The sequence below is a fragment of the Nymphaea colorata genome, chromosome 5 (genome assembly GCF_008831285.2).
Source record: "Nymphaea colorata isolate Beijing-Zhang1983 chromosome 5, ASM883128v2, whole genome shotgun sequence".
Lineage (NCBI taxonomy): Eukaryota > Viridiplantae > Streptophyta > Magnoliopsida > Nymphaeales > Nymphaeaceae > Nymphaea > Nymphaea colorata.
Window position 1 is genome coordinate 14,208,915 of NC_045142.1, and position 60,948 is coordinate 14,269,862.

At 37.6% G+C, this 60,948-nt stretch overlaps 1 protein-coding gene across 2 annotated transcripts; it reads right to left on the reverse strand.

The window, feature by feature from the left end:
• Window positions 1–28,601: 28,601 nt before the first annotated feature.
• Window positions 28,602–50,741, reverse strand: LOC116254328 (calcium-dependent protein kinase 13). 2 transcript variants are annotated; one of them, XM_031629666.2, is made up of 8 exons: window positions 49,726–50,683; window positions 49,507–49,630; window positions 49,257–49,400; window positions 48,964–49,116; window positions 44,626–44,741; window positions 44,389–44,556; window positions 29,189–29,416; window positions 28,602–29,109 (listed from the first exon to the last, which is right to left on the reverse strand). In XM_031629666.2, the coding sequence occupies exons 1-8, from the start codon at window positions 50,233–50,235 to the stop codon at window positions 28,954–28,956; spliced, it is 1,599 nt and encodes a 532-aa protein (XP_031485526.1). In that variant the 5' UTR covers window positions 50,236–50,683; the 3' UTR covers window positions 28,602–28,953. The 2 variants fall into 2 exon arrangements, with proteins under 2 accessions (XP_031485526.1, XP_049933891.1); XM_050077934.1 differs by lacking the exons at window positions 28,602–29,109; window positions 29,189–29,416 and adding an exon at window positions 43,084–43,564 and having other exon boundaries at window positions 49,726–50,741.
• Window positions 50,742–60,948: the final 10,207 nt, after the last annotated feature.

Genomic DNA, 60,948 nt, shown 5'->3' on the forward strand with positions numbered 1-60,948 from the left:
GCACAATGGAATGGCATAATAACGAAATCACTCTTGGGTTGTGGCCTAAGTTTTCTTTCATGCATAGATAAAAAAAGCATAGGAGCCTAAGTTTTCCCTGCCCACCCCTATTTACACATTCCCTAGCAAGCCATGACAATAGTATGCTGAGGCATGTGGGTGAAGATGGCCCTGTTCCCTGCTCATTAAAATTAATATCCAATTAAAAAATCGGATTGAATTCGGATTTAATAAATGACATCTGATCGGATTCAGATATACATAAATATCCGATCGGATCCAAATATGGATTCAGATCGGATTTATTTTTAGACAAATATCAATAGGCATAATTTGGTTCAAAATTCAGATTCAGATATCAACATAAACATTTTACTTGGATCGGATTCAGACCGTAAAATTGGATTTCAGATTCGCTTTATAATATGACTTTTCCTTATTCGAATTTGAATCTGAATTCGAATTCAAATATGTAAATATCTGAGAAAGCAGATATGATCAAGGCTACATCATATCCGAATATGATCCATTGACATCCCTACTTATGTCTTAACATATAAACTGCCTCACCTGCATACTGCCATATGTCAATAAAACTAATATGCAACATAGATGCAAAAAATATAGACAAATATCTTTAAAATTGAAAAATCACGTTATTCATTACAGTGTGCCAGGAAAAAGGCTTTTATATTAGCTTCATAACACCGAAATGGAGCACTTGCCTAATATGTTATTATAGAAACTAAAAAGCATAGGACTAGGGGCGAAGGCAGGTGTGGGGCTTTTGGCAACTGCCCATACAAGCTTTAAAAAAAAGTGTTTATTTTCAATTTGAAATTTTGTGGCAGCTTTTCTCATATGTATAGATACCCCTTTAAAAAATTTAAAAATTATATTATTAATGCTCTTTAGTCAAATTTTTTTGGCTCTGCTCCTGATTGGTGCTTCCCTAATGGTAATTTTCCAATTATGGAAAGGATGCTGATGATACATTTGTATCAGTAGTTCCATCCTTGGCTACACCTTCCTGTCAGAGGCAGAGCCAAGGTAGGACTCGCTTGGGCCCTGGCCTCACCCTTTGGACGCCAATGTGGGCTGGGGCTGGGGGTATGGCACCTGTCCAGTGCTCAATGCGATCAGCTTTGCATTGTTTGTCATAGGCAAATGGTGCTACCGGGACGAGAGAGCAAGGGGTAGCCCTTTGGCTAGCTTGGCTCACGTGATGGTCAGTACGGCTCTATCACAAGGCAAAGGTAGAGCTGTTCAAGAGTGAGGAGGACTATTACCGTGGAGTTGAGCACAAAAAAAGCCTTTAGTGTGAGTTTCAGTTATAATTTGATTAGTGATTTGCCAATTCAATTTGAATTATAGGCTTTCTCTGAGTCTAGGGTCCAACACATTGTCCACGTGTTTGACTTCCTTTACCAGACGCCGTGGCATGCACTTCAGTTTTCCCTCACTAGATGTGTCATTGTCCTTAGGAGCAGAGTCAAGGGGGGGCTTTCATGGGCCCTGCCCCCACCTCAATTTTCTTTTTTTAAATTAGCATGTAAATTCTTTAAAAATTTTACTTGTCCTATATAAAAATTTTAAAAAATGATATTTCGACCCATATTAAAATTTAGAAACTTAAATTTGTCCCCCTCATGAAAAACTTTTGGCTCCGTCGCTGATTGTCCCAAACGCAAATATGATGTGGCATTAGGAATGATACGAAAAGTTTTAAACATGTTTTCCTACACAGCTTTTCCTCATCATTTTTAGTGTGAAATAGATAAGACTTTAAGGCTCCGTTTGTTACACACGCTTGCCTGCTAAAGTACCTACCTAGCTAAACATGCCATCTTCTTCTTTTTTTAATTCTTTCAACTTAAAACTAATGTTAAAATTAGTTAAAATGAAAATTAAATAAATACAATAATGGCAAATTGTTTCCCATTATTTCGAACTGAAACAAACATGCCTAACGATTAAATGTTACGAAACATGCCTAACTATTAAATGTTACTGTTCTAATTTTAGTAGCTGTGATTTTTAAGGGTGGGTGTTGGGCCGAGCCGGCTCGGCCCGGCCTGGCCCATTTAAATTAAAAAATATTTTTTAATTATAAAATAACATTTTTAATATAAAATCTATTTATTAAGAATAAAAAATATTATTAAAACAAAAAAATTAAAAAATATATATATATTTTTAACTTACCGGGCCTAAACGGGCCGGCCCGGCGGCGGCCCAGCCTTAGTGATTTTTAGTGGGGCACATAGGATAATGGTTTCCCGTTGCTTCTTTTACCTTTTATATTTTAGTTGTTTTCCATTGTTTATATGGCCTCAACCCAACCGGCCACATACATTTTAAGGGTTTCCTTAGGGAGAGTGAGTTGCATGCATCAGTTGGTGCACGTAACGTATATAGACAAAAAAAAAAAGGGAATTGGGATGATTTGGAAATTATTTAAAAAGAGATGTTCTTTTTAATCTCTTAATTTTTTAAAGTTTTCTTTTTGTTCTTAAAAAAACTCTTTTTTATCAATCAGTGGCATTTTTGTCATTAACCATACTGGCACATAAAAAATTTCACGCACCAGTAGAATTTACATAACCCGCTTTGCAATCGTGCAAAACCATCAAAGGTAGCAAGTGGAGAGAATAGCCTTACCTAATGGCTTTGTCTACGGATGTTTTTATTTGTGGTGGTTATAGATATAGATATTTGTTAACTGGTTTTAAACGCCAAACTTTTTCTCAAGTATTTTTTAGGAAAGCTGAAAATTAGAGAAAATGATGAAAAAACCTAAAAATTAGGAAGAGGTATTATAAATAAAAACTAACAAGAAAACATAAAAAATAATTTCATAAAATGATAAAAATGATGTTTTGGTAATGACAAAAATGAAAATAGATAATTTAACTTAAATTTTAGATTGAAAATAAATATAGTATAAAAATATTTGAAAAATTGAAGAAAATTTGTTTGGGATTTTTTTAAGAAAAAAAACAGTTTTTTTTTTCTTTTTCATTGTTTTTAACGTTTTTATTGGGTCGGTTTAGAGAAAGACCAGCATTTCTAATTATGATTGCCAACAATTTTGTGCTGTATGGATAGATGGCAGCCATGCCACCTTCCATGACTTATAATCAAGGGATACCATTCGATCTGATCCCAACAATAAACTAATGAACCTTTAGATCAGGATTTGGTTAAGTTCAGAATGAACTTCGACATCAAGATTAAGTAAAACTTGGCCAAAATCCTTCTCTAGGTGATCGGAATCATGATTTCTTGTTTCCCCAAATTTGCAATTCACGAACTTGGGCTTTCCCATTTGCAGGCCCCCGTAACTAGACTGAAAAGTTTATTGTTTGGCTCAACATATTTCTCATATGTTTCATACTGATTCATCAATAAAGCAGCTCTGGTAACAAAGGGCGACACTTATACGGACGGCTCAATTGCCAAGCCGTGGAGACTGTTGAAGAGGTTGAGGATCTCAATACTCTACTCAAGCTGCTTCCTCTATGGTCTACCCAGGGGTGGAGGGAAGGGGGTGTTGGCAGGGGCTTTAGTTCCCCTTTAGATTCTAAAAACTTTAAAAACTTATATGTAAATATAAAAAAATTAGTGTAGTATACATAAAAAATTTGAAAATTTCTATTTTGTCCCGACAAAAAAATTCTGACTCTGCCTGGGTCTACCGGAATCTTTCTTGCAACAGCCTCCGGAATTCAAACTAATCTGAACATTTTACAGTCCCTCACCATGGACTGCAGCCTTGGTCATTACTTCAAGATCCTGACCGCTTCTTTCCAAGCCTTTGTTTTCATCAGCATGTATGGCTTGCTTTCTACCAATCATCAACCGATTATTTTACCCGGTTTGCGGGACCTTGACTCGCTGGTTGCTGACAATTCTTCCCCGGTTAGGAGCAGTCAGGGGCGGGGCGAAGGTAGGGCCTGCATGGGCGCTAGACCCACCTCAATTTTTTTTTAAACTACATGTAAATTTTAGAAAATTTTATTTGTTTTATATAAAAATTTTGAAAATGATATTTTGGCCTAAATCGAAATTTAAAAACTTTAAGTTGTCCATCTCATGAAAAAAATTTGGCTCCGCCCCTAAGAGCAGGCCATATAGTAATATTGTTGGCTTGGTTGCTATGTTGAGTCAAGAAGGCTCAAAATGGTGCGCTTTCATGGGCTCGAAAACCGACCTGACCTTGCGGTGCTAATGTCAACCCTATGGCTAGTCCTGCCACTTGCACTTATAGTAGAAGGCTCGGCTCGGCTTTGTACATTCCCGGCCAAATTAGTTTGTACTGCCAAGAATTTCCAGCGTCCCTTAAGAACACGATGATGATGTCGCTGAGCATGGGGATTGTGTTTTACTTGAAAACTTGATTGTGGATGTGTTGCAGAAGTGTCACAGGATGGCTGAACAATGATATCAACGAAGGGCGCCTAGACCTTGTGGTTTGGATGTTGGTGGTGCTAGGAGACCCCAGTTTTCTATACTAGCTAAGTTGTACAAACTGCAAAGAACGAGCTAATTGACTTTCTTGTTAATAAAGAAGATGGTAACTCAAATTTGGCACAATCTTGTTCATAAGAAGCTATCAAAAACTTTTTCCCTATAAATATTTTTGGTGGAAACCACATTTGAAAGCCTCAAATCTTAAATCTACATTTTGTATTGTTTTGATATTTTTTGTATAAAAAGAAAAAAAATAAAAAGAATCTAAAAATTTGGTAGCAATAAATTAAATGCCCAAGTTTTTTGTGGTCAATTAGGAGTTTGGCATTAAGAACACGTGTTAGTGTTTCATGAATATGCTTCAAAATTGAAGTAAATTCATATAACACATGTTCTTGTGTTTTATGAAGCTATTCTAATTTTAGGGCAGATTCATGGAACACTCACATGGTATTCCTAATGCCAAACGGCCTCCTAGGTGTAGTCTAACAACAATAACATATTACTACTGTCTCTTGAATCTGCTGCGAAAGATAGTATAAACTCACGTAGTACACTATTTTATGAATCTACCCCCATTTTCTAGAATAAATTCATTTAAAGGTATTGATCCGTTGCCTATGCGAATTAAACTAACGACCCTCTTAAAGATCAGTTCCTCACCATATTCATAATTGTCAATTGTTTTTTTCCATGAAAGTGGGCTGGGGTAGTCCCCATCCATTCATAATTGTCATTTGTTATATTAGTGAAGAATACCAAATCACTGAGAGTTTGAAAACACTTTCTTTAGATTTTCTTTATTATGAAAACGAATGAACTAATTACCTTTAATAGCTTCTGACTTGTTTATCTTCAGTGGCTTTTATTCATTTTAACTAGTTTATGGTTAACTGATCAGCTTGGATTAGTGACAGCTAATTGATCAAATTTAAAAAGAGATTACTAAAAATTAAGTAATCTTCTGTCAAAACTTTTTCAATGGCAATACATTTTCCATTTTTTATTTATAAAGTTCAAAAATATGCATGGGCTATTTCATACTTTACAAACAAAGTTCTAAAGACACTACAACAGGCCGAAGGCTCATTGGTACTGCTAATTAACAAACCTTGTGTCAGAAGTTCATCGTTATATCTACCGTCAGTAAAGCTTTCTCCAATGAAGAAACGACATTGCTTAGGAGAGCCTGACAGTTGGTGCCAAGTTGCCAATAATGAGTCGGCATGTTTTGATGACATGAGAGAGTGAATTTGTACCGTTGTGCACCCAACCTACTTGTATCCAATAAGAGCATATGAGACATTTTGATAATTTAAAAAAAAAATATGTTTTTTCTAATATTTTTTATTTTCGGTTTTGCTTATATAAAAATTACTGGAGAACGAAATTTCATGATACTCAGAGAACAGCATGTGTGTATTGTTGAAGCTAGATGCTGCTCAAAGAACATCAGGTGAGGGTGAGGACGGACTGCCCTTTAACAACTTGGGAATTGACAGACAAAGAAAGCAAGTAATAAGACGACAGAATCTTTACTAGAAAAGAAAAGAATTTTTTTTATTCTTCATCCACAGTGTGCTCCAAACAGGCATACTACATGGATTTTTTTTTTTATAATAAAGCATAAATAATTCAACATTTGAATGGGAGGAAGAAAATTTAAAATTGCAAGTAACAACTGAAATTAAGAAAATTCTTAAAATTTTGCTCAGTGGCCAAACAACTAGGAAAGTGACATGCATTATTTTGTCCTGTAGTCTTGATATGCACCTCTGTTATGTGCAAGAATTTACCCTCTTTTTTGTTAATAGGTGAGGTTCATTCCACCACTCCTAAGAGAGGTCACTATCCCCCTTGTCTGCTCTCCTATGTTCACAGAATATGCTTTAAGATAGAGCGCACTGAGACGTTAAGTGACTCCTCCAAGATTCAAACACGAGTCTTTAGAACAGGTGAACCTCTTTGCCGGCTAGTATGCTTCTTTTTAAATTGGAATAGTTTCCTTAGCTCCACAACTATTTAACCTTGATGACTGAAATCATTTGTTGTGAATCTCATGGGCCATGAACAGGGTAAGGGGCATGTAGAGTGATATGGGTAGTATGGTTAAATGCGATGTAGAGAAGCAAAGTGTTAGCCCTGTGAAGTGAGGCGGAGCCGCAGTATGGATCTCTAAAAGGGGGAATCAAAATTTAGAGCTGGCCTGTTAATTTGAATTTGTGTTTTGGGTTTTGTTTTTGTTCAAATTTTTTTTATCACAATATTATGGTAATTTCTAAAAAAAAACATGAGACAAAAAAAACTCCAATATGCTGTTAGTAAACATAGTTCAGGAATAAATAATTGTTAGAAACTAACTTAAAAGAATGGGACAAATGGCAAACCAACCTAGGAAATGTCTTTGAAATATGTAGCATTGTCTCCTTATGAACATCACGGCGGCATTAGATAGAAGGCACAAATTAATGGGTGAAATTTTTACCAACTTTACCAAATTTCAAAGCAATTGGTCCTTAACATATTATAATTGGGTTGAGATTTAGTTTTGTATTTAAAATTTGGATGAACATTCAGATGTGAAACGAAAAAGTTGGATTGGATTGAATTGAAATAAAATTTGAAAATCAAATTTAGGTATGGTATAGACTTTTCCTTATTCATGTTCAAATCCAAATTCAAATTTGAATCCAAATATGTATAACCAATAAGTCACATATGTCGATGTGGTACATTTGATTTGAATTCAATTTGTTGACATAGCTGATTAAAACCAGCTTAGCTGACCACCACTATTTATTATTATACTCATATTGACAAATAGGTATAACTTAATTATGATCTGCTATCACTCAAATAAACAATGAAATTCTCCAAAAATTTAAGTGAGAAAGAGAAAGTGTATGTGCATCGGTGCGTGTGTGAAGCTCAGAGGTGTTTACGCTCTAAGCATATATGGTGTTTTCTAAGCATTAAAGGTGAATTTTGGTGTTTGTGTATCCTTTAAGAACTTACGTCGAGGATATTAATGATGAAAGAACTATATACTCAAAATAATCTATAAGAAATGAAACTTATACTTAAAAATTTACCTGTACATAATAAATGGGAGTAACCAATAAGGGATATATATCCTTCTGTTCTAAATCACATTGGAATCCTAAAAAACTAAGCACCGACTGATATGCATCAAACTCTAGCATATTCAGTCATAAAATAAGATAGAGATAAATATCTTTGTTATTTTTTTAATATATTGGTCGTCATTTTATAGGGATTGTGTGGACAAATATGGATAGAAATTGCATGCATGGACAAAGTTCTTAGGCTATTCCATTCAAATTTCAGATTCAGAAATCGGATTCGTTGTGATATCAGTTTTGATAAATTAAATAATGTTTCAAAGCAAAAATCTCCTTAAAATGTCAATATTTCAGGAAATGGCTTGATTTAGTGTATGGCACGATTTTCCATACAAAATTTAGTTTTGTACCTATTATGATGAAAAAGTTCTCTCCCCACAACAATTATAAATGGAGATGACATGGAGGAGACCAGGCACCAAATTGCAAGACTAAAATGCATGTGCTAGATCTAACTATGTTGGGAAAACCTTGACTATGTTGCGCTCACGTGAGCGGAAAAGAGCATGTTAGCTAAAATTTTGTTCACATTAGGTTTGTTTTAGGTTAAGCTTTAAAGGTCTAGATCTGGTTTTTCGTTTCCAAAAACTATTGATGAGCTGTTTTCTTATAGGTAATTTTTTTCTGAAACTATGTAATTCAAAGACTTTAAGAGATACCGTATTAGTTATTTCCCTCTCTCTTTTTCCTTTCTTCTTTTTCTTTTCTTTCCTTGCACCATAGAAAGTATTTTGCCCACTGAGAAGAATGTAAAGAATCACGCAGGTGATCTATACATCTGCTGCTTCATTATAGTCCCCAGCAAGGACTTCTGGAGCAATATAATATGGACTGCCAACTATACCATATAGAGCTTGTTCTGTTGGAGAGAAGCACGTAGCACTTAGTATCAAGATATACCAGACAGTAGACAAACACAGAGAACATGACTGCAAAAAAGTAATACCTGGTCTGATGTAGGACACAAGGCCAAAGTCTGCTAATTTTATGGGTGATGACTTAGAATTAGTTGCCAGTAGAATGTTCTCTGGCTTCAGGTCCCTGTGCATCACACCCTTATCATGGCAGTACTTTAAAACTTCCATCAATTGCTTAAACATAACTACAGCCTCTGCTTCTGACAGCAGCTTGTGGTCCTCTAAAAGCTGGTAAAGCTCACCACCTTCACAAAGCTCCATGACCAGATGCACATAATCCTCCTCCTCAAAGACTGCTTTTAGGTCCACAACATTCGGTTGGTCTGATAATTGAGCCATGATCTCGATCTCCAGTTTGACACGACGCACATCCTCAGGTTATGTTTCCTACTAGAGAGACCTTGGCCTGTAAGTCCATTTCAAAGGACCTTTGGTCACACCATAGGATGTGCATAGTGTCAAACAGGAGATCAAGATCATGGCTCAATTATCAGGCCACCCGAATTTGGTGGACCAGATATTTGCCTTTGAGGGGAGGATTATGTGCATCTAGTCATGGAGCTTTTTTGAAGGCGGTGAGCACAACCAGCTTTTGGAGGACCACAAGCTTCTGTCAGAAGCAGAGGCTGTAGTTATGTTTAAGCAATTGATGGAAGTTTTAAAGGACTGCCATGATAAGGGTGTGATGCACAGGGACCTAAAGCCAAAGAACATTCTACTGGCAACTAATTCTAAGTCATCACCCATAAAATTAGCAGACTTTGTCCTTGCGTCCTACATCATACCAGGTATTACTTTTTTGCATGTTCTCATTGTTTGTCTACTGTCTGGTATATTTTGATACTACGTGTTATGTGCTTCTCTCCAACAGAACAACCTTTGTATGGTATAGTTGGCACTCCATATTATATTACTCCAGAATGTAAGGATCATTTGGTAGGCCGGCATATGTCAAAGAGGAATTTCAGACATTATGACTATCTTAATGTAAATATCTAGTTAAGTGATTGTATTTTGGGATATCACGTCATTTTATATGGTATGAGGTATTTTTATAATGTATAGATATATGTACGCAATTACAGATACTTTGATGGGTTGAATCTGAAATTGCTCATAATATAAAGGTAGTGGGAGAAGTGAGACTTGAAACGTCGCTTTTTAGGGTTGTCTCTTCTCCATCTGAGAGAAACTGTCTGGTTGTTTAGATGGATTCAGGTACGCTTCCCCTACAGTTAAAGTATTGATTCAATAATTTAGCATGAACGAGATCCTGTTTTAGGGCATATTCGTTTTTGTGTATGCATGAGTAAATCTCCATCAATTAGTATCAGAGCTTATGTTCATTGTTGAATTATTGAATTGAATTTTTGGGTTAATTGTTGTTGCATCCGCATAATTTTTGGATGAATTTGTGTGTTTGCTTTCTCATTGGGTCACGCCCTTTCCCATTCTCTGTTGCACACCCTCTACCTCTCGTGTTGTTCCTTGGGTTGCTGAGGAAATGGCGGAAGCCACTGTCAGTAAGACCATGAGGCAGGAAGGAAAGTTGTTTGGGCGACTGTCGGCCATTGTGAGGTGATCCGCCGGCACCCACCATGAAGCGTGCAGAGGAAGGGGCGATCCAATGGAAGTCGTCGGGCTTCCGTTGCAGCCCCAAAAGAAGAAGAGGAAGGAGGGCGGCAGCCGATGGCCGGCCGTTCTTCCTCGCCTTTGTTGCAGCCGCAGAAAGAGGAAAAGAAAAGGGGCGACGACAGCTTCGTTTTTTTTTTGGTGAGCGACTGCCGGCTTCCACCGGTTTGGCGGGGGACGGCCGACCGTTTGGGCGATGGCAGGCCGATGTGAGGTGACCCGCCAGCACCCACCCACGTTGTTGGGTGGGCTGCCAGTGGAGTTCCATCGTTCGCCTCAGTTCAATAGGCGAGCAGTTGAACTGCTACTGTGAACTGCCCGCGCGGCAGGCGGTCGGACCCGGGTCGGGTCATGATAGACCCGATCCGGATCCATAAGAGTAAAAAAAAATTACATATGAGACTGCCGGTTGCGTAATGAATTTCGGACCCGGGTCGGGTCCTGTCGAACCTAACCCATATTTATCTGGTCTAGTTTTTTTAAAAAAAAAACTGATTCAGGGCTTTTCGGACCGATTCATTCAGTTTTGGAACCGATTTTTGCCATTTTCATATCGGGTCAGTGGGTTTTGAAACTGATTCAGTCTATTTTTAAACCGGTTCAGCCCTATTTGGGGCCATGTGAGTGTTTTAGTTGCGGTTTAAGAATGATACAGGCCATTTTAAGGTTGATTCAGTGGTTCTTAACCCACTTAAGCACAATTATGATACCAGTTTATAAAATTTCGGACTCTTTTAGGCCTATTTTATTGAATCATTTGGTTTTGGATTCAATGTAAGATAATTTTGCATCTAAATTTTAATATATGTATCATGTTTTGCATGTTATTAAAATTATGGATGTACCTTAGATGAATATTTGGACTATGAATTTGATCTTTGGTCATGTCTGTTGTTCAAAATGAGTAAATTTATATTTTATGTCGCCAAAGTGACCTCTGTTGTAGTAATTTGTCTGTTTAGTATACTTAATTCATGCAGGTAATGATCAACCCAAATGAGGAATATTACTTTGTCAGGATTAAGCATAGAGGGCAATGAATATGTGATAATTTTCAGGTTTTCATGTGAATAGTGAGTCAATCCAAAGATGGGCTCGTTATTTGACATAGCTAATTATCTATATTCATTGTTGATCAAGAATACCACTTGCACTTAATATTTTAATCCAAAGATTGGATATTAATGTTACACCGGTACCTTGTGATGGGATTTAGGCCATTGTATTTAAATTCATTTATATTTGTTATTTCATTTATGTACATGTATTGATTGTGAGTATGTTTGGTATTTTTGTTATTTGTACAGTGAGTTGTTCTTCTATGATATCTGCAAATTTGAGTACTATTCCTGAGTTAAATGATTCGAATTTTAACGATTGGAAAGAAACTGTTATGATTGTTCTGGGTTGCATAGATTTAGACCTTGCATTTAAGGAGTCATCCCCACCTGGGTTAACAAATGAAAGTTCTCATGAGGATAAGCGGAACTTTGAATGGTGGGAGCGCTCAAACCGCATGTGTCTAATGATCATGAAGAAATCAATCCCAGAAAACTTTAGGGGCTCAATTACTGAAAAGGCTAGTGCCAAGGCGTTCCTCAAAGAAATTAAAAAGAGTTTTGCTAAAAACGAAAAGGCTAAAACAAGTACTCTTTTGAGTAAACTTGTGACGCTGAAATATAAAGGCAAGGGGAACATATGAGAGCACACTATGAAAATGTCTCATCTTGCTTCAAAACTAGAGGCATTAGGTCTGAAATTACTTGAAGACTTCATAGTGCATATAGTTCTTCTTGCTTTTTCAGCACAGTATGGACAGTTTAAAATTAGTTATAGCTGTCAGAAGGAGAAATGGACTCTTAATGAGCTCATTTCGCACTGTGTTGACAAAAATGAGAGATTGAGGTATGATAAAATAGAAAGTGCTCACTTGACTACTACGCTTAAAAGTAAGAAAAGAAAGACTATTAAGGAAGTTACAGTTGACCATTGATCCATTAAGAAACAAAAGAAGCATAAAGAAGGCAAATCATGGTGCTTCTTTTGCAAAGGTGAAGGTCATATGAAGAAGGATTGTACTAGGTATCACACATGACGTGAAATGAAAGATACACTTCTCACTTTGGTTTGTTCTGAGGTTAATTTAATTTCAATACTCAGATACACTTGGTGGGTAGATTCGGGTGCTACTACTCACAGTGTTTCTATGCAGGCTGCCTAAATTGTCGAACGCCAAATGATATGATGCTGAGAGATTCATCTATCTGGGCGATGGCAAGAAGGCGAAGGTTGAAGCCATAGTAGATTTTCAGTTATTGTTAAAGACTTGTTGTTATTTAAGGTTGACATAAACTTATTTAGTATCCATCTTTTAGACGAAATTTGATTTCTATTTCCTTACTGGACAAATTTGGTTATTATTGTTTATTTGGAGGTAGTAAATTTAAGTTGTTTTTGCACTCAAATTTGATTGTCACTAGTTCTTTGTCTGGTAACAATAACCTCTATTTGCTTGATACAGCTGCTTCATATCATGAAACTTTGCATGTTACGTCTAGTGGTACTAAAAGAAAATTAGCCAATGCGAATTCTGCTATATTGTGGCATAGGCGCTTAAGACATATATATGAAAAGATGATCAAAAAGCTTATGTCGAATGAAATTCTTGAATCCCTTGGTTTTGTAGACTTTAATCTTTGAATTGAATCTATAAAGGAAAAACAAACAAACATTAAGAAAACAGGTGCAAATAGAGCTTCAGACGACTTAGAACTGATTCTTATAGATGTTTGTGGTCCATTCCCTACGGCTTGTTGGAATGGACAACAATATTTTATCACATTCATAGATGATTATTCTCATTATGGTTACCTGTATTTGATTCATGAGAAATCTCAATCCTTAGATGTTTTCAAATCATTTAAAGCTGAAGTTAAGAATCAATTAGGTAAAATGATTAAAGCCATTAAATCTGACCGTGGTGGTGAATACTATGGTAGATTTGATAGATCAAGTGAACAATGTCCAGGCCCTTTTGCTAAGTACATAAAGGAATGCGGTGTAGTCCCTCAACACACCATAACAGGTTCTCCCAGAATTAATGGTGTAGCTGAGAGATGAAATCGGACTCTTATGGATATGGTAATGAGTATGATAAATCATTCTACCTTACCGGAGTTCCTTTGGGGAGAGACATTAAAAACTGCAGCTTATATGATCAACAGAGTGTCATCAAAAGCAGTACTGAAAGCCCCATATGAATTATGGACAGGTAAAACGCCTAGTATGAAGCACTTTCATGTTTGGAGATGTCCAGTTGAAGCGAGGCCATATAGGCTAAATGAAAGAAAACTGGACTCTAAGACGGTTAGCTGTTATTTTGTTGGATACTCTGAAAGATCAAAGGGTTATAAGTTTTATAATCCAACCAACAAGTCTTTCTTTGAAACGGAAAATACTAATTTCTTTGAGCATATTGACTTTGGGGGGGTGATCAAGTTAGAAGCATTGCCTTTGAAGAGGGATCTGAGTCTACTCATATAGATGTGGTAAGCAATAGTCAGGTCTTCATTGTTACGACCCAATTTTTGACACCAAAATTTTTTTCTTTGTATAAATAATAGCGGAAGTAACATTGAGTCATGACCAAAACTAAATCAAATACACTGTATTAAAAGTAAAACACTTGGACTCAAACAACTAAAGTAACCACTAAGCCCAAAACCGATGTAGTGTCCATAATGCCAATGCTCATCCATCACAAGACTGAGGTCGTCACTCCATGAGCCATAATCTATCAAGAACTACATGTAGAGATAGAAAGTCAGAATTCCTCTCCGTATAGAAAAATCCAGCTATGAATGGAACATGGTCCAACAAAATAATATTTGATTTTGTAAAAGAAATTCATATAAGGGCCTTATGAACCATAACTATAAGTCTCCAAATCTTAACACATATTACAGTTACGTTACATTATAAAAAATGAGGTATGCACAACCTCCAAAATTTCGTAGACTTCCGGCCGTGGCCTATCATTACAATGGGTATGGTCATGGTGTCGAGCAACAACAGAAATCCCCGTGGGCACTCACGGGCAGAACAGAACATATCTTCACCAGGCGATCCAACAGATCAAAAGTAACCTGTAGTGAAACCTCTTGAGATATCCCAGATCGTCACTGCAGCAGCAGGATCCCTCTAGGAACCCGGGGTGAGGGACCATGAGACACCTTGCTCTCCAACAGAAACAACAAAATCTCAGACCCTTGTGCTGCCCAATACCCTGTGGGCGAACTAGTGCAGACAGAGGAGTGTTCGTTAACAGTGAGCTCAAGCGCACCACTACCTCCCGGGATGAAACCAAACACTGGGCAAAACACAAGCTCACACTCACATATACCAATGCATACACAGTCCACGTTTCGCCTACAAAATTTGAATGTGAGGGTTTATCATCACTAGACATCGTCTAGTACCTCTCACGAAAACCACCATTAGGCTCGGTTTCCCAGATAGAATCAATAAGCCATTTTCTAACTTAATTTAATGCCAACAAAGCAAATTAGAACAACCCGAAAACCACACAAGGGATATCACATCTAGAAATCTCAATTAATAATATAATAATTATCATCTGGAAATAAGGAATTTATATTTAAATTCTCATAACGTGGCTTACCTCCTCTAATTATTCTTAATTTAATTTTACAACAAACTCAGGGTACCAAGGAGCAATAATGCATAACATTTTGGTTTTCTACTGAAATTACAAACAAATCTATGGCAATTTTTAAGAACTCGGAGGGTACTACTTTGCAATTTTGCATGAAATCTCTGGTTTTTACTGAAAATAACTATTGCGAGCTTCTTTTTGAAAAAGTTTTCAGCAAAAACATTGCGGAATGCATTTCTAGAAATTATAACAGCCTTTCTGAGAATTTCGCTAATAAGGAGGACTAATTTTGAAAATTCCAATATTGATATAAAGTTGATCGAACCCAAGCCTTGTCTCATTTTATCGTTGAGTTTTCTCTCTCCTCACGGGAGCGCCTCCCTCTTGGCGCGAGAGCTCTTTCTTCTTCTTCTTGAGCGACCGACGGTGGAACTTTCACCGAACTCCAGCAATCCACACCAAAGGAAAACGAGGCCAGAGGGAGAGATCACCTTCCTCTCTATTCCTTCTGTTCGATCGATGGTGGAGTTCCCACCGATTTTCAACCATCTAAACCCAAAACCAGAGAGGGGAAATCTCTCCTTCGCCTGCGAGATCAGGCGGTTGGGTTCTTCCGCTGCCGCGGCCTCTTCTACTCTCGTTTTCCAGCACCACTACCTGTGAGAACGACGACCTCCCAGCTTCAATGGCGTCCTCTCAGTCTCCCTCTTGCTGCGACAGTGGCGAACCGACAGGGAAGGAGGAATGACAGGAGGATGTTGTTGTTCCTCTTCTCTCGTTCTTTTCTTTCTACCATTGCTGCAATGGGGATGAGCCACAACCAAAGGGGAACGGCGAGAGGACGACGTTGTGTTCCTCTTTTCCCCATATCGCCTCTTTGCCACCACCGTGAGAAAGATGGTTGGGTTTCCAGTCGATCGGGTGACTGCTCTACTCATCAGTAGAGCATGAGATGTTTCCTTCCAACTTTTTTTTTATATAACAAATGTGTGTGCTCTGTTCTTAGGATTGAATGTAGTTTGGTTTCTCATGGATGAACACACACAACATACTACCTAAACCCGATGGTTTCAAAACTCAACTAAAATCATCATGCCTTACACTACATATTTGTATCTAGCATGCTTCATCAGAGATATCTAGAACTAAGAGCACGATATTTCCATTCCAACAATAAATAACTCATGCATAGATTCTTATTTAGGCATGTGCATACATAGATGTACGTGTATATATCTATACAAAGTCAAAATACATGGCTTTATGCTACAATCATCACTGAATATCTCCATACCTATAAAAAAGATCAGAATCTGTCTTCTTGTTTCTCTTTTACAGCCCCCTTCCTTGAACTTCTCCAGGAAGAGAGCAGAATCGAAAACCCTTCTCTCTCTTTCTCTCTTTCTCCCTCAATCTCTCTATTGCTGGACGTGTTCCTCTAAGCCTACGATAAAAGAATGGTTCCCCTTTGTAGTTACAACCTCATCCCTATCTTTTCCATAAACATCTCACTTATGATAAACTTGATAGTTTGAAATATCATTAGAAATCATTTGATCTTCCATTTGTGATTCCTCCCCAATTTACGTTCCAAATGTTTAAGGAAACTTAAGAAAAAAAATCATGGGTCTTACATTCATTTCTGCCATTGTTCCATCAACATATTCAGAAGAAGGCAGTGATGACGGTCTTCTTATTCAAACCACTGTAGAACAAACTCAACAACCTCAAGAAAATCAAGTAGAGGATGTGCCACTGAGGTGATCCACTAGAGAGAGGAGAAACACAATTTCAAATGATTTTGTCTATCTCCAAGAACATGATATTGATATGGGCTTAATGGAGGATGATCCTATTAACCTTCAGCAAGAAATAAAGAGTTCTAAATCTCATAAGTGGATAGATGCTATGAATGAGGAAATAAAGTCAATGATGGATAATAACGTATGGGATGTTGTTCCCTTGCCTGAAGGTGTGAAACTCATTGGTTGTAAATGGATATTTAAAACCAAGAGGGATTCATTAAGAAACATTGAAAAGTATAAGGTACGTCTTGTCGCAAAGGGCTTTACTCAAAAGAAAGACATTGATTAAACAGAGACTTTCTCTCCAGTTTCGTCAAAAGACTCTTTCAGGACTATAATGACACTTGTGGCTCATTTTGACTTAGAGTTGTATCAGATGGATGTAAATACAGCATTTCTAAATGAACACATTGATGAAATGATATATATAATGCAATCAGAAAACTTTGTTCCAAGGGATGCAAAGAAAATGGTCTGTAAACTCAAGAAATCCATCTATGGGCTAAAGCAAGCTTCCCGTCAGTGGTATTACAAATTTCATCAAGTCATGGTTTCATTTGGTTTCGAGACTAATATGGTTGATGAATGTGTATACCAAAATTTCAGTGAAGGTAAATTTATCTTTCTGGTTTTATATGTCGATGATATATTGCTGGCAAGTAATGATGTGGGTATATTGCATGAAACTAAGAAATTTTTGTCAACAAAGTTTGACATGAAGGATCTTGGTGATACATCTTTTGTATTGGGGATCCAGATATTTCGAGATCATTTTTCAGATATTCTTGGATTATCACAAAAGGCCTACATTGATAAGATGCTTCAGCAATATGGCATGAAAGATTGCAAACCAGGAGATACTCCAGTTGCTAAATGGGACAAGTTTAGTCTCAAACAATGCCCTAAAAGTGAACTCGAATCTAAAGAAATGAAAATAATTCCCTATTCATTTATTATGGGAAGCCTAATGTATGCTCAGGTTTGTACTCGTCTGGATATTGTATTGATCGTTGGATGTTAGGTAGATACTTAAGTAATCCTAGTATGGATAATTGGAAAGCAACGAAAAGAGTATTGAGGTACTTGCAAAGAACAAAAGATTTTATGCTCACATACAAGAAGTCAGACCAGTTGGAGATCATTAGGTATTCAGATTCTGACTTTGTTGGGTGCCAAAAAAGTAGAAAGTCTACTTCATACTGTGTATTTCTATTGGCTGGAGGAGCTATATCTTGGAAAAGTGTCAAACAGACACTAATAGCTACTTCAACCATGACAGAAAAATTCCTAACATGTTACGAGACATCCAACCTTGTTTTGTAGTTGTGGAATTTTGTTACGGGGCTGCGCATTATGAATGGTGTAAAAAGATCACTAAGGTTATTGTGTGACAATAATTCAGCAGTCATATACTTTAATAACAGTCACAGTTTGTCAAAGTCGAAACACATCGACATTAAGTTTTTGGTTGTTAAAGAAAGGATATAGAATGGTCAGGTGCCTTTAGAGCATATTGGGACAAACTCTATGATTGCGGATCTGCTTACTAAAGGTTTAACACCGAAGGTCTTTCACGAACATGTTGTTCGTATGGAGGTTTTACCCTTGGATAATGTGTTGGTTTAGTGAGAGTTTGTATTTTGTTTGCTCTTATGTATAGACACATTCAGTTTTCTACGGAATATAGTTTAATATTTTTTTGTTCCATTCTGTGTTTGTGTTTTTTATCTCCATGAGTTTTTAAAGTAGGACCAGTTGAGAATAGACACATCCATACCAGATCTATGTCATTGATTATGTCAACATTTGTGATCATTGAAGGTTTAGCTGATTTCAATATAGCGAAACCCGCATTGGTTTTGTGTTGATATGATCATAGACGAGATTGGCAAAAATGACATTTAATAAGATAGCAGTTATGAGTTCCTAAAGTTTTATGTAATGTCTGAATGTATAAAGACATATTTGGCCCAAGTGGGAGATTGTAAGGATTATTTACTGGGCCGACACATGTCAATAAGGAATTTGAGACATTATGACTATCTTAATGTAAATATCAGGTTAAGTGATTGTGTTTTGGGATAACAAGTCATTTTATACGGTATGGGGTACTTTTATAATGTATAGATACTTGTACACAATTGTAGATTCTTTGATGGGTTGAATCCGAAATTGCTCATAATATAAAGGTAGTGGTCCTTGGGGTTGTGCAGAGAGAAGTGAGACTTGAAACGTCGCTTTCTAGGGTTGTCTCTTCCCCATCTGAGAGAAACCACACGTGCTCCGCACAGACCCTGAAAGATCCTACTGCGATCTCACCGTTCGGTTGTTCAGATGAATTCAGGTACGCTTCCGCTACAGTTAAAGTATTGATTCAATGATTTAGCATGAACGAGATCTTGTTTTAGGGCATATTCGTTTTTGTGTATGCATGAGAAAATCTCCATCACAGAAGTCCTTGCTGGGGGCAATAATGAAGCAGCAGATGTATAGACCACAGGCGTGATTCTTTACATTCTTCTCAGTGGGCAACCTCCTTTCTGTGGGGTACCAACGCACAAATTTTTGATGAAGTAGGGGCAGCAGACATATGATTTCCAGCGGAACTTTGGGACCATGTATATGCTTCTGCTAAGGATTTGATCAGAATAATGCTTTGCAGAGATCCGAAGCATAGATTTACTGCAGCACTAGTCTTAGGTATGATGTGTTTCCTATTTTTTTCTTCTATATGACTTTGAATTGTCTACTTTGACAATTTAGTTCATGTTTATCTCAACCTACTTAAATTGTTTTTGTCGAGTTGATGACGTTGATTATGGTCTATGTCTCTTTTGTGAAAATGGTATAAACTTGAATATCGTTTTGACTATATTGTTCGGCATGATCCTAGATTGCAGCAGCAATTATTTTGCTTCTCTTTCGGGCAATCTTTAAGTCATCTTCATGATTCTGTATTTTCAGACCATTGCTGGTTAAAAAATGAAGAGAAGCTCTTGGGAGATGAAGGCCAGTTTGGGTCACTCGAAGACTCTTTGCCTGAGCAATCGATTCCCATGAACTGTGATTTCATCGTGAACTTTAGCAACGTGGTTTGTAGTAATGTTCAGCGGGATCTCTCCCATACGTTTACTTGCAAAACATCATTTTCTTCCTTTTTGGCTGACGCAACGGGTTGTTCGCGATCTACTGGCCTTTCGTTTAGGAATTCTGCATCTAGTGATGAAGAGTGCTCTACCGCAATAGCTTTAGTGCCGAGCTTTGCATTCTTTGCTCCCTGCACACCAGACGAACAGGAGAACTCAACTGCCACAGAAGGAGGTAAGCGCTAACAATTTTTTACCAATTAATCTTTTTTAAGTTTGTTGTCCTACTACTATATGAAGAAACCATTTTGTAGTTCCTTTTTGGGTGAGCGAGATTATCCCACCATCCAAAGCGATGCCCGAAGGCCCCCCCTCCCCCATTTCCCCTACTTCTTAGGATCTAGAGCTGCTTTGGTGTCACAAGACACAAGAGCATAGCACTCACGGGAATCAAATTAGAGACCTACCGTCCACAGGCTCCTTGCCCAACCAGCTACGCTATGCCCCTTGAAGCTCATTTGTAGTTCCTTTGTTCTGAATACTTTGTCCTACTACTTATACAAAGAAGCTGCCTTGCTTCCGTCTTGATGCTGCGGAAGAGCTGTCGTCCCCCTCTTTCTTCCTCTTGCTACAATAGATTTCCACGCGGCTTCCTCTTTGATGTAGTTCCTAAAGGTTATTTGGATGTTGAAAAATGTATGTGATTTATGTTCATACTTTATTTTTTGTGGGCAAATGGATGAAAGAACTCTCTCGATGACATCTGAGTGGGGTGGGCTAGAGGAACAACATTGTTTGTGTGAAGAATTAATACAAAGAGGAAGACTTGATGTTCACAAAAACAGGTTCACATCTACCTAATATAGGTACTTACGCAGATCACACAACCCCATGTGTCTCAGGTCCTACAAAATTTAAAGTATTCAATAATCTTCTTGGTTTTTTCATTCTTCTGAAAGAAAAAAAAAAGCTCATGACCAAACCTCTAGTACTTCGATGAACAGTTTCTTCTGATCTACACAAAGAAAGTTGCTTATGACCTTACTTCGATGGGATCCCAGGTATAATTCTGGTGTTTAATTTTCCATGTCACATTAATTGCACAAACAAAAGGTTGGAAAGTGTAAGAAACCTATCCGCAAATGTCAGCACATAGGGTGTACATCACGTATTCCTCCATGTATTAATTCTTCATACAAACAGTAATCTACTCATTGGGGGAGATAACGTACATGGAGGAGCCACCAGTAGTGATGGTGTTGTGATAGAGATCCCAACTATTTTTTACGATCAAACTAGGGAGGAAGGGGAGGTGGAAGAAGTGGACGAACTATTCGCCAAAGCAGAGAGCTTCATCAGAAATTTCTTCCAGCAAATGAACGAGCAGGTTGAGGAATAAAGGATGTTGGGGAATGATTAAGGAGTGCGCACTGAAATACCATTTACATATTATCTACAGTGGCTTTTTTTTTAATATTTATTTGGACCTGGTTTTGGATCTTAGTCTAATTATGTGGTATTTCATTTCAGTTATGAGTAAATTAGAGAAACTAATGGTAAAAATTGAGATTAATGATCATTTTAGTGTGACACTTATGCCTGTAACTATCTTTTGTGGACCTTCTATATTCATTTGTACCTGGTCTTGGATCTTACTCTAATATGTGATATTTCATTCCAGTTATGTGCTAACTCTAAAAGCTTATTAATTCTGAAAATAGAGATTAATTACCATTTATGACCTGGATTTGTATCTTTGTTTAATATGTGATATGCCATTTTAGTTATGTGCAAATTATAAATGTTTATCCTGAAATTAATGACCGGATGAAAAGGGGAGGGGCATTGGCCTCCTTGGGATATCCCTCAAGTGTGCTAAACCATTAGTGGGATTACTAAAGATTGTATATGAGGACGGGGTTACTAAGGGTTATTTATATGAAGCACTTGATTGAGTTAAAAGGAGCTATCAAGAATGCAATCAACAATAGAAAAGAACATATACGCCATATTATAATTGATAAGAGAGAACTGTATAGTCTCATATATGTTGTTGCAGCTTGTCTAAATCCTCGTTTGTTTTGAAATAACTTAGTAAACATGATCAAAGAAGTTCAAGAAGGTTGGGCTTAGTAACACAAAAAAGATCCAAAATTATTTTGTGATATGTTAGCCATAAGCATTATTGACACTTCTCATCCACATAAGTGTCACTTTTGTACAATTTGAATGATTGCTTAAATGTTTTAATTACAACTTCAGAATTATATAGTTCTCATTGTTGCCTTGTCATTTCTTTAGTTTACGTTGCTTATTTGGTGAGAGATCTTTGATATTCTATTCATACGCTTCGCCATTTTCTATACCACAATTGCAATTGTATGCTATTTGTGCTGACTATCACAAAAATGTAATGGAAAGAAAGAAAGGAAAAGAGAAATGGCAATTGTATACTATTAGTATTGACTATCACCAAAAATGGTAGGACTAATTACAATTCAATGTCATTATCTATACCACAAATTATATGTCATTTTCCATACCACCTACTACAGATCCCATACTACCCCCATGAACTTAAAATCCATAACACCAATTGCTATAGGAATACCATTGAGTTTGCCTATGTCTGTTTGAGCCTCAGCCAAACTCGTCTCCATTTGATAAGAATTGATACGATCCAATGTGGCAATAAAATGTTAAGCCAGACATGAAATGTCTTAGCTTGTTAAAGGAATTAGAGTACATTTGAAAATGCTAAGATAAGGAAGAGAAAAAAATCTTCTACCCTCCAGATTAACTGATTTGGCATTCATTAGGATAAACATGCATTTGCAAAGCACGACTGCGGAAATAAAGAAGATAAATGCAAATCCAATCTATATTGACCATAAATCAACTTCCTAAACAAGAAAATATAGGTTGGAATGAATAATAACTTATCTTCAAATTTAAAAAAAATAAATTGATGAAAAATGTCGACATAGTATAACAAATGAAGAAGATAATTATACTTCATTAAATGAAGATTAAGAATTGATTTGTTCTTTTTTTGAACTAAAGAATGACTTGATTTGTATTGTCAAACCATGAGGCTATAAATTGTTGCTAGTAGTAAACTTGATGCTTCTCATGCATTTGTTAGACTACTTGTTTTTGTTTTTTAATTTTTTATTTGTTAATTATATATTTATTTTCTTATTAGTTTCACCCTTGTTTTATTTTCCCTAATTTTTAAAATTTAAAAAAAAATCTAAAAATTTACCATACTTGTCCCTTTTTCAAGTCCACCATATTATACCCAAGAAAAAACTCATCATTTAAAACTCCAATACATTACCTGTGATTATGGTCTAAGTAGACTTTCCATTGAAGATGCTAACCTTGTGGAGAATTGCACAACAATTTCAACCAAGCCCTAAAAAGCCTTATCTACTCATCTCCCTTTAATGAACGAACAAAAAGTGCAACATGGAATGAAATTAGTATGAATAATGGTATATATTATCATCTCATTTTGGTGAGGCGCAATAAACTCAAGTCAAGGGCCAAAGCATTGTTACTTTCATAGCCAACAACAATATAAATTAGAATAGTGGAATAGATAACAACAAACAAGAGACCAAGCAAGAAGGCCAATCTTCCCAGAGGTGAGACAAGGCAAAAGCAAAATGTTACCCAAGGTCCTGAATAGACTTATGGCCCTGGATAGACTTAGCAGGTGTTGGAGTATATGCTTCCGAATGGTCTCATAAAGCTTCTAAAAGGTCAAAGAACCCCTATTCTTATGAGGAAACGAAAAGATTGCTTTTGAAAGTTCCACCAGGCTCATGGGCATAGATCGAAGGCTATTTTATCCTCAAAACTATAGTATGAGATTGTATCGATGTTGAGCTAATGGAGGAAAAAAATGTTACCCAAGGTCCTGACAAGTCGCTTTCATAGACATAAAAAGGAAAACATATAATAGTATCTATTCTCTCATTCTCTCCACAAGACTACATCAAATTAGTGCAGACGAAGATTTACAAATCCCACATTAGGAAATGTTCCTAGCAAGAATGAAGTAGATATTTATTGATGACCGCTTCTTTGCATTGACCCAAAAGGCCACATCTCAACAACAAGATAGGACAAAGATGCTAGCAAGAATATATTTGTTTGTCTAATATGTAGTTTCTTCTCAGCCCTAAAGCACAAATACAATCGCAACGTTTTTTCATCAAAGGAAGCCTTTAGCACAAGCAAGAGGAATGTCATCTAGAGTCTTGAAAAAAATACAAAGGAATGGACTAGCTTAGTCATAAGTCTACAACATTACTTTTAAATGTTTTGGTCATGGATTCAATGAAATCCTCTCCTGAGCATCAAGTGGCCATCGATGATTTGTTGAGGAAGATCAAAGTGATGCTAGATACCAGTTTAAAGTCAATACTAAGATGGTGAATCCAGTACCTATTGATGTTGCTATTGTGTTTTGGTGATGATTTACCATGATTCCATTCTTACCACAATAATGTGCTAAATTGTATTGATAGAACAAAGCATGAAACCTGCTTTGTATTACTTCACAGGGGCCGTGGACTCAATGTCTATCTAAAGGTGGTAACAAAAACAGTAAAAACTTTAAATATCTGAGAAGCTGAGTACCTCCCTCATTTGATTACCATTTATGGCTTTGATAAATACATGCAGACTGAAAAGGAGAATATCTTCTTGGAAGTCTTCATTGATTGGTCATTACACACAATTCTCTTATATATTGTGAATTGCCTTCTTCCTACAACTTCTTGGTCGTCCCTAGATGCATAATGCTAATGTTGTACGTTGCACTTTGCGCTAATATATGACATGGAGCCAAGAGGAGCTATTATTATTGTTTTGGCAAAAAACCAAGAGGACATTTTACCACAATCAATGATCCCCATGATAGCCATTGCTATTGACATATCGAGCATATGTGAAGAAGAAGACATTATCACGAGTGAAAGTTTGGAGGTTGGAGCTCAAGGACTAATGGAGCAAATCATCATGATGTCTTAGTGGCACGCACTTCAAATCTTCAAACTGGTAGGTTGAATCAATGAAAGGAACCTTAAAAGCCATCTCTTGTATTCAAAAACTCTAAAACCAAGAAGGGCTTTCACCCACTGATGAAGCATGGGTGCCAACCTCTCAAAGGTAAGACAAAAACAAGGATAAACATCTGGAACCAGTTATACTGCCACAATAAGACGGTATAATAGGATTGGGCAACAAAGTTAAGCAATTAGCAAAGAATGCTTTATTTGCCAAACCTTGAAGCTCCATGTGGTACCACATGATGTTTATCCTTCTTTTATTTTCTTTCTTTTTGCATGACAAGCATATATTGATATACTCTCCAAGTTTCAACACTTCATTAAGATGAGAAATTAATGAAATATGCTTTTATATCAAACCTTGTCTCTATCAACTCTCTGTTTCATTTACATTCATGATTCCTACCAAATAGTTTGCAAGCTGACATACAATTTCTGCATGTTATTATGTTGTTCACTTCTTAACCCTACTTTCCAGTTCAAGGTTCCAACCAAAGCGATGTAGATCAAATCTCAAACCAGAGCTAGCTCATTGCTAGGTCATTTTATTAACTCTCTCAATAGAGCTCCCTCAGAACTTCTGAAGATCAATAAGGTAAAAGTTGGAAAAGGTTATTTAATAAATATAAACAAGGCATGTTATTATGTTGTTCACTTCTTAACCCTACTTTCCAGTTCAAGGTTCCAACCAAGCAATGTAGATCAAATCTCAAACCAGAGCTAGGTCATTTTATTAACTCTCCCAATAGATTTCCCTCAGAACTTCTGAAGATCAATATGGTAAAAGTTGGAAAAGGTTATTTAATAAATATAAACAAGGCAAAAGTTAGGGAAATGGATCAGTTAGTATATCAATTTGCTGCAAAATTTGATCCAACCATATCAAAGTTGCCTAAATCCATGGATCGTAATCCCAGATTGCGGTTGAAAATCGGGGATTACGATTCCGTGTTTGGTGGAATGGACTCAAATTTTGAAAAGCATGACGAGGATCCTACTTCTACAATGGAATCCTCACAGCCACAAACATGCCCTAAGACTTAAAGATAAGACCAACCCTCTTCCTTGGCCAACGACCCAACTAAGGAATCAATGTTGGCATGGGAGAAGACCCCAAGAATTTACATATTAGGATGAGTCTTTTAGCATATGAGAGGGAAAGTTGATCAAGTTCCTGAAGGATCATCAAATAAAAAAGAAATGCTCATTCTAGATTCTCAAACCAGTTGAGGTTCAATTGTATCTTAAACCCAAATATGGGAACTATCATACAAAAATTGTGGAAGTTTAAATCCCTGATTGGAGGACAAACTCGAGCATGGTTTGGAGGATTTGTTAAAAGTAGGCTTTATCCAACCAACCAATTACACCAAGTAGTTGGCAGATGGCATGATAGTACCTAAGAAAATGGCAAAGTCTGCATTTGCACTGATTTCATCAGCTTTAACAAAGCAACTCTATGATTGTCTACTTACAGACTTCAACTTCTTAGTTGACTGTATGGCTAGGCACACAATGTTCTCTTTCATAGATGGTATTCAAGATACAGTCAAATTAAATTACTGGTCAAGGATTAACCCAAAACCTCTTTCACTACACCAGCAGAAACATTCTGCTATAGACATCATTCAAAGTGAAGAATGTTAGTACTTGTTGAAGGGCAATGACCACTCTATTTTACGATTAAATGTACACATATGTTGATGTTTATGTTGATGACATATTGATCAAATCTAAGGCAAGGAAAGATTATATAGCAGCATTTTGAAATTATTTGAGAAACTACTGCACTATAAGCTTTTAACACAACCAGTAAAAATGTGCCTCTGGAATTGAACTAGGCAATTTCATGGCACTGATGTGGTCAGCCAAAAAGACATAAAAGTTGACCATGCCAAAGCTAAATAAACCATTAACATGTTACGACCTTAAAGAATTATGAAATGTATCCTGCCATTCATTTGGCTAGACTCGATGGTCTACAACATAGAAGGTTAAACTCATTCAAAAAAAAGGTTACAACTTGGGCTCCTCAAAAAAGAAGAGAAATGAATTGCTACTGCTAGCAAGATTGATTAAAACCTAAATATGGTTGACAAGGTGGAATATGTTGTCATGAGTATTCCCTCAAACTAGATAGGTCAGAAAGTTGTACAGTTATTCATAATCAAGTCCTAGCCATATAATCCATGTGTAAGAGCATAATTGGAAGGTTCAACAGCTATTCTTGACCAAGCCTTAGCCCCATGATAGTCTGGAGCATATAGCTAGGGCCACTGACTTTATGGAAGAGAGAGAGTCAAATGACTTTCCACTCTGAGTAGCAAAAAGCTTCAACTTTCCATATATAAATATATTCTCCTCTTCCACAAACCACCACCCTACCACCCACAAACCCCAAAGGCCTTTTCTGATAAGGAAGAGCCATACTTTTTTTCATGCATGAAGTTGCGTTACAAGGACTTGTTTATCGATTGCATAGATTGTGAAAAAAACAAGAAAAGGTTCTCGATTCTGAAAGAATAATGTCATTAGCTATGTTACATACTTGCGTGAGTACGTTAATTAGCCTAGGGTACTCGTGACGATACAAGGGTTCTTCAACACCGTTTTGACTACTGTGTACGTCTTGAATTAGATCTAGGCCAAATTTTGATCAGAAAAAAGGATGGCAGCTAAATTTAGGGGAGAGGTTTCGTCTAGGATAGAAAGATTGATTTTGAAGGAATTTTGAAGGAAGCAGACACTTTTTATTTGGAGTGAAGGATTTCGACAGGAAAGAGGCAGATGTAGGACCTTGATGTGAGAGAGAGAGTCGCGTGATAAGGGCCTAGTGTCATTTGCGCCTGTTTAAACTTGATCCAGCTTTGTTATAAAGATTTCCCTAATCTCTCTCTTCATTAAATAAAAAATAAGTTCTTAAAACTTGCAAATAGATGTTAATAAGCTTGTAAATTTCTTAAATATATGGGGGAGTTCAAATCTGCATGACATTGTTGGACAGCTAAAAAAAAAACCTAACGTTAAAAAAGCCACTGCAAAAGAAATTAACAATGGTCTTTTGCGCAGCAACCCAAACTTCTAAGATTTGTCATGTTCGCATCCACATATTAACACCCATGTAACTTAAATGCTTAGCAAACATAAAAATTATGATCATGCTTTCACTAAGAATTATCTAAGCGTGGCATACAATCAGCATTTTTTTTTTATCTCACCACAACAAAGAGTACCATTAATGGTCTCACACTGGTCTCACAACATGTTCGCAATGGTGATATTAGATGCATAAAGGGTAACCCACTTTTGCCGACAGGCAACACTATCAGATATTTTATAATAGGCACCAACATCAAGTTAGAATACTACCCACATGGTAATACCATATCCCACTATACACTCGTGGAGTAATGTAATATGAAGAATCATCTGTTGGGATGAAGAAAGAAGATCATTATACATTTTGAAGTGAAAACTTTAGATGCTTTTAGGGAATACTGAAAGCTCTTCTTCGTTAAACTAAGAGAATAAGCTGACAAATTTATTTCATAAAATCACTTAGCTCTTTTTTGGAAGTTCAACTCCCTACCTGCTTGATCAACAGTTGAGTCGTAAAATGCATTGCCAGTTCTTTGACATCAATCTAGATGAGAAAAGGAACTTGCAGGGTATGGAACAGCTTCTTTACCAAAAAGGGCAAGTCACGCAGGAAACACTACAGCGACAACAGTAAAAAATTCAACATATCACTACATTCTACAGTCAGAAGGTTATAGAAAACAGCAGACATTAAGTAGCTAATCATGAATATCTTAACTTTGGAAAGAGATGCTGATCATTGTTACTTGTCCCTCTTTTTTTAAAAGTTCAACTGTATAGATGGTTAGTGGGTGGTTAATCCATAAAATTTTCCACCATTTCATACCTCTTCCCCTTGCTTACAGTTGTACAAGCTCCTCCATTTTTAAGGTAGAAAACAGTTCCCCATCAGTAAAAACGCTCAGTCCACCACTGTGGTATATGAATACAAAAGCTTCAAGCAGCCAAACTAAGAAAGTAGCTGACACTAAATAGTCAGGTTAATCACCAATATGCTCAAACTGAAGAAGCTGCTAATCGTTGAACTTCAGGGAACCACACTTCATTGCCTATCAGCTCCTCCATTAAGAGACCCATCCTTCATCAACCTGATACTCAGACTGTTAAACCTGCCTCTTGAATAGTGCCGTGATGCCTTTCTCCAATCAGTTCCAGTCTTCATCATAGCGACAAATTCATCATAGCTGATACGACCATCCTATTATCATACAGGAAATCAACATCAGAAAAAAATGAAATCAGCAGAAAACAAAATGTAAATGCAGCAAGGCAACAACCTTGTCACTGTCTATTTCTCGAAGAATATCAACTGCAACATCAGAATCAGATACGCCCTCCTCAACTAAGGCCTCTCTAAGTTCCTCGAGTTCAATGAAGCCATTTCCATCCTTGTCAAAGAAAGAGAACGCCTTTCGGAGATGCTCATCATTGGCCATTTTTTGTAGATGAACTGAAACAGCGATGAACTCTTCATAATTGAGTGTCCCATTGCTATCTGCATCTACCTGTTGGCATGAATTAGTCATTCAGCACAAACTTGTATAGCTATACGGTTCACCCTGTACTAACAACACTGACCACCAAAAGAGCAAACTACTGCAATAATTGAGAAACACGGGATTCTAATATATTGCAATATGTGTCCTAGAAGCCAATTTCCACATCTAATGAATACGTTGTGTTTGTATTCACAATTTAATATTGGTGGAAACAGGAAAAGAACAAGGAAAATCTGGCTAGGCCTTAACAAATCAACGTAATCATTCTGGTTGTTATTGAAGTTTCCTCCATATCCCTGATTTAATCAAAGATGCAATATTCTGAATATTCTACACAAGTCAAACCATTACAAACCATGTCAAACTAACAACATTTCGACGTGGTCATTAAACACAAAGCTGCGTATCACTACGTTCCTTATATCAGCAAAATTTCAAAGAAAGCCTCAGTCAACACTTTTTGGTCACTAGTTCTTCCGACAAATAAAGAGAGATAAGGATGTCGGAACTTTTGATGAATATTAATGTCTAGTGTCACAAAAAATGTTTTTTTCGAAAAAAACACGAAAAAAGTGTGATAAATCAAATTGCCGTTTAAAACTTAAAAAAAACACGTTTTTTTGAAAAAAAATGTTAAAACTGAAAAAACGTGTTTTCTTCGCATTTCTTTTTCACTTTTTTCATTTTTTACATTTTTTTCATTTTTTTAATGTCAGATAGTTTTTTTTTTATTTTCTATTTTTATTTGTTGCAAATCTACCTATTTTCTGATGTTCGTGTTATTAGTTTCTCACTTATTTTATTTTTCTCTCATTTTTAAGTTTTTTAAATTTTTAAAAACTTATCGTATTTTTGCCTTTTTTTAAAGTTCGCCGTATTATACCCAAGAAAAACCTTACCATTTAAAACTCCGAAACATTATTTATGACTATGATGTCTACCACCAAAACATCCATTTCTCCAGTGCCTGGAATGATGAATGTGAGAGATACGAATGAAGATGGGAGCAGAAATGTCATCATTCTATCTAATAAATACATTTTTAATTCTGAAACCTCAAATAATAAAATTCTTTTCTCTTGACGATGAGGAATCTTTCAAGGCCTAGACCACTTAATGGTCAACAGTTCTGTTGTAACTTGCAATTAAGGCATGTAACAGAGAAAAGCAAGAAAGAGAGAGAGAGAGAGATAGAGAGAGAGAGAGAGAAAGGTTGTTTTCTCATTGAGAGGTTGTTTTCTCATCAACTTCTAACCCCTTCATAAAATAGTGATTACTGTAGAAGCCAGAATAACACTGAAGTATATGTAAGTTATCTAAATAAGTGTTGTACGATACGGGGCCGTATCGTACAATACGTATCATCTCTTTTACAAAATACGATACGATACACCCCTTGTATCGTAAATAGGGGTGTATTATGATACGTACGATACGGGTTGATTTCAAAAAAGGGGGCTGGAACCCCCCTTTTCGAGTTTTTTTTATAAAAAACCTGACCTTTCTTCATTTTTAACTTAGAGATTGTGCTGCCGTGGAGGGAAATCATCGATTCCATTGTTAAATCATCGATTAAACCATGGATTTGCACGTGGGTGGCTGATTCCTGTTGGAAGGAAAGAGGTTTTTTTAAATCATGAAGATGAAAATGAAGAAGAAGATGGAGATGAGGATGAGAATGAATATGATGAAGATTATGAATGAGAGTCGAAAGTGCTTTCATTTTATATGTATTGACATTGAACATTTTCACAATTTCATTATCATCTTGTTGCAATACATAACATCCAAAACTTGTTTTTTGATGCGGTATCTCATAGACTTATGGACTTATGACTTATGAATCTATGTGTTTTTTATGAAGAACATATTATTCTTGATTTTTACTGATTTTTTATTTTTTATGAATTTTTCGAATTTTTGTCTGATTTATTAAAAAAAACGATACGATTATGAAATGTTACGATATTTTACGATACGGCGTATCTTAAAGCCAGACCGATACGGCTTACGATACGCCTTTTACAACATTGATCTAAATTACGTACAACCACACAAACTAATGCATATTACTTTTAACAGTTGCCTCAATCTGAAATATATATATCAATCATATTCAGCTTGTTATGACACCAGGAAAAATATGAACTTCCAATAGACTTGGTGAAAACATCTGCAACTTGATCATAAGATGTCACGACTTGTAGAAATATGACCTGGTTGTACTAAGTATGTAATGGGAATCAACTTTAACGTGCTGCATCCTCTTACCAAATACTAGTTCATTAACAATATAAGTACGGGTTTATCAAAAGTTGTCAACATAGAAGCAGGAATCTATATGTGTAGACACTTTAGTACAAAACTAATCCATTTTGCAGTTGTTAGAGTTATAGCTCCATGTTCTAATTGTATACTAGATTGGATCACAACAGCTTGCTTTTCTCTTCTCCAAGTAATTAAGTTTCCTCCAACAAATACAAAAACTCCTGTGATGGACTTCTTGTCATCAATATTCAATAGTCACTGCATAAACAGCACATGAATATGCAACTATTTCAAGAGAACTTTTTTTATACAATAGCCCCTCAATTGGCGCACTTGGTTGAGTCAGTGGCTAGTAGGCAGCTAGTTACTAGTTCAATCTCAGAGGCACTTCCCCCTTGCAAAAACAAGACCATCGGGCAAGGAATGAGATTGGGGGTTTTACACCCAAGCATGCGATGAAGTCTCCGAGCCCAAGATGGTTTTCCCCAATTAAATACCATAAAAAATGGAAAAAAAAAAGGACTGATGATCATCATTGCAGCCTCGTAACGCACTTTGGTCAGCTTTCCTATGAACATGATCGAGGAAATATTTGCTCTTGCCGTAGTAATATATAAAAAGTTACCAACCAGGGATCTAAAGCTTCTTTTGTCAATTGATTCTGCTTTCTTCTCATACATATGAAGTTCAGGATCCATCGAGATGATGTTGTTTGGCCCCTAACTCTCATGTATCCTTTAACAAATCAAGCACAAAACTTCTTTGCAGTAAAACTAACCCCACCCTGCTTCTAGCCACCACTGTGCACAAGAAATATTGGAGACGATCAAGATATGATGTAACAAAAGTGCTTCTTAAAATGGGCTTTGGTATCTGATATATCCTTCTGACTGTTTCTTATACATATAATATCATCAACATATACGACCATAACTACAACATCAGTATGGGTCTTATTAATAAACAGTGAGTATCAGATGCCAACCTGTTGAACCCAAATGTAGACAATGATCAAAATAGCTTTGAAACCATTCACAAGGACTTTGTTTTAGGTTACATATTGACTTCTTTAATTTGCAGACCTTCAGTGCTTCATAAAATGGGCTTTGGTATCTGATATATCCTTCCGATTGTTTATTATACGTATAATATCTACATACACAACCATAAATATAATATTAGTAGGGGTCTTATTAATAAATATTGAGTATCTGATGCCAACCTGTTGAACCCAAATGTAGACAATGATCAAAATAGCTTTGAAACCATGCACGAGGACTTTGTTTTAGGCTGCATATTGTCTTCTTTAATTTGCAGACCTTGGTACACTCCCGTTGAACCTTGGAGGTTGTTGCATATAATCTGTCTCAAAGGAATTGCTATAGGAGAAGGCATTTTTCACATCTAAACTAACATATGCTCCATCTACAATAAACAACTACAAATATAATAGGTCGATTAATCTAAACCAAGCTACTGGTGAAACTGTCTCAAATCAGAGAAAATATCTCAAAGAAGACAACATTATATGCTTAATTGTATGGTTGTACCCCTTAGCCACCAGCCTTGCTTTATATCATCCAATAGACCCAATTAAGCTGCACCTAATAGTATAGACCCAATCAACAATATTGCATCAGTAGGAGGAACAACTAGATTCCATTTTAATTTGTAAGAGTAGGGCATCCATCTCATCCTACATAGTTTTCTTTCACTTGACATCCAATAAAGTTCACTGATGATTAAGTAGAACTGACATAGCAGACAAAGTTGAAATGAAATTTCTCATGCAACTCCTAAGCCTTGCTTCTGTGACAAACTTAGAAATAGGAGATAATGTACCCAATCTTTTTCCTTTCCTGAAGCAATAACCTTATCATCATCCATAGTTGGAATCTCAATACTGTCAAGAGTAATTATTTTGAAGCAAAAGATGATGTAGGTGCTCATTCAAGTGGTGATTTACAAGAGTGCACCAGAAGAGGGTCATCAAACCTAGCAACAATGGAAGATTGAGAGAAGGAGATAATTGGAGAAGGTCACTGCAAGAGAACAGGAAGCACTGTTCACTGGAAGGGCATGACATCACCTTGTTCAACATGTAACCTAGACATAGTGCAGCAAAGAAAAGGGTGTAAGTTGATTTGTTGAAATACTAGATTCATAGGTTGAAAAATAATTAGATTCAACGGTCTGACTCTCACTCTATGCAGCATCAAGTAGGGTTTGCGTTGAATTTTTCAGTCCTACTCTGTTTGCGCCTTCGATTTTTTATGAGACGTGTTTTGCTTTGGTTTTCCTTTTGATTCATTCATTGATTTGTTAATAGTTAGTAGACTTAGTACTTACTAACTTAATGGTTCTGTTTATTTCTGTTTTTTTACTTTATTACTGTTGAATCTTGACTTTTTAGTTCGATTCTGCATAAAGGGTCAATAGTTTGTGCATATATATACAGACGTGTATCTTTGGTTGTTATTTTTTTCAGTTTATCAATGAATATGTAAATACTTAATACTGAATAGTTCATTGTCAATAATTAAATACTTAATATGTCTGTTTCTTTCTAATTCGTTTAACTATCTGATTCACTGATAACTAAGTACTCAATATGTATGTAGAACCTATATGTTGTGGCCTTGTGCATAGCTATTCAGCTAAGGCCAAATTGTAGTTGTCTTTGTTTTAGTTTATCATTTATGTATGATTTTTTTAAAGATGAAATGAGATTTAGATTTTAGTTTCAGGTGCTTGATACTTGATAGCAAGACATTAAGAGCATGTTTGTCGAATGAGGAATCAACTGTAGAAGTGGGTTCCTCATCCTGATTTTCAAAAAAATCTGACGCTCCAGACAAACACGGGATCCAAATTCCGGCTTTTTTATGAAAATTTGGGATTTCAATCCATGGATTTCTGCCTGTCATGCTTCTCATCTTCTTCATCCATTGCCTCATGCCATGCCAGATCTCCTCCTCGCCGGTGCCTCTTCCCTGCTATGCCGCTCTTTGTCTCCTCTCTTAAGGGGAAGCAAGTAACCGCGCTCTCTACTCACGTTTGCAGTCTCCCCTTAAAGTTCTTATGTCTCATCTTTACTAGTCTTTGTTGAAAAGGAGGTAAGTGCACAAGATTCCATCAGTAAGGAGGTGAATTTTGTGCCAAAAGATGTTTTGGAGGGAAAGAGAAAGGGAGAAGGAGCAGAATGGAGTTTTTCCTTGTGGGTAGGTGTGCAGGTTCTCATAGTGGGCCATTCATGTAATTTTTTTTTTTTTGTTTCAGATCCTTACAGGTTTTCTTTGTTGCCTATTTCTACTGGCAATTGAATATGGAAGTTGGCTTTCATCCTAACGATTTGGGCACCGGGCCGGGCGGCCGCCGGATACCCGATACCCAGCCCGACTCGGGCCCGAGCCCGGGCCTTGAAACTGGATTTAACGGGCTCATGTTATCGGGCTCAGCCCGGCCTGATACTTAACGGGCCGGGCTCGGGCTTGATACTGAGCTCGACGACGGCCCGAAACCGTGGTTTCGTTTCATCGGCCTCCTCTCTGAGTCTTGCCTCTCCTCAGTCCACCCGACCTCCGGTCGAGATGGTGTCGCCCATCGGTATGTCTCTTCCAGTCCGGCCTCCGGTCCTCCCTGTCGCGGCGTCGCCCATCAGCCATCGTTCAGTCTCTTCCAGTCCTCCCTATCGCGCGGCCCTCTCCTCTCCTTCTCGCCTCCCCTTCTTCGCTTGTTTTGCTTGTTGTACAAAAGGCGAGGCAAAACGCTGGTTGTCTTCACTCCCTTCCTCTCCAATCTTACTTCCTCCCTTCCTTCCTCTGTCGTGGATTCTCTGTTTTGGACTCTACTGCAAAGATGATGAGGGAGATAGTCGAGGTCGATTTCTTCACCTCCAGGACGACGCATGCCACCGTTGCGACTCTGGATGCTCCTATTTCTGGTGAGTTCTTAATTTTGTTTCTCCTCTTCTTTTTTCCTTAGCTTTTGGGGTTTCCCTTTTTTTGCTGACTCGTCTTTTCTTAATTATTTTGCTTGGTGTTCAGGATTTCAGAGAACCGTGTCGAAGATCAATGCGCAGGTGCTGAGGAATATGCTCTTTGTACAGCCCAAGGACGCGATGACCGATCGGTGGCTGTCGGAGGATCCATTCCGACCGGCAGCGAGCAGCCGACCGATCAACTTCTCGTTGCCCTCGTTCAGTTCAGCAGGTCGGTCAAAAAAGCCCGGCCCAAGAAGACCGGGCTCGGCCCGTGAAAGCCCGGCCGGGCCCGGCTATAATCGGGTCGGGCCGGGCCTCGGGCATACACTAAGGCCTGAGGCCCGATAATACCCGGCCCAGTTAAAAACAGGCCAGGTCTTGGGCCAGCCCGATGGCTTTAACGGGCTAAAAAATGGACCTTTTTATCCAGCCCTACTAACGAATTGTTACTTGGTTATTTGGTAGTTTATTATTTTGGGGAAGTAGTTATATGATCAACAAAGCATTTAGCTGGTTTCTATGTTGGCAGATCAATGACTTTGACTTTAAAAAGTTGTTATTAACAACTTGATCGATTCCAATTTTTTTGCCATATTGTCAACAAACACTAGATACACGTCCAGCAGATTGTAATCCAAGTGAAACAAACACACCGTAATTTGGGAATGGAGATGCAAATCCTCATTCTCCTGATTCCAAGATTGAATCCTAGGATTTTGGTCCTAGGATTGTAATCCTAGTGCTACCAAACGCTACCTAAGAGGGGGGACAAAATGCCTAGATTGACGGATCCACTTTGGTCACATGAAATTCAAAATGATGAAGGGAAGCTGATTTGCAAATTTTGTTACAAGCAATATACAAGAGGAATTATTCCATTTAAGTATATTTGGCTGGAATTCATGGCAATGATGTTGCTACATGTTGTCATGTGCCTAAAAATATCAAGCAAATGGCAATCAAAGCTTGTAGAGTTATCGAGGAAAAAACCCATGAAGAAGGGAAAAATGCAAAACGAAATTGAAACACATTTAAGCGTAGGTTCATCATGTTCTGTTAGCAATTTTTTCTGTGGAACTTCGTAGGAGAAGGACAAAAACAGTCTGATCAAGAAAGTAGAAAATGATTTTGCTGATAAGCTCCTATTTGAAGTTATTGTAATAAACAACTTATCTTTCAAGTTTCAACTTGCTTCGATCAGTGGATTTCAAAAATTTTGTTGCTGGTGCTACAAACTTTGGGCCAGGATATCTCTTCCCAAACAGTAAAACAGCAAGGAAAAAAATTTATATGTTGATGAAATGAATAAAACATGGGCACAGTGTGGATGCACAATTATGTCTAATATTTGGAAAGACATGGGGCAGATCCTATATAAAGTTGTTGGTGAGCTCTCCAACATGCACCATATCTTGAAAGGTAAATCATGCAGAAAAATGTCTTAAAATGCAGAATTTAAACTTGACTTTTTATCTTCAGCTATAGAAGAAATTGGAGCGAATAATATTGTGCAGACTATTATAGATAATAGAAGCAATTATAGAAAGGCAAAATATATTCTTGAAGGGAGAGATCCAAACATTTTTCTCACATCTTGTGATGTCCATTGCATTGATTTAATGTTTGAAAACATCGAAAGTTTAGAAGACGTGGCAAGTATCATGAGCAAAGCAAGGCAAATTGTCAAGTTCATATATAATAAGCAACAAGCTTTAGATATAATGAGAACTCATACAAAGGGAAAGGAGTGCGGAAGCTTGCTGTGACTAGAATTGAATCTCTCAGTTTATTTGTTGGGATTCTATTTTCAAACAAGAAAAGGACCTAAGGTTTATGGTTGCCTCCAATGAATGGAGACATGTAGAAGACACTGAAAAGAATGACGCAAAACTTACAAGTCTCATTCAAAACGAAAACTTTTGGGGAAAGAGAAGAGAAATAATTAGGTTTGTTGAAGTATTAGTGAGAGCCTGAAGATGGTAGATAAGGAAGGAGCCACTATGGGTTATTTATATGAAACACTTGATAGAGCTAAAGAAGCTAAGACGAATGCAAGCAATGACAGGAGAGAAAAATATATCATCTAGGAACAACTTCTTGCTCTTGAGGATCATGCAACAATAGGTTTTGAATTGATCAAATATCACTACAAAGATCCTACATTATTTTGTGTCGGTTTAGCCATGAGCGTTATTGAGTCATTGACACTTCTCATCCATGTAAGTTTCTCACTTCTGCTAAATTTTTTATGATTGGTTAAATATTTTAATTACAAATTTACAACTGTAAATTTTGTTTGGTTTTTTTTACTTTATGTTAGGTATTTAATGGAAGATACTTGGATATTTTGTTCCTATGCTTCAAAGTGTAGTAATCAAAATTTTATGCTAGCCATTAATCAACTTGTGAAAGATATTGGAGTGCATTTGAAGCTGTTAATATGAAGAAGAGAAACAATATTTTACCATCTAGATTAACTGATTTGGTATTCATTAGAATGAATATGCATTTGCAAAACATGGCTGCAGAAATAAAGAAGACAAATGCAAATCCAATCTATATTGACCATGTGAATCCATTTCCAAAAGAAAAAATGTAGAGGTTGGGTTGTCTTCAGATTTAGAAGAAGAAGAAGATAATGAAGAATGTAGACACAGTCGCACAAATGAAGAAGACGCCTCTCCTTCATGAGATGAAGATTAAGGATTGATCTATTCTTTTTTTGTAGTGAAGAATGACTTGAATTGTGTTTTAAAGCCAAGAGGGCTATAAACTTGATGTTACTTATGTATTTGTATGATTGCTTTTATGTTGTTTTATTAGTTTCCCGTTTACTTTATTTTTCCCTAATTTTTAGGATTTATTTTTATTATTTAAAAATTTATCATATTTTTTCTTTTTTTGCTCGATTTTTTCAAGTTCGCCGTATCATACCCAAAAAAAACCTCGCTGTTTAGAACTCCAAATATTTGTGACTACGAGTGATTGTCCCTTGGACCATCTTGAGTAGGAGCATAGGTGTCCACTACTTGTTGAGACAGGATTGAATGAGACTCCATTGTTAGGAGTGTGTCAAATGCATGCGTATTCAATGGTGGGACTGTTATCGACAAGGTTCTACCAAGTATACTGAGCTCGTTGTAAGTTTGACGTTTCATTTGAATAACAGTAGAGCAATAAAGCGGCCAATAAACCATGATTATCCCCATAAATTCAAACAGACAATGTTTGATGATGATGAATCAGAGACTGTTGACTCCAGATCATACAGATCTCTAATAGGAAAACTCTTATATTTGATTGTTACTGGACTTGACATTAGATTTGTTGTGAATAACCTAAGTCAATTCATGGAAAAACCCCGAAAGGTTCATTGGGGTGCTGCATTAATGGTGGTGAGATACTTAAAATCAGCTTCGCGGAAGGGGTTATGGTTCAAAAAAGGAGAATATATTGACATAGAAGCCTATAGTGATGTTGATTATGCAAGGTCTGTGGATGACAAGAAGTCTACTCCAGGTTTTTGTGTCTTTGTTAGAGGTAATCTTATTTCTTGAAGGAACAAGAAGCATAATGTGGTTGCTCGATTTAGTGCTCAGTTTGAATATAGGGATATGGCCCAAATTGCAGCTGAAACACATTGAAGTGGATTGTCATTATATTCGGGACTTGGTACAAGATGGAGTGATTAGTACTGTTCATGTCTCCTTTGAAGATCGGGCAGCCGAAATTTTTACCAAGGCTCTTCCCATAGGAGATTTCTTGAGAGGATTTAACAAGTTGAGCATGATTGATGTTGAGAAAAAGTTATGTTTTGAGGTTTTCTGATTTGCAGCACCCTATTTCTGCAACATCACAGCACACTTTGGAACTCCACTACAAGTATCTAGAGGCAGCAAAGACAACATACTAAATCTGTCGACAGCAACAATACATAAGGAAGATTTCTGACTTGCAACACCACGACAATCTCTGCAGCTTCACACCAATAGTATAGTTGCAGCAGAAAATAATTTATATATATTTATCTTTGAGCGATCAACTGCTGTCTACACACGCTAGAAACTTTACCACCGACTGTAATCAACATGGGTTCGGGTTTTTTATCACATTTACATGTTTATGATCAAAACCCTAACCCTCGACAGGCTGAGAAATACCTCTTGTTTTCAGTTAAGAGAGAGAGACAGCACCCAGATGTTGATGAAGAAGGAGGAGGATAACAAGAGAGCTTGCTGGTTTAGAACGACGTAAGCAGGATCCCAAGACTATCCACTCTGATACCATGTTGAACTTCAATGTTGAATCCACAAGAATGAAGACGTAGAGGATAGAACTGTTGGGAGAAGGTAGAGAAGAGAGAACGAGAGAGAAGACACGAGAGAGAGAAGAATAAAGCTCGTTCATTCCTTACGGCTCCCACCCTTCTAATATAATAAAAAGAACTAATTGGGGATATGTTTAACCCTTTAAATAAAGAGTCCAATCAGTATTGAAAAATTCAAAGAACTACCTAACAAAAGTTTCAACAATGCAGAAAACCTCAAAACATAACTTTTTCTCAACAATTGATATCTATGCTCCAGCTTGAGGGGGAGTGTTAAATATCTTAGACGGTCGGCTAGAGTCTTTCTAAAATATTAGGAAGTTGAAGTGTGTCTCTTTCATATTTATCTTATTCTATTTGGACTGAAAGTGCAATTCCTGCTACCGCCAACCCTAATCTGTCTTAACTCTAAAATTAGGGTAACTTTAATATTGTTCTCTCTCTCTCTTTCTCTGGTCATAACAGAAGGTATAGGTGTTCTTGTGGCCAAGCCGTACGATCATATTGTCACATACGCCTTAATAAAATATGACTGGCAGTCATAAGGGCTATATAACAACAAACTTCATCCTTACAATAGTCCCCCATGGACATTTTCACTAAGCACCTATGGGTGATAAGGACTTTATCTCCCCTCTTAAACCATGACACCCTGTGAGGATAGGGTAGTTTCTAGTTTGTAGGTGTAACTTATCAACAATATTTTGACAAACTATTTTCTCGCATGACCCATTATCTACTATGAAACTACAAACGTGCCCTTCACAGTGACATTTTGTCCTAAAATGATTGTTGGCAACCACTTATGGTTTGATGGACTCTTCGAGGTTGCTAAGATAGGACACACAGACAAGAAGTTATAGATGTCGTCACTATCATATATGACAACCTCCTCATCAGTGGTGGAGTCAGTCTCCAACTCACTTTGAGCATCCTCATGATCAAACTTCACAGTTCGTCTTTAGGTTCGGTCATGACAATTCTTTTGACGACGTTAGGACATTGTGACTGGATATGACCCAGCTCTTGACATTTAAAACAACAGACAAAAGTGTCAATGGTACGACGTTTTGACCGAGTATTAAATGTAGGGCCTTCATCCTTATTGTTGCATGTTTAGATTGGGATCTGAACTAAAGTTTTCCGACTTCGAGGAACTTGTTTCCCGGGTTGAAGAACTCAACTTAGAATGGTGAAAACAGTTACACTTCGATGTATGAAACTCTGTTAACGCTTCAGGGGCTCCTATACTTTCTTGGCATGGCTACTAGCCTTATCTATTATATCTACCATCAAACAATTGAAGGCATCTTTAATAGAGAAACGAAGACCAACAACATACCTAGTGGCATGCTGATGTTCGATCTCTGCAACCTGAACACGCAGTGACAGGCGATGAAATTCTGCACTGTATTTTGTCACAGTCCTAAATCCCTGACGAAGCTCAAAATATTCCTAGTGTACCCTCTCCACAAAGTCTGAAAGGACGAACTTTGTCTGCATTAGTTGCTGCATCTCGACCCATGTAAGAATCATGTCATGTCCCAGTCTTGTGCTCGATTCTACAATTCAACCCACCACATTTGTGTGAATCCATGTAGTCTAGTGAAGGCTAAAAGAACCCATCAGTATTCTAGGAGATCATGGTCATCAAAACACAAATTGCATCACATAATTCCAGTCAAAGAATGATTCTGCATCAAATTTATCTGTGAACACAGGCAACTCCAACTTGAGGCTATATGTGGAGAGCCTCAACTATCCCCTCTCTTGTTGTCTATCACCAGGTACTGGTCCTAAAGGGTGCTCATTCTAGAAAGCCTCATCTCCAGAATCTGCAATCTCTAACACATCATCATCGTCGGCATGCTATTGGGGTGGCCGACCCTCTGTCCTAACTTGTGGGCTCTCCTGATGAACCTACCCCTGCTGCAATTAGTATCATTGGGCCTACCCATGTCGGTCCTGCTGAAAGGAAGAGACTGGTCCAGGCAGCTCGGATGCTGCCCGTTGTACAACTAGTCGCATCTAATGGGGTGTAGTATGAGGGTTAAGGGAAAAAGTGGGGCTCGGAGTTGGTTTGGGAATTGGGTAATGTGTGGGGCTTGCTATAGTCCAGGATAATAATTAGGCTTAGTTGGAGGCAAAACAAGTATCCCTAGAGAAATTGAGGGGGTCGGTAGGGATGGTGCATATACTGAACCTAATGGATCAATCCTCGGGTCACCTAGACTATTTGTTGAATCCCAATAAGAATAGGTGAGACCTCGAATCGAGCTTGTGAGGGATTGTGGCCAAGGTGGGGAGCTTGATTTGTGGTCCATAGCATGTGAGGCCTGTGCTTTGTTTGGCTCAAAGCAAAATGGTAATACCATTGGGATCCGATTAAGGCCTAGGTGGTCTTGTGATCATGTATTGGATGGGGGCAAGTGCCCAGGATCAAGCTACAGAGTAACCCCAAGCTCGATCAGCCATAGGAAGGCTCATGGAAAAGGTTGGGACCTAATTCTGAGCTTTGGAGCCCAAGACTCAGCTCCGAAGGTGCCGAACCGGGTTGGAAAACCCATCCCAATTCAATGATAAGCCATAACCCAGGTCGAGCGTGTAGTTTTAGGTCCCAAAATAGGACCTGGATTCCGCCCAACCTGGCAGTGTGTCGGGCCCTTGCCCAACGCACCTTGTGTACAAGGGCACAAAGGCGTCGGGTGTGACCCGATGACATCCCAAATTAACAATGGCCTTCCATGGGCCACTGGTAGGTCGCCAATAGGTGGTGGATATCTGCCGGTTTCCACCCCTTTGTGCAGCAAGCGTCCAAGGTCGCAGCGGCCGGGGTAACGGTAATGGTCGTCCCATCTCCCACTCTTAACATGTCCACCAGCAGGGTGTCCAACAGAGAATTCTGGCATTGGGTAACCCAGTCAGGAGCACCATCGGTGTTGGGGTAAGAAGGATGCGGTTGACGGCCCTAGGCGGAAGTGGATGCTGTTGGATGCAACGGTTGGCGACAGCATCAATAGTGGAGGCAGCGGCAATAGGAAAAAAGTTTGAACCAGGGAGTACCTTGATGGATTCTGACGGTCAATGGACAGCCATTGGCACTGTCGGTAGATGTTTGGTTGCCCATTGGCGGTTGAGTGAAGTCCAGTGTCACGATTGCCGAACAGTGGATCCGGTCTCCAACGAACCCTAGGTTCATTCACTGCACGTTCTCCCTATTTTGGTCAACTTCTTCAACGATGTGTTTCAGGAGCAATCTCTCTCGCTTTTTGTGTTGGTCGAATTCCACTGGCCGTTTCTTCGTCTTCTTCTTCTTCCATTCTTCGATTTCATCCATTCTTTTTATGAAACTAGCGAAATCCTTGTTCATCCGCATCATATTTCTTGCATTTGAGTCATCATGCTAATCAATTTCATCATTTGATCTTTGTTGATTTTTTTTATTGTTCTGCTTCTCAGTCTCCTCATTGGAAACTTTTTCAACATCGGATCATCCCTCGGATTCCCAGACATCGCGAAAATTGAGGCGGCAAATGGGCTTCAACCAATCTGACGTAGTGATTAAGAGTTCCTCACTCTAATCCCCATGAGAAAAGCATCAGAACCAAAGAATGAATAGAAAATCATGGAAAAAGAAGGGAATTTAATAATAAAAGGAAATTAGGGTTTTCTGATCATCAATTCGCGTAAATAAAAGCAAGGAAGCCCTTTTAAGGCGGCCAAGCCCTAGATCAGAATTAGATCTCGGACACACAAAACAAAAGGATCCAAATCCTAAAGAACATAAATGCCAAATAAAACCAAATCCAAAGCCTAAGTGGAACTGAATCAGGGATCTAATCTGCCACTAAAGCACACTGTCACCAGCAAAATTAAAATCCCATCATGTTTTTTTTCAGCAAAAATATTTCTCAATACATTTTAATTTTTCCTAGGTTTCTTTAAAGAATTTCAGTAACTACTTTGATTTTTTTTTATCAATGTTTTTGTAAGAAAATTAAGAGAAAACTCATATTTTCACGATTTTTAAAATTATGTTTTATATTTTTTACTTTTTGAGTTCCTGAGAACTATATATATATATATATATATATATATATATGAGAGAGAGCAATCACACCACATATTTCATCTGTACTTGGTGCAAGTTAATGTCTTATTATTTAACTGAAAATTACCAAAGTACCTTGTATGATGGCAAAGTTTCCAACAAAAAACACAAGCGCAAACTGTTATAGTTCTGCAATTTATATGGTAACATACTGTTTCCAAAGCAAAGAGGCCTATAATCAATGCTAGCAGAGCTATATATCGCAATATCCATCCAAAATTAAACAAGTTTATGATACAGATTCATAAAAATATTAAGAATGCCAAGAGAAGAGGAAAAAATATACGTACAGCTTCCATTAGAATCTGGACTTCAGACTCTGCAAGCTGAGAACCAAATTTATGAAGCCCTGCCTTGAGTTCTTCATGTGATACAGCACCATCATTGTCTGTGTCCATCATCCTAAACATCTCTTTGACATCTTCTACTTCTTCAATGGATAAATGATCAGCAATTACCTATCCACAGATTAAAAGGCAGTTATGATTCATTCAAAAGCAAATGTTTAAGAGTGATTAACGACCAACCCTCAATGCTCTTCTCTTGAATCTGTTCATCATAGAAAACTGTTTAAGCCTAGTCTTTACACCATCTCCAAGAGGTATGTTTGGTGCTTTTTTAGCATTTTGCAACCAAGGATGTTCTGAAAATATATCCAACAAAAAGAAATCAATGTATCAGTACTAATAAATCGATTATAGAATATTTTTGTAATGTCAGGTTTTTACATTGGAACAATACACACAAACTTCAAATACAGAGCGGTTCTAACAAAGAAACTTATATAGGTCCATCTGCTCTACCAACATTTCTCATAAACATGAAACCAGGTCTATATATTGTAATAGCACACGGAAACACCAAAAAGGAAATGCTTCTAACAACGAAAGAACAGATCCATCTGGTCCGCCAACATTTCTGGTAAACATGACACCAGTGACATGCCAAAAGACTTATTTTTTCAATATCACATCCAATCTTGCATGCAGAAGACAGCAAACTTCTAACCATTGTTTTCAGAAGATATTTCACATTACAATGCACCAGAATATTATTGAATGAAGTAGACAAGGGTTGTTACGAGGTTCAAAATATCAAGCTGACTAAAGCTTTCCATCTTCTAAAATATAAGTATTAGAAACATGGTCAAGTCATAGGAACTTGCTAAAATACATGATCACTAAGAAAGTTGGTCCAGCAAAGGGTCGCCCACTCATGACAAACCAGATTGAGGTATGTTCATAAGATATATCAGACTGAACTTAAATGCGACTGAATTGAGCAACTAGAGTTGATATTCAGAAGCTCTGCCTAGTCTTTGCTCTTAATCTGGATATTATTGAAGGATGCAACAGAAGCCTCTCAGACAAGTTCCAGGAAAACTGAGTGTGATCAAACAAACTAGTGGACCCATGTAGTCAGTATTCGTATTGGACATGATCCACTTAATGGAAAAATAGGGGATCAGTATGCATAAGTCCAATAGTCCTGTATAAGCACTTTTAAACTTTTTTTATTCAAAAAAAATAATTTATTAATGATTGTCATATAACAAATTGGTCATAGTCACAAGTATTGTTCTCAACAATTTTTGGTGAGGTTTTTCCATGTCCCTTTCAAGAAATGGTCTTTCCGGGAGAACATCTGGAATTTCTTCAAAAAGTTGAAAAAAAAAATTAAAAATAGTTAAAAATAAAACAGATTAAAAATTTTTTAAAGAACATATAAAGATACATCTCTACTTTTAGGTATGATGTCCTTTTCTTCCCTTTCATTTGTCTTCCTTTATTTCTTCCTCTTTTCCTTCTTCTCTTTCTCTATTTCCTTTCTTCCTTCCTTTTCTTCCTTCTTCCTTTCTTTACTTTTTTCTTCGCTTTCTTTCTTTCCTTCTTTCTTCTCTGTATGTTATTTTCTCCCTTTCTTTGTCCTTTCTTCTTTGTTTCCTCTTTCTCTATTTTGTCATCCTATTCCTCCTATAAAGTATTATGGCTTCTGGATATGGATCTTAGCATGACCTGATCTAGATCCCATTATGTTATGTCATATGTGTAACATGCACTATGTGTAATCTGTTATTTATGTAACATTTCTAGGGGATAAATTTTCAATGATTGTAAAAGGTTCTTGAATATATCATGAGAGAAATATTATTTCGTCCACATTTGATAATAAGATGAAAGAAACATTAGGTTACATCCATATGATGCAAGAAATATTAGGTCAAGTCCATATTCAGAGACACGACACTTTAGTGAGCCTCTGTTTCTTTCTGCATACTGAATCTGGCATAAACTACAGAAATTTAACATTGTATTAGAGTCTTTGGTTCCAGGAATCTGGTTGATTTCAAAATTCCTTCCTAGTCCAGGAATACTCTCTGGTCTGATTTTCCTTCTGATTGTTCCTTTTTCTAGATTCTCTGTTTAACATATATGGCCATTCTATTTTCTAATTTTATCTCCAATCTGCCATTTTTCTGTCCTGTTTCCTGCATCTGTTTTAGAAGTCTGAATCTCTTTCCCCTGTCAGACTTATTTTCTGCAGTTTCTACAGATCTACAACTATCTTCTGCTTATTTCCCTATTCTGTCCTTGGATATTTCTGATTGAATCTTCCTTTAATAACTACATCTCTCCTTTAAGACCCGAACCTTTGTACCAATCCCCTTCTCCTTTTCCAGATATGTCTCCTATTTCATATCTGCATGTTGTGTTCTCAGATTGACGCTGTGTTTGTTCTATTAAATCAGTTTGTAATCAATGAATCAGAATCAGGTTGGGTTGTTTACTAAATTTTCTTTAGGAAAACGGCGAAACGAGGAAATCAGGTGCACATGCTGATTACAATGGTGCATACTGCTGATTTCCCAGTCATTGAATGGAACCTAGTAAACTTTTTTATTACAAAAAAAAAAAAATTGAAGCCCAGGAGCTCCCCGTATAGGTTTAATCCGAGTTCCCATCAAGACTGATTTTTGAATGAGCCCTTCTTTTTCCTTTTGCCTTGTCATTTTCCTTTCTTTAATATTCTCATTTTATTGTGCAGCATTTTTCTTCTCAATCTTCTGATCTGTCCTCAAATTACTTACTGAAAACTCAACAATTCTAATTTCCTGGCTTGAAAAAGAATGACTGCTCCATTAATAGAAGCCAAGACCTTTCTAGGCATCTGGATAGATCAATCCAACCCTTGACAGAAGTCCTCGAGCCCAGAATCTCGACTTGTCTCTTAGATGAAAAGAGATCATGCATTAGTGGCTACATCACCTCTACTCTATCCCAAGAGGTGTTGGTGGCTCAAATTGGAACTATGAAATAAGTCGGTTTGCACCTTCTCCCAAATATAAAAAAAAAAAAAGAAAGAATCTATATCTCAGGTGTAAGTTTCAGTTCCTGAGAAAGGGTTTATGCCTATCATGGAATACTTGGAATAAGGTAAAAGGCAATATAGATCATTTGGTTGTTATGGGATGTGCAGTGTAGGGCAAAGATAAAACGCAGCAACATCGAATGGGTTAAAATCATATAGTCAATTTAATTTGTTATATATATAGGATTTCTGGACTTCTATGGCCAAAATGCGACCATAGAAATCCCATGACATTCACACACCTAGCTAGATGCAGTGCAAGGTTGTGTGTATGATTTAAAGGCCCCGATTAAAATCATTAAGCGGCTGTGGGAGGAGTGAATCCCCAGTAGCCAGAGGAGTCATTCCTAATCTCATATATATATATATATATATATATATATATATATATATATATAGAGAGAGAGAGAGAGAGAGAGAAAGAGAGAGAGAGCAATGTTGACTCCGACCATCTAGAGTCCCTTAGCTTAAACATAAGGGACGTTCGATCCATTATGATGGACCGTTGAGAGAAAAATAAAGAGAAAAAGATGTGAACTAATACTAAATGATGAAAATGTCTACAACATTTTTCTCCTTGTTTTTTCCTCAACCGTCCATCATGATGGATCGAACGGCCATTGTGAGTGAGCGTGACTCTGAATAGCAAGAGTTACCATTCAATTATATATATATATATATATATATATATATATATATATATATATATATATATATATATATATAGTCATACCCAAACCTATGTGACACTAGAAGACTGACTCTATCAAGTACCGTAACTATATGCATATGCAAAGGAAGTGCACATAAATCCTATTTGGATTATCCCAACAAGTAAAATGCAGATTCCACCACACTTCTGATATTTACGACAGAAATCATTTGCCACTTATTCTGTGACTAGATTCTGCCATTTGCTTGGTGCAGTGGAAAGATATAAAGTCACAAAATTAACGAGGTACCATCTAACTGGCTTCTAACTCTTATCTATCATCAAGCTAAAACATGACATCCTAGTACAACGAACAAAAAATTCTAGGTCATAGTTTAGGACTTCTAAAACAATGAGAGAAAGGGTATGTTTCTCAAAAGAAATATTTAATTCCAATTAACAGAAACGGTCATGACTTAGGACAAATTGAGCATCCACAATATTATCTGAACGTTAATCCATTTAGATTCCCACATTCTTCCTACATACTATTCCTAAACAAGCCGACAGATAAGTGCTGCATACATCTGTAAAGTAGAGTATCTCTAGAAACACCAATAAAGGAAAATTCAACAAGGTAAACAAATAAGGTGAGGTACAATTATCCAACAATCCAGAGAGGGAGTTACTGAAAGAGTAGCAACTGAAATATAATTTCTTCCACAAGTCGGTTATATCATCACTGTTAGGGCTGGAAACAAGTAAGCTTGTTAAACATGTTAAGGACTGGATAATGCAAGAAGCAACGACTGATTACTAAAGCAAGGGCGTATCACCAGCATACCGAGAACTTGCTTTGCAGTTAGTCTACGCTGTGGATCAGGTTCCAACATCTGCCGGACCAAATTCTTCGCATTATCTGATATGGAAGGCCATGGTTCTCTCTTAAAATCAATAAGGCCACGAAGAATAGCCTGCGCAACTCCTTGTTCCGATTCTGAATTCAACAGGGAAAGTAGCACACAACAATCTCAGTTTTGAGACCAAAAAAAAGTCAGACAATCCCGGAACAAGATAAAAATGGGTATCCTTCATTTTGCAAGCAATAATGGGACAATAATAGCCTATATATACTACCTGCCCAAAATGGCGGGACGCCACATAGTAATATGTAGAGGATAACTCCTGCACTCCAGATATCTATCTCTGGGCCGTAGTTCCGCTTAAGTACCTCAGGTGCCATGTAGTATGGACTCCCAACAATCTCGGAGAACCTTTCACCTACATAACAAGATCGACAGACCTTTTGTCACATGAGAAACAGCGCTTCCAGAGTGAAGAACATCAAGGTTCAACAAAGATCAACTGTTCTAAACGATTAACTTGCCAGGTTTGAAGAATATGGACAAGCCGAAATCAATTGCCTTTAGAGGGGAATTCTCCTTCTTGTTCGCGAACAAAAAATTCTCTGGTTTAAGGTCTCGATGTATAACCCCATGCTTGTGGCAAAGCTGCAGAATGAATAACCACACCAGGAAGAACTTGGTATCACCACATTCGCCAACGATCAGAGTTGTGAAATAACCAGCCCAGTGATTAGACTTACCTGAACAACCTCCACGATCGTCTTGGCAACGGCAGCGGCGGCCCTCTCCGTATAATGTCCTCTGGCTACAATACGATCGAAGAGCTCCCCACCCTCGCATAACTCCATCACCAAATGAACTGCATTGTCGTCCTCCCGCGCCTCCTTTAAGCTGACAATGTTGGAGTCCTTGGGGAGATGATTCATGATTGCCACCTCCCTTCTTACATCTTCAATGTCCACCGCCGTCCGAAGCTTGCGCTTCGAGATCGTCTTGCAGGCGAGCAATTCCCTCGAGTCCTTATCAATGCAGAGGTAGGTTATCCCAAATTCCCCGCGCCCCAACTCCCGGTCGACGACATACTTGTCCTCAATCCCTTCCTTCACGTTCCCACTCAAAACGGTCAATTTCTTGCTGTTGGCAGCACCACCAACCTTCTTCCCACCGCCATGATGGTCATGGGGATGGCCAGACTTAATATGGACTTCCTCCCTTGCGGCCGCAGCCGGAGATCGGCAGCAGTTGCCCATTCAGTTCAGTCGGTTCGACAGTACCACTACGACAGCACTTTTAACATCCGCAACAGATTCACAGATTTCATGGAGTGTTGTTGGGGACGGGCGCTTCAAGATGGCCACGAGGTGCCCTCCTCAAGAAACCAAGAGCACAAGAGTACAGTTCTACATTTCGGGGACGGACGAGGGCGGGGAGGGCAACCGCAGCTCAACAGGAAGATGATTGGACACAAATACGGAGAATACGGATCAGCAGATCCAAATAGGAGCTCAATTCCTACGGGGAAGAAAATCTAGCGAGAGGGATGGCCGGAAAGGGAATGGAAGGGGGGGAAGCAGAAAGGACGGAGAACCTCCAGCTTACCGTGACGATGGAGATGAGTATCGTCTGTTCAGTCTTGCCCTTCCTTTTCCTTTTTTTCTGTTTTTTTTTTTTTCCTGCTAGTTTTACCATGCAAATCTGTCGGTAAGTGGTCAACCACTGCCTAGACTTATGTAAAAAGAGGGACAACTCTGTGGTAACATTACTCAACGTGGATCCAACAACGGTTGCTGATTGGAACGCTTTAGGAGCATGTTTGGATGGAGGAAGACCGGAGGAAAGAATCGGTAGTTTTGTGTTTGTATGTCTAGTTTCAAAAAGGAGGAAAAAGGAAAAGATTGAAAAACTTTGTTTGAATAGAAAAAGGAAAGGAGAGAGAAAAAAAAAATGCGTATCTCGATTCACTCTTAGAAATGGAGGGATCAAGAATGAGCATTATAGAAAATAACTTCTCTCTCTCTCTCTCTCTCTCTAAAGAAGAGTGTTTGCTAATGCTCTGATAAGATGCTCTATTGTTGACATCAATGAAAAATGAGCAATGCATACCATTTGTTCATTTTCTCAAATGTCATTTCACTTCCACTCGGTGGTGTTAAGTGTGTCGATGTGAAATGATGCATTAAGCTTGTGAAGCGACACATATCACAGTGATGCGTAATAGCACATAAGCATGAAGACAAAAAAAAACGTCAAGTATATAATATCCAGGAAAATAATGTCAAACCTAAAAAACAACAATCAAAATAATATGCAAGTAAGAAACCAATGTTGAATAATTCGCAAATGGATTTGTTATAAACAATATCTTTTATGCATGAAATATAATTCTTATGGGTTAATCCCCAAGTCGACCTTTCCTAGACCCTTCTAGGTGTAGTTCAATTACATAATCATCTACATCTACATTCACAAAATCAGATCGGAAATAACTTAAATAGATATATGGTTGAAGTAATACTTTATATGCACAAAAATTCTCCAATGAAATCAATCTGTCCTCTAATAATTTGTCTGCAAAATCAATACAAAATATACCAAGTGCTCTTGATAATGTATAATTTAACATTCATAAATGAACAGCTATAATTTAATACAAATATCATTAAGTTTTAAGTTTTAATAGTAGTCAAAGACTCAAACATTCTCAGAATCTCAGTGTTGTCATTTTCATGAAGACTAAAAATGACAAATGATCTTCATTTGAGTCATCCATATAGAGGATAAATTGATCTTTCTCTTCTGCTTCTTCATCATTTGTGCTCTCATTTTCTTAATCTACTAATCTTACGTATATTTTGTATACCTTTGTCATCATGCAACAGGATAGAAAATGAGTCTTTATGCTTCATCGTGGACCTAAGTAAATAATTAAAGTGGAACAGGATGGATGTTTTCTATAATAAAATCTGAGTCCACTCAAGAATCATCTATAGCAGAAAGAGGTAAAACATGATCTTCTTTTTCTATAATACATCCATCGTCTGTGTAATATCTGAAAATTTACCAAGCGGAGATTCAGAATTCTTTTTTCTGTTAATAGGGGGTAAAAAAATGAAAGTTTCTACATGGCTATGCAAGCAATCAGGAGTGAATCTATGCCTATTAAGCCCAAAAACAAATATTTATGCAAATCATATGCTTAAAAATGCGCACGTTTTTTGGTGTCCCATGCATGCATCTAATAACACTGGTTCCACTTGTTTTTTTTTTTTTTTTTTTTTTCATTTTCGCATATGCCCTTATTTGATGGTCTATAATCCTTTAGCCCACCCATAGCAACCTGCTAGCATGGAGAACCAAGCTCACAAAATGATCGCATAGAATCGGGATGCAAATCCAATCGGATGCAGATTAGGTTCTGAATCTATGAAGAGATTTGGACATGCAATCACAAGTAGGTCTGAACCTACAACGGAGCTTTGATGAGGGGAGACCTCAAAATGTTAACATGCATTGAAATGTAATTTTTCAAAATTTTATATAGAATAAATAAATTTTGTTAAAATTTTACATGTAAAAAAAAAGAAAAAAAAAAGATATTGAGGGGAGCCAAGGCCCCTGCCGGCCCCCTTGGCTCCGTCCCTGCTCGTTGTCTTAGTGCACATGGCGCAAGAGGATAGGAGAGATCAAGCCGATAATGTTGAATCCAAAAATGTCTTAGTGCACATGGGCAATGTTATCTATTGTTTCAAACTAATTTTTAAGAGCATTTCAGACTTGGTGGCCTTCTACTTGGAACTAGTTGAACTCATCTGACTTAGGTGTCAAATACCTAAGACCCATGAACACTAGATTGTCACCACCTTGCTAAATGACTTTTTACCTTTGAACTTTAGAAAGCTTTTAGAACCATGAGAATTGTCTAATATAATTCCAATTAGAGAGATTCCAACTCCACAAGTCTCCATTAGCAGTAAAGGTTAGCCCATCAGCCTCCTGCCCAGCTAACCCTACCTCGAGTCTCGTTTCACCAAACCAGGCCACCTAACAATTTTAGACGACCATGAGGTTTGGAGTTCAAACCAGCTCACCCTGAACTAGAACCACCAAAAATGCCAGTTGCAACTCAATGCACATGTTCACTATGTCAATCTGTTTCTTGATTAGGGTATGACCCAGCTCAATCTAAACTCTAACCAAGCTATGTTAGCCCGATCAAGCTAAGATCAAGAATATCATCACCAGACCTAATGTTCTCCAAGTTCAAATCCAGTTCAATCCTCTTAGGATCAGTTCTGATTCGCCCAGAGAGTAGCTTCCCAGCTCGAGTTATAAATGAACTTCAGTTAAGTGACGTAAACTCAGTTTGAACTAGAGACATAACAAGCATGTTCAGATCGACTTTCCTTTAGTGAGATCTCAGTTCATTCATGTCAAAGCTAGTTCAGTTTAGTTATCTTGAAATTCAAACTACTTTTATCACACTCCGATTTCACTTAAAATCGAACTTATTCAAACCTAAAAGCTGAACTGCATTTGATTGATTCATGATCATATCGAACTTGATCTTATACTTTTGAGACCAAATCATAAAATCTCATATTTGACAAAATATTCCATTTTTAGCCCTCACACAGAGCATCCGGTAGGGGCAAATTAATCTTTTCACTTTCAATCATATTTTCTTTATAAACTTAGGTTGTATGCCATATATACCTAAGTTTATGATTTTCAGATCTCCAGAATATTGTTCGTATCTTTGTCGCACAATCCAGACTCATGATCTATATTCAGTTGGATCTATACCCTCAATTTGGACCTCTGATCCAAATTTTCTACCACATAAAAGATCCATTCTCCAAAACTTTCTCTTTATCTAGATTTTACTATGGACCCTTAAATTTGATTTAAATCCAGGGTCCAGATATGTTGAATCTGGACACCTTAAGCTTGGCCCTAATTTCATGTGCATTATGTGCACAATATATCTTCATTTCAAATAAGTTCATGTGCCACGTTTTTTCATCGATTCCCTTTCAACTTCAATAAAGCTCAATTTCTCTTCAATAACTTCTTGAGATTCATGTCAAGGTTGATTTTCAAGTATTAGGGATCCATTTTCGTAACAAAATCAAGCATGAAATCGCAAAAATACGGCTGAAAATGGGTTTAATACATGTCATTTTATAAAATTTGGTGTTTTAACCTAAGGTTTAGAGTAAAGCATGTTTTCAACACAGAGTTTAGTTTCATACCTAACGTTTAGAAAAAATCTTCCCCTCCAAGAGCCTATAAAAAGGAGAGTCGACCACCCTCCTCCCCTCAAGTCACAAATACCCAAGTTGGATAAAATTCCAATAGGGCCCAATAGCTTGACCAGGGTGAAGTAAGTTAAATTTTAAGGTCCTAGAGTTTGAGTCGAGTCCTTAGTTTAAGTCACGATGATGATGAACCATGCTCACTCAACTCTATGCTTTGTGAGGCTAAGTTCTGGTCCAGGTTAGACATGGGCCCTCTAGGAGTCCAGTGAGTAACGTACTTTTCTTCATCTTTCTTTCTTCTTTTTTGCCTTCTTAGTAGCATGTACTAGGTAATTTTTTGTTTTCTTAGCGTGTTTAGAGTATTTTCTTTTATGCTATAGGATATTTTATTTTCTACTCTTGTGCCTAGGGTAGTTTGCTTTTTTGTGTTCCTCGGTAAACTTTAAATTCTGCCTCTGGGATAGAGAATGGAGGTCAGGTGTGCCTCCCTCTCCCTCTTTTCTCTTTTTCCATTTCAGTACTTGATTTCTAAATTATGTTTTCTTTGTATTTTCGACCTGCATATAATTTTCTTCTGTTGTAGCATGCATAAGCATTGTGTTTTGAGCAAGTACTTTGGTGTGCACAAAATGCTACATATAACACAGCTTGAGTAAAAATTAGGCTAGATAGGATTAGTACTGTGTCTTTGATGGTAGTCTTGACGTAGAACTACCTTAATTTGATGTTATTTCTAGGTGAGCACACTTTATAAATCATGTTATTCAAAACGATTTTAAAATCACACTTCTTATTTTCAAAAAACCCTGGGGTCATGCATGATCGAGATAAAATCCTTTCTCAAAGACTAGAATTAAACTTTAATCTAAGGCCTAGCCAAACTGGCCTTAGAACCCACAATCATGCAAACCCTGGCTGACCTCTTTTACTGAACCAAGATTTTGATCTCAATTCATGAAAACCTAATACTTAGTCGATCCAAGGTAAGAGATTGATCTGCAGATCAAATCTTGATATTATCCTGATATTGGATCTTGGAACTTTGTAATATTAAATCTCAATAATCTGAGCTTTGAATCTAAATAATCTTAGATCTTATAAACTGAAACCTTGATAGTGAATGTTAGATCTTGATAATGGATCTCGCAAACTTAGACCTTAAATGGAACTTGATCATATTAATATTGAATTTTTTTAATTTGGATGCAGACTTCAAAATTTGGACCTTGGATCTCGAGATGATTAGTCCTTGGATCTTAATATTATTGGATCTCATGAAAGTGGACTGTGATAGTACTAGTCCATGACAGTATTAGACCTCAATCACAAACCTGGATCATGATCATGTCATAAAAATATTGGATCTTAGGATTTAGATCATGTTGAGAAACACATATAATAATCAGCTATGGATTACTAAGATGGAATATAAAATCATCTTAAATTTGATCAAAATAAACCACAACAGGGCCATGTCCAGAACCCTAACTCTAGTTGCCAAGTCTTGAACATGTGTGTCCATAGATGTATGCATCATATAGGATAGGTCAGCATTTTCATGGATATATGCTGAGCAAAGGCTGAGCAAGGTCTCTTTCTAAGCTCTATTGTTCATAAAACCCTAATTCTCTAATAGTCCACATTGATTTCAAACTGAACTTTTCCAAAAACTAGGACATATTTGTTTATGTTGCACTTAGGATCATGATGATATTCAATCACTTGGACAACATATAGTTTAGCTTAGTCCTTAGTATGATTACTTCTAGTAAAGGTGCTAGGAACTGTTAGACCTCGTACTGACAAGACAGGTCCTGTCTCTCTGGATCTTGTATGGATCTAAACAATGGCAAGTATCTATTTTCCCCCATCCACCATCTACATGTAAACCAAGAAAGTTTACATGTAAACAGACACCATCTGGCTTGAGTTGAACCTAGACGAGCAAGTATAAGTGTTGCCTATGCTTGGAGGGGTTGGCCTTTAAACCCCCAAGCAATATTGGACTACCTAGACCTTGTCCAAGGTCAATCTGGATCAGAACACTCGGGTAAGGCCCCATCCATGGTAAACCTCATCCAATTGGGTCCATTTCATTAGATGAGGGACCCATCCATGGTCAACTTGGATGCCAACCATTCTGGATAATCTATGGGCCAAATGAAACTTTCAACAAGTCCTCTAGCCTTTCTTTGATCTTGTCCTCCATGGACTGAGCTCTTGTAGCTTCTATTTGACTAGTTTAGAGTAGGGCTTAAGAATCAAATGATGTTCAACCAACTTGCGATCCAACCAGGACATATCCTCATTTCTCCATGCAACGACTTCTTATTATCATTTTGGAATCGAATAAGTCTTTCTCTTTTTTGTTTGGTCTACTGCATGACTGGTGCCAACATGAAGGATTTTGGGGACTTTTGCTATGTTGATATTGATCCCTTTAGCATGATCATTGACAAAGGAGGATGGTTTATTCTACTTCTGGTTTTGTGCAAACTCTGGCAACCCATTAATGGTAAGATATAACTCCGCTGGGTTGTTGAGTTGTCCTATTGACTCCTTTGCCATATGGTTCTCAGCCCCGGCTATACATGGAACTCCTTCGTTCACTTTAACTTTATGGATTTTAGGAATCCTTAAAGGGGATCCACCTAACTTGGCAAACTCTAGATCGAGAATCATTTCCTTCAATACTTTATGTGTCAAGTCAAAACCCGGACATGACATTCACCTAAGGTGACCTATAGAATAATAGCACATTCACAAGAAGATGAAAAGGAGACAAACCTATAGAATGAAACTGCATTCCTTTAGATAGAAACAATCCAAGACCTTATCATCCTTACAAGAGGAAAAGACAAAAGATATAACAAAAGAAAAGAAAAACAAACAATCACATACAAAGAAAAACATTTGCCACCACTTTAGTTGGTCCTACTTAGGCTATGATAAAAATCATCTTGTTATTTGTTTTCTACCTCTTGTAACCTAACCCAACTTTTCCCTTTGACAAGGCAGACGTATTAGCTCTAAACATCCATAGTGATTCTTCTCCAAGCCTTTAAATGGTTGGTACCCAACTTTCAGCAATAGATGAACTCATATTCAATTCTGGCAAACTCTAGGCATAAGGAACGGCCTGAGATCCTTGGTCATCAGCCGGTCCTCCTAGTTTGAAGATCTCTACTCCCCACAATGGAGTTATTGTATTGATTTTCTATATGGGGTCCTTAAGCCTCAACACCTCCAAACTCTAATTTAGTGTGACCTCCTTTTCTCAATGGATGCCTATAACATCTACAGTGTATGCAAGCAGAGGGATCACTGGTGTGGTAGATGATCTTCAGTATTCTCAGCCAGACAGCAATAATCCACCCTTTTGGCTCTATTTGATAAATTAGTGGAAGGTGATAGGGACAGCATTCACACTATGAATCCAAAGTCTTAAACAACAAATTATATTAAGGTGGCATTCGCCACATAAAAGAGGACCGTATGCACTAAGTAATTGATAAACATGTCTAAGAAGACCTTAATCTTCGTTGGCTGCATGTGGTTGTTAAAGTTGTACGTAATAACTGGAGTCCGGGTGTGATCTCAAGGCATATCTTCATGTTACTTTCACCATCTGACACGGGAGGGATCATCATTTTCTGCATCCAAACAACAAGACATCGATCGACTACTGTACATGACAAGAGGATATTTAACTACAATAAGAAATTGAATATGTCAATCATCATTAAACATATGCACATATAGGGATGTGCAATTATTTGAGTCAACTCGGGTTCGAGCTCACTCGTTTATTAATCGAGTTGAGTTAGTTAAAACTTGAGTTATAAATGAGTCAGATTTCGAGCTACAAGCGCTCAACTCGGCTTGTATATGCTTTGTTTGTTTGTAAATCTTGATTGGGCTGGTATATCTTTTGTTTGTAAATCTTCCATATGTCTTCATTTTCATTTCTCCCACTCGCTGTCTCTTTTTATTTTTCATTTCCCTCTCTCTCTCTCTCTCTCTCTCTCTCTCTCTCTCCCCCACTTCTTCTTTTTCTTCTTCTTCTTCCTCACCTCCTCTTTTTCTCAGGCTGCAACCGCAAGTCGCAACACCCTCCCCCCAAACCTCCCCCCACCCCGCGCCCCCACGGCCCCAAAAAAACTCTCTCTCTTGGGTTGCAAAGATGGAGGTACCTCTCTCACGCTCATTCTCACAAGTTGCAACCCCAGGGATGGAGATACCTCTCTTTTGCTCTCTGTCACTTCTATCTCTTCTTCTCTCTCTTCCTCCCCCTCTGCATATAGTTGCTCCCTCTTCCTCCTCGTTCTCCTTACCTTTTATTATATATATATATATATATATATATATATATATATATATATATATATATATATATAGCCTTTTATAAACCCTGGACCTGATCCAGGGTTTAGCCAGAGCTCCCGTTTACCTTGCTGCGGTTCTTGAGTACCTTACAGTTGATGTGTTGGAGCTCGCCACCGTTGGAGGATCAAGTTGGAGCTCGCCAGCGTGATAACAAGAAGACGAGGACCATTATTTGCAGACAAGCTTGAACAAGTAGAGTTCGAGCTTGCCTCATAAAGCTTGGTTCAAGCTCGAGCCAAAAAATATGTGAGCTGAGCCCAGTTTGAGCTGACTGAACTCGCGCTTGACTCACTAGTTGAGCATTCGTGTGGACATATAGATAATAGAGGCAACTAACAGTAAGTACTCCATATAAGAAGTCTACATATACATATGTTAGAATGTGACATCTTATTATTTGTTAGCATGCTTGCAAACATAATTAAGTTTCTCTCGTCAATTCACGGGCAAGCGAATTAAGTTTTTCTTGAGCACTATACGGGTGGTGTCTTAGCCTACATTGGTATTTTCACACAATAATTTTTAATAGTTTCAAAGGGAACAACCATAATATGTGTTGGTACTAGACTCACAGATCGGCTACTGTCTTCCTCCATTAAACCGGCCCTTCAAAAGACAAGTTGGAGGGTTGTTCCCCTACTCAGGCGGAAGGGAAACTCCCTACACCTTCCTCATGCCATGGGAGGGGTCAAGCTGGGGGAAGGCCATCGAGCTGCCTTAAAGAACAGCAGATGATAACTGGGTTGCGGTGAGTAGGCAAGGGAAGCTCGCTTCCAAGCGCTAGCAAAGCTAGGAAACCAAGTGGATCAGAATGGGATGTGCCGGGTAGCCCGAATGGCGGAGAGGGATATACTCCTTTTGAATCGCCGATTGTGCCACCCTACTCTACGAGCAGTTCCTACCATACATGGTTAGGTCAGATTAAGAATTAATCCATGTAAGCATTCATTCGTTAATTTCAGGTACCAATTTGTTCATGTCCTTTCTTTAACCACATCCATTAAGTTGAAATAATATAATTTTCAGCACAATTTTATATTTATTTATTTATTTTAATTAATAATTTGATGATGGAAAAATCGTCATCTGTTTTCCAGCTATAGGGATTTCTTTAAATCTTAAGAGAAACTAAGTTCACTACTTCTCTAATAAAGTATAGCTGCTTTCCGGTTTGAGCATTTTATGCATCGATGTAAAAAGTGAAATTTCTAGCAAGACTGTTTTGGAATTTGGTAAAAGATTAAACCATTACAAAAGGAGGGTTGCAAACCCTCTTTTAGCAATTATTTCATAAGAAAAGTTGGGCAGGATTAAAGCTTTTTCATTTTAACAGCTTTCTCAGAAAAAAATAAATAAAAAAATAATGAGTGGACTCGAATTTTTTTTGTAACGGATATATAAGCTTCCCTTTCAACCGCTCGAACACTTCTTACCTCATTTTCTCTCCCATTTCAACCCTCTTTCCTTTCCATGGCCATTCCGACCGGTCGCCAGCACCTAGTAACAGTTCTGACGATTCCCCAACCATCAACACCATGGTGGCAGGATGGTAGCCACCCAAGGTCAGTTACTAACATATTTATTTTGCTTTGTTATTATTACTACTATTATTTTTTATTTGTTTCCATCTCTTTCCTTCTTGCGGCCTTGGGATTGTGGTGGTTGATCTCCTTTTCCGGTCATGTCTGACAACCAACAGAAGCCACCACCGGCTCGGTGCCAACTGAAGCCAGAGCCCATAGGTGCTTTCTCTCTCTCTCTCTCTCTCTCTCTCTCTCTCTAACGTATGCATATCTATCATTTTCCTTCTAGGTTTTAGGTATGGCCGGAAAATGCTGCGACTGCCACTCGCCACTTCCTGTGATATGCCAAACCATGGGGTGTCTCACACCATAGGCCAACACCATTCAGAAAAGCCAATCCAATGTTAGTCATCAGGTCCCATACTTATTCATTTGTGAAAGGCCCACAAGGACTAACCGGTGGCTGTGATATGGTGTGGAGAGAAGTGTAGCAGCAGTCAAGAGGGAAACATTAAGTGACCCAAGCATATTAGAAGAAAACAGAGGGGCCAAAGAAGGGTTGGGCTCAAGCGAAGGGGGTAGTAAAGAGTGATTGTCATCACCGAACCATATGCATAGAGATGTCATGCATTGAACTATAGCATCAATACATGTACATGGCATGGATCCATTAACATAAAATTGATATTATTTGCACCAAGAAAAAAATTATGTAGGAAGCATGTGCATATTGATGGCATACTAAAAGTGAACCTGCATACATGCACGATATGGGCATGCCTAGAATGATTTATCT

Bases quoted from the DNA above. Each gene is read 5' to 3' on its own strand.
- LOC116254328 (XM_031629666.2), bottom strand. From the start codon at position 50,235: ATGGGCAACTGCTGCCGATCTCCGGCTGCGGCCGCAAGGGAGGAAGTC. The intron at 44,742-48,963 runs GTATGCTGGTGA...ATATATTTTCAG, and splicing joins AACTGCAAAGCAAGTTCTCG to AACATCCTTGGTTGCAAAAT. The intron at 29,110-29,188 runs GTTGTTGCCTTG...GTATGATAATAG, and splicing joins GAGAAATAGACAGTGACAAG to GATGGTCGTATCAGCTATGA.